The sequence below is a fragment of the Bos grunniens genome, chromosome 9, assembly GCF_055505025.1.
Source record: "Bos grunniens cultivar Pamir isolate PY7600 chromosome 9, Bosgru_T2T1.0, whole genome shotgun sequence".
In the NCBI taxonomy this organism is placed as follows: domain Eukaryota; kingdom Metazoa; phylum Chordata; class Mammalia; order Artiodactyla; family Bovidae; genus Bos; species Bos grunniens.
This window is the reverse complement of record NC_141173.1, coordinates 15741733-15792452: the sequence shown is the minus strand read 5'-3', so window position 1 is coordinate 15792452 and position 50720 is coordinate 15741733. Positions and strand designations below refer to the sequence as shown.

Below are 50720 nucleotides of genomic sequence, written 5' to 3'. Positions count from 1 at the left end.
TGTAAGAAAGCTTTCAGTTATACAAGTGTTGGCAAACCTCTCAAATTCAAGCTTGGGTGTCCAATGTGCAGCCCAAACCAAATACTGAAACACCAGTGTGCATGGAGAAAGGTTTATTTGATTTGGCCAAACTAAGAACAATAGAAGCAAGGTTGCTTAGCTTCCTCTTAACAAAGAAGCTAAGTGGGGGAATTTTACATGGTTAGCAAGCAAGAGAGAAGGGGTTTTAGGGAACTGAGGGGGGAAATCTATGTTTCTTCAGTCTCAGAAAACCACTGGTGCAACCAGACTTCTGGGTGCCAGCAGCTGATCATATCTTCCTTAAAGTCATCCATTTCTTCTGCAACACAAACTCATACATTCTCCTTGTAACCCTGGTGTTATCTCCTCCTGCCTGACCAAGAAATAGCATTTCAGCCGCTAAAAGTTATATCATGAAAACAAGGGGTGCTGGGCAGGGAGCAAGGAGGCAACATGTGTGAGCAAACAAGGCCTGCTGCTGCTAAGTCACATCAGTCATGTCCAACTCTGTGCAACCCCATAGATGGCAGCCCACCAGAATCCTCCATCCCTGGGATTCTCCAGGCAAGAATACTGGAGTGGATTGCCATTTCCTTCTCCAGTGCATGAAAGTGAAAAGTGAAAGTGAAGTCACTCAGTTGTGTCTCTTTGCAACCCCATGGACTCTTTGTGACCCCATGGACTATAGTCCACCAGGCTCCTCCATCCATGGGATTCTCCAGGTAAGAGTACTGGAGTGGGTTGCCATTGCCTTTTCTGCAAACAAGGGCTAACCAGAATTTATTTTTCTCTAGTTGCTAAGTGTTAGGGGGTACTAAAATCACAAGGGGCCTGGCTAATCACAAGGAACCCAGCTAAACACAAGGGACCCAGCCACATAGGTCTATATTTCAGTCAAAACGGACTTTTTAATTAGAAAAGAAAAAACAAGAAGTTAATTTCTACAACAAAAACTAAAAAAATAAAAAAACAGTATGTCAGAAAAAAATATATCATGATCACTCAGATCACTAGAATAACAACAACAACAAAAACTCTGAAAGCAAAATACTTGACCAGTCTCACAAAACGCTGGAATACCAACACAGTTAAAGTAGTGGTCCCCAATCTTTTTGGCATCAGAGATGGGTTTTGTGGAAGATAATTTTTCCAGGGACAGAGGCAGAGGTAATGTGGGCAATGGGGAGCAGCAGATGAAGCCTCACTTGCATGTCGCTCACCTCTTGCTGTGTGGCCTGGGTTCCTAATAGGCCACGGACTGGTATCAGTCTACAGACCAGGGTTTCGGGATCTCTGACTTAAGGAACTATCACATTTTTAGTGGGTATAATGATGTAAGCAGAAATGGGGAGAAAAAAACTTGCCTTATGTTTTATATTTTTGCATTATGTCCAATGTTGTTTATATATAATTACAAGCCAACAGACCCTGGAGAAAGAAATGGCAACACACTCCAGGATTCTTGTCTGGAAAATCCCACGGACAGAGAACCCTGGTGGGTTACACCCCATGGGGTCGCAAACAGTTGGACACGACTTAGCAACCAACACACACAAGCCAACAAAACTTAGCAAAACGTTTCTCCATTAGCTTTGATAGCTGAATCTTTTCCACTTGTGCCTGAAGTTGAAAGGAAATTTACATAGATCAATGCAACATACAGATCAACTTATGTTACCAGTGCTATGCTAATTATTTGAGAGATAAATGTTGCTATATGAGCAAATGAGTTATCTGCCAGATAAATATTAGATTGGCTCATCCCTTGAAACTTGTAGTCATTTTTTGAAAATACATATAATTGTAAATTATGAGGCCCAAGCAATCTTTTAGTTCCCCTTCCCTTAGTTCACCTTCCAGAAGGCCTAACTATAGACAAAGCCTTAAAGAAAGTAAAGTTTGGGGACCTTTTTTTTTTTAAGTGATGTGACTTACTCTCTGTTCTGGATTTCAAAGATGCCAATTTAACATGGGCTATGTATAATTTAAAAATTATTTTCTACAAATAAATACTTCCTGCAGAAAATTTGGTTGCAAAGAAGTAGAGGAAAAACATTCTCCATCCAGTCAGTGGAGGTTATTACTATTTACTTTTTATACTATATAGTTATACTACTTTGGTATTACGATTAAGTCACTTTTTGTATCGTATTTCCATGGGCCATTAAATCTTTGGTAGTTTTTCAGTGTCTGCACAAAATTTCATTTTATAATAATGTCATTCTTCATTGAAGTTTTTTAATTATCAGAAGTAAAATGAGAGCTATAGATTATTAGGATTATTAAGTCTTTAATAAAACTTATTAAAGATGTGAACAGATGTTTTTCCAAAGAAGACACACAGATGGCCAACCGGCACACAAAAAGATGTTCAACATCACAAATCATCAGAGAGATGCATATCAAAACCACAATGAGGTATCACCTCACACCGGACAGAATGTGCTGTGCTGTGCTTAGTCGCTCAGTTGTCTCTGACTCTTTGTGACCTGATGGACTGTAGCCCGCCATGCCCCTTTGTCCATGGGGATTTTCCAGGCAAGAATACTGGAGTGGGTTTCCAAGCCCTCCTCCAGGGGATCTTCCCACCTCAGGGATCGAAACCAGGTCTCCAACATTGCAGGTGGATTCTTTACCATCTGAGCCAACAAGGAAGCCCAAGAATACTGGAACGGGTAGCCTATCCCTTCTCCAATGGAACTTCCCAACCCAGGAATCGAACTGGGGTTCTCCTGCATTGCAGGTGGATTCCTTACCAGCTGAGCTACCTGGGAAGTCACCTGTCAGGATGGTTTTCATCAATACCACAAATAATACATGTTGGTAAGGATGTGGAGAAAGGGAACCCTTGTGCACTTAGTAGGAATGTAAATTGGTACATTCACTGTTGGGAAAAGTATGGAGGGTTCTCAAAAAATTAAAAATATAACTACCATATGACCCAGTAATTCCACTCCTGAGTATTTATCTTCCCCAAATGAAAACAGTAATTTGAAAAGCTATATGCACCCCAACTGCATATCAGCACTCCAGGTGGGCCTAGTGGTAAGAAGGAATCCTCTTGCCAGTGCAGCAGATGTAAGAGACTTCAGTTTGATCCCTGGGTCAGGAAGAGCCCCTGGCAAAGGGTAGGGCAATCCACTCCAGTATTCTTGCCTGGAGAATCCCATGGACAGAGGAGCCTGGTGGCTGCAGTCCATACGACTGCAAAGAATGGGACACAACAGATTAGCATGCATGGAAGCAAACTAAATGTCCATCAACAAACAAATGGAAAAGAGTTGATACACACACACCACACAATGGAATACTACACAGCTATAGAAATGAATGAAATCTTGTCATCTGCAACAACTTGGACAGACTTGGAAGTTATTATGCTAAGCAAAATAAGTCAGACTCAGAACGTTTAAATACTGTATAATATCACTTGTATAATCTAAAAAAGTAAAACTAGTGAATATAACAAGAAAGAGAGAACAAACCAGTGGTTACCCGTGGGGAGAGGGAAAGGAGGAGGGGCAAGATGGGGGCAGGGGATTAAAATGTACCAATTATTAGGTGTACTTTACAGCATAGGGAATATCGCAATGTTTTTTAATAACTATGAACGGGGCATAACTTTTAAAAGTTGTGATTCATGTTGTACAATAACTATATCTCAATTTTTTTAAGACTTAAATCAATATGCAAAAGATAAATGTGGACATAGGATAGATCATTAATGGTGGAACAAGTCAGAGCAACTACAGGCGTGATAACAGGGTAAACCCAGTCACATGATTTATTCCTGAGAACATAAAGGTCACCAACCATATACATCCCACTTAATATTTATCCTCGCACTTTGAGTGGAGGTTTATTTTTTTAAGTAGACAAAGTCGTGGTTTTGTAACTCAAGCAAATACTGCCAATGCCACGAGGTTCAGGCTCTGTGTGGCCTTTTCAATGCTGCGCTCCCCTTCACAGAGGACCTCGAAGTAAAGGAAACACCTAGCTGGCGTTGAAGCTATCCGCCCCTTGGCTGACGGAAGCAGTGCGGGCCGGGCGGATCCGTCAACCACCTGACACAGCCGTCGCCATGATACCAAAAAGAGCGGACAGGTGTGTGCGAACAGAAGCTTCCGTGAGCCGAGTGGAAGACACGCTTATGGCGCAAGCGCCGAGGCCTCTTCGCCCCAGCCTCCCCAGGGCCGCGCATGCGCCGACGTAGCTTCACGCTCTGGGGATAGAAGCCTTCACTTTGTCGTCACAGGACAGATGATCAAGGTGCGTCCGCCTTTTCCCTCCCCCTTCCATCCTCCTCCCTTTCCCCCTCCCCTTGTCCCTCAGTCTTCTCCCTCCTTCCTCTCTCCCTCCCTCTGGCGTCCCCCACCGACTCTCGCTTCCGGTCGGCGGCTGTCTGCGGAAGGGTGTCCCGCCCCTTCCGCCTTTACAGCGGCAACAGCGGCGGCGGCGGCGGCGCCTGCGCGTCTTCTGTCAGGGTCAGCAGGCGGGTGCCCTGGGCCGTCCACCTGCGCGTCTCGGAGCCGCGCCCGGGGGGTCGATGGCGATGAACTATAACGCGAAGGATGAAGTGGACGGCGGGCCCCCGTGTCCTCCCGGGGGCACCGCTAAGACCCGGAGACCAGATAACACGGCCTTCAAACAGCAACGGCTGCCGGCTTGGCAGCCCATCCTGACGGCTGGCACGGTGCTGCCCACCTTCTTCATCATCGGCCTCATCTTCATCCCCATTGGCATCGGCATCTTCGTCACCTCCAACAACATCCGCGAGATCGAGGTGAGCGGAGGGGAGGCGACGGCCGTGCGCGTTGGCGCCGCCGGGGAGCGGGGTCCCTCCTTCCTGGGGTCCCGGGGGTCAGGCGGGCCCTGCCCTTCCCCACCTTCTGTCTTCCTCAGTTTCCTCTTTCTTTTCCTACGGGTTTTTCTGAATTTGCAGTTTTGCCGGCGCTTTCTTTCGCTGTTTATCCAGTTAGGGAATGACTCTCTGTAATGCACAGTGTGGGTCAGGGTAAGAACGCCCCTTTGATGGGCGGAGGTTAAAAAAGGAAAAGAAAAGAAAAGGAGAAGTGGAAAGAAGTTATATGGAGATCAAACTCCAGGAGAGTTGTCACGGTCAGAGTGTCACTTATCTGTGTGGGGATTATCCCGGGTCACGGATATCAACACCTTGGCCGTTGTTGGGGAAAGGACCCAGGGTCATAGAGGCAGTGATGATTTTTATGTAAAGAAGTTGCCATGTGGCAGATCACGTATTAGGACGTGTGACCGAAGTGTGTACAGTACTTTTCACGTTGAACTCACAGATGCTTTTACTTACAGGGCGTATTACCCGTTGAAGGTAACTTGACGCTCCAATTCCGGTTTTACTTTTAGGTTACATTGATTAATAATCATGCCCTACATTCGCCCTCGTCCCCTCTCAACCCTCCCCACCCCGCCAGATTTTAAACTGAAAAAAAAAAAGTCTGTGACCACACACGGAGAGTAATTTGTGAATTATCTCCTGAACGTGTTACTGTTATAAGGCATGATAGAGAAACCTGGGGAAACATCTTGACTTCTGTCAGAGAAACCATCATCGTAATATAGTTATCTTCATACAATCTGCAGTGGTGAACATAGGTTGGTACAGAATGTAAATACTTTGTGTAGATGTCCAGTATTAAACATCTGCTCATCCTCTTTTCTTGATTATCTGAGGGTATTTTTTATCTCTTTGAAAGGGGAGGAACGGGTACAAAATTCTGTCACTTTTTTTCTATCAGTTATGTCATTTTTTCCCCTTTTTAATTTTACTAAATACTTTAAAATTTATGGATGCAATTTAATAGGGCTTTCAAAACAACTTTATTTCAATGGCAGGAATAGGCATACTTTCCAATTTAATTAACAGCGTTACCTGTAAAAGCACAATCATTATATTTTTAATTGTACAAGGTGTGCATTTCTGTGTTAGTAATAAGAGTGTATGGCATAGTTTTAAAATCTTTTACTGAAAGTTCATTTTCAGTTAATAATAAAGTATCACAGTATATTTTTTCAGTCTAATGCTCTGTTTTATCATTTTTATCTCCTAGTAGTCCTTCAGATGTAGTACTTAGTGTTCTCCCAACTGTATTGTGCTGTGCTGTGTTGTGCATAGTCTCTCAGTCATGTCTGACTCTTTGAGACCCCATGGATTGTAGCCGGCCAGACTCCTCTGTTCATGGAGATTCTCCAGGCAGAAACACTGGAGTGGGTTGCCATGCCCTCCTCCAGGGGATCTTCCCAACCCAGGGATCGAACCCAGGTGTCCCTCATCGCAGGCGGATTCTTTTACTGTCTGAGTCGCCAGAGACGCCCTAAACCTAATTATTAGGACCACACATACCAGGATGTGAGCACAGTGGTGTAATACAAGGGCCATGGGCTCTAGGCAGGAGTCAGGCAGAGCTGGGTTTAAATTCCAGCTCAGCTATTAACTGGCTCAGTTTGTTGGAAAACATAATCTCCCTAAGCCTCAGTTTCCTCACTTGTAAAATAGGTAAATAATGCCTATTTTTGTGAACTGTGAGATTTAGAAACAAGATAGATAATATTCCTGGCACTACATTTATACACTAGTTACTATATTGTGATGTCCACTAATCAGGAGATGAGAAATGGAGTCAGAGGGGTTGGTATTTGCTAGTAAGCTAGAAAAGCATTGTAAAATTGAGACAGAAACCAAACTTGGATGTCTTGATTTTCAGTCTTATGCTTTTACACTACACTGGGATCCTTATATCTATGTTTTTAGTGGATATTAAGATGAAAGCAGCAGTAGTTTGGAATTTATATGATGAGTATTTACTAAATTATCAGAACTCAATTTCTGTCAATATTTACTATACTATGAAGGTAAATGTTAACTTTCTTTAAAACTTTTGGATTCTGAAATAAAGTTCTTTACACTAGTTGATGAAATGGAAAGTTCTTAAATAATTCTCATGTATGTAATTCTGATTTCAAGTTGTCTGAAGAGTCTGATGTAGCTGGATCTAGTTAGAAGGGCACTGAAGTTGAGTCAAGGCATTAGAGTCCAGCTTCTACTCCCTAGTTTGTGCTCTTAGGCATATTTTTGAGTCTCAGTTTTCATTTCACTTGAAGAGCTGAAAGATTCAGACTAGATGATCCCTTAGAGGCCTTGTTCAACTTTAATATTGTGTGACTTCCAACTTAATGTGATTTTAAGAAAAATGCTGCATATTCAAGTTGTATCACCTTTGAAACTAGAGGAGATGAGAATTAGGAATGATTAGGAATTTTGTACCAGTGCTCAGATACAATTGTGCAAATAAATTTTTAAAAAATTTGTTGATTATGTAGAGAATTGGTTCTGAATTGAGCCTGGAGTTACTAGAAGAACCTGGGGAACTTCCCCAAAGCACACGTACTTGTTTCTGACTGCTCCTCACCCTTTGTGAGTCACTAGTTTAAAGTTGAGGGTTATTAAAAATAAATATGTAAGAAGTTCTTGGCAAGATTCACTTCCATACTACACGTTGCTTACATCTCTTTAGCTAATTTTCTCATTTTTGAAAATTTTAAAGGACTTTAATTATTGCACTCATCTCACATGCTGGTAAAGTAATGCTCAAAATTCTCCAAGCCAGGCTTCAGCAATACTTGAACCATGAACTTCCAGATGTTCAAGCTGGTTTTAGAAAAGGCAGAGGAACCAGAGATCAAATTGCCAACATCCGCTGGATCATCGAAAAAGCAAGAGAGTTCCAGAAAAACATCTATTTCTTCTTTATTGATTATGCCAAAGCCTTTGACTGTGTGGATCACAATAAACTGTGGAAAATTCTTAAAGAGATGGGAATACCAGACCACCTGACCTGCCTCTTGAGAAACCTGTATGCAGGTCGGGAAGCAACAGTTAGAATTGGACATGGAACAACGGACTGGTTCCAAATAGGAAAAGGAGTGTGTAAAGGCTGTATATTGTCACCCTGTTTATTTAACTTCTATGCAGAGTACATCATGAGAAACGCTGGGCTGGAAGAAGCACAAGCTGGAATCAAGATTTCCGGGAGAAATCTCAATAACCTCAGATATGCAGATGACACCACCCTTATGGCAGAAAGTGAAGAGGAACTAAAAAGCCTCTTGATGAAAGTGAAAGAGGAGAGTGAAAAAGTTGGCTTAAAGCTCAATATTCAGAAAACAAAGATCATGGCATCCGGTCCCATCACTTCATTGCAAATAAATGGGGAAACAGTGGAAACAGTGGCTGAGTTTATATTTCTGGTCTGTAAAATCACTGCAGATGGTGACTGCAGCCATGAAATTAAAAGATGCTTTCTCCTTGGAAGGAAAGTTATGACCAACCTAGACAGCATATTCAAAAGCAGAGACATTACTTTGTCAACAAAGGTCCGTCTAGTCAAGGCTATGGTTTTTCCAGTGGTCATGTATGCATGTGAGAGTTGGACAATAAAGAAAGTTGAGCGCCGAAGAGTTGATGCTTTTGAACTGTGGTGTTGGAGAAGACTCTTGAAGAGTCCCTTGGACTGCAAGGAGATCCAACTAGTCCATCCTAAAGGAGATCAGACCTGAATATTCAATGGAAGGACTGATGCTGAAGCTGAAACTCCAATACTTTGGCCATCTGATGCGGAGAGCTGACTCATTTGAAAAGACCCTGATGCTGGAAAAGATTGAGGGCAGGAGGAGAAGGGAATGACAGAGGATGAGGTGGCTGCATGGTATCACCAACTCAATGGACATGGGTTTGGGTGGACTCTGGGAGTTGGTGATGGACAGGGAGGCCTGGCGTGCTGCGGTTCATGGGCTTGCAAAGAGTCGGGTTGAACTGAACTGAAGGACTTTCATTGATGTATTATATCAAATTACTAGGCCAAAGGAGACTTGACCGGTCAGAATGCTTTTGTAATATCGCTTAAAGTGCTAAGATCAGAAATCCAGACATTTTAGGTATAAAAATCAATGGGTCTTCATCTTTTTCCTGGGAGGATTATACAAAAAGTTACTACTCTTGTAAAGCATATTGGAGTCCCCTAAAAAAGGTATTTAGAAATAGATTATCTCCTCTCATTAGGTTTATATATCTTGTTTAGCTGGGTTTTAGATTTTCTATTATCTAATAAGATAAAATTTTTAGAAAACTAAAGTTGTTAATTTTTTCAGTCATAAAATATTTTAAATATTTAATACCTCATTAAAACTAAGATCTAGTATCTTCATTTATTATTAGCAGCAAGGAATAAGTATTTAATGCGGCAGTTGTAAGAGTCAGGAACATCTCTCTATTAATACCATAAAGGTAATGTTTTTCTAGTTGATGGTCCTTGTTTTTGAGGCAGAGATGTTAATTTGATAGTGCTAACCTGAAAAAGAAAGTGAAAGTCGCTCAGTCCTGTCTGACTCTTTGTGACCCCCATGGAATTCTCTAGGCCAGAATACTAGAGTGGGTAGCCTTTCCCTTCTCCAGGGGATCTTCCCAACCCAGGGATCAAACCCAGGTCTCCCTCATTGCAGGCGAATTCTTTACCATCTGAGCCACAAGGGAAGCCCAAGAATACTGGAGTGGGTAGCCTACCCCTTCTCCAGGGGATCTTTCCGATCTAGGAATAGAACTGGGGTCTCCCGCATAGCAGACAGATTCTTTACCAACTGAGCTTTCAGAGAGGCCCCTTCTATCCCTGATAGAAAGTATTCTTAACTTTTGCAGTTTCATACGTTTATCAGTTTAAAGTTATATAGTTGTAGATTAATGGTTAGAATCAAATGAGGACATTATTTGGAGTGATAGCATAAATTTAGAACTAAATATTTACTTCAGAATTAATATTGCCAAAGTGTTGTGTTCAACCTACATTTGCATTTCAAATTTTAGTGGATTAGCACTCCCACCCCCATGCAAACATGCTTGATTGAGAAACCCTAATTCTCTTCCTCTTCACCTTATTATTGTTTCATTTATCACCCTCAACTCTGTAATTCTGGTTATTTTCTGTTTCCTTAGTTTCTGACAAAAATAGATTTTTATCTTTTGATTTTATGCTTGTGTAATTTGAATTCTTGGGGCTTTCCAGGTGACTTGGTGGTAAAGAATCCACCTGCCAATGCAGGGGACTGGGATTTGATCCCTGGGTCAGAAAGATCCCTTGGAGAAGGAAATGGGAACCCACTCCAGTATTCTTGCCTGGGAAATCCCATGTACAGGGGAGTCTGGCAGGCTGCCGTCCACAGGGTCACAAAAGAGCTGGACACGACTTAGCAACTAAACAACAACTTAGATTCTTAGATTTAAGGATTTCAAAAGGATCTTCTGTATTTAGTATTCTTTGTTTATACTTAGCCCATAGCTAAGAGTCAAAGAAGAATAAGTTGCTTTGTAGACATGATTGTTAAAATTTAGATAGTTCATGTTAAGAATTATAAAGATTTTAGTAGTCAAATGAATTGCAGTTGGTTAGAAGTTGACTCCTGGAAATGAAGAGATTTTTAGCGTTCCTGTTATTTGTTTCTCTTGTAACTTTAGCATTTAGGGCAATGGTACGGGGAGGGAGGAGGGTGGGGGGTTCAGGATGGGGAACACGTGCACACCCATGGTGGATTCATGTTGATGTATGGCAAAACCAATACAATATTGTAAAGAAATTAGCCTCCAATTAAAATAAATACATTTATATTTAAAAAAAAAAGTAAATACGGCTAGCCAAACCATTTTTGTGAAGCCCAGGAACTGAGAATGGTTTTACAGATGGACATTTGCAATTGAGTTTGATGATAGAGGACACTAACCTTGAACTCCAATAATATGAAATGTTATCTCTACAAAATAATTTTATTCTTACTTGTAGACCTGGGTCACCAAAAAATTGTACACATTTGTTATTATATTTTGAACTCCATCAATTAAAATCTGTTATATAAGAACCTATATAATATCCTCAAATTTACCTCTTAGTTTGCAAAGCCTAAAATATTTACTTTCTGACCCTTTACAGAAAAGAACTTCCTGTCCTTGACTTGGAGTTTTAAAGAAACATACTGGCAAATTTAACATTTGTTACAAAAATAGCAGTGTTTAATTTATACATTCTAATCCTCAATAATCTTTCAAGGTAGGTGTAGTGATTACTGATTATTGCTTGTATTCTACATTCTTTGTATAAATAAATGTAGAATACCTTAGTTGAATTTACCATTGATCTTGGTACAGGTAATATTATTATTCATGTCTTTTTACAGATAAAGTTTAAGCAACTAAATAAAATTGCTTTTGAAGTTTTTACTTCAGTTACCTTTTGTCTTCATTAGAGCCTCTAGAAAGGACAAGTAATTTCTTTTATTTCTTATTTTTTAATTTTTATCTTTTAAAGATGAATTCTTTAGTATGAAATCATTAGTTCGAAGGGTACTTAAAATGTTTTTAAATTTAATCTAATTAATACTTAGAATGGTTTACCTTATTACTCAGCATTTTGTTGAGTGACCTGTTTAAGTCTTACATTGATTTCCTTTTAAGTCAGACTTACATTCGAAAATGGAAGCTCTCCAGCTCTTATACAGGGTACAAATGGCATGTCCTTCAAAGTCCTCCTTTCCCACTGCATGAAATCCAGTCAGCTTTCTTAAGAATGGAATGCAATTTCAGAATTACTAAGAATTGTCAGTTTGATTTAGGAGAACAATTATAGTGGTAGCAAAAACGGAGCTGAGAAATATGATAACTCTTAAACTAGTCATCTCCATCTGTTGTTCTGTTTTGCCTCTGGCTCTTTGTGTTTTGAATTTAAGCTGCTAGGCAGGTCTCCAGCTTGTTGTATTCTGCACTGTGCCTTCTATGCTTTTGACATTTAATAGGCATTAATTTTTAAAATAGGGGAACTATAGTTCCTCTCTTACTCGTAGCATCTTTCTTTCTAGGATAAGTTATGGATTACTACCTTAAGTATAAGCTGTTTCTTCCCTAATTTTATTGAGGTTGCAATTGAAAAAAATTGTATAGATTATATAAATTATATATTTATATAGTTATATATATTGATACATATACATTGATATACATTGTGAAATGATCACCATAATAAAGCTAATTAACATGTCCATCACTTCCTATCAGATCAGATCAGTCGCTCAGTCATGTTCGACTCTTTGCGACCCCATGAATCGCAGCATGCCAGGCCTCCCTGTCCATCACCAACTCCCAGAGTTCACTCAGACTCATGTCCATCGAGTCAGTGATGCCATCCAGCCATCTCATCCTCTGCCATCCCCTTCTCCTCCTGCCCCCAATCCCTCCCAGCATCAGAGTCTTTTCCAATGAGTCAACTCTTTGCATGAGGTGGCCAAAGTACTGGAGTTTCAGCTTCAGCATCATTCCTTCCAGAGAAATCCCAGGGCTGATCTCCTTCAGAATGGACTGGTTGGATCTCCTTGCAGTCCAAAGGACTCTCAAGAGTCTTCTCCAACACCACAGTTCAAAAGCATCAATTCTTCAGTGCTCAGCCTTCTTCACAGTCCAACTCTCACATCCATACATGACCACAGGAAAAACCATAGCGTTGACTAGACGAACCTTTGTTGGCAAAGTAATGTCTCTGCTTTTGAATATGCTATCTAGGTTGGTCATAACTTTCCTTCCAAGGAGTAAGCGTCTTTTAATTTCATGGCTCCTCTAGGCCCTCCTGCGCCTGCGTAGCCACAGCTCCTTGGACGTGGGGTTGGTCCATCACTTCTTATAGTTACTCTCATATTAAAAAGACAAGTGATAACAAGTGTTGGTGAGGATATAGAGGACAAGGACAGGGACAATGGAATGTAAATTGGTGTAGCTATTAGGGATAAGAGTATGTTAGTTGCTCAAAAAATTAAAATACAGAACTAGCATAAGATCTAGCACTCCCACTGCTGCTGCTGCTGCTGCTAAGTCGCTTCAGTTGTGTCCAATTCTGTGCGACCCCATAGATGGCAGCCCACCAGGCTCCCCCATCCCTGGGATTCTCCAGGCAAGAACACTGGAGTGGGTTGCCATTTTCTTCTCCAATGCATGAAAGTGAAAAGTGAAAGTGAAGCACTCCCACTAGGTATGTTTTAAAGAAAATGAAATCATTATTTTGAAGAGATACATGAACTCGCATATTCACAAACTTTGTTTTTGTATCCAGTGGATTTTATTACAGTTTGGATGTTAGGCCAGGCTACCTTTGAATTTTAGTTTATGAAGGATATAGTGGGGTTTTGATGATTAAAAACTCATAGACTGAGTTAAATTTATCAAGAGTTTTAATCAGCATTGAGCATTTTCTATATGTAAAGTGCTGCTCTGGGTATAATATACAACAGAAAAAAGCTTGTGGACAGGGCCTCCTTTTTTTTTTTTCCTTCCAAGTAGTGAGCCCTTCTTAGAAACCTGACAGAGTCTTTTGGAGGAGATGAAGCATACACGTAAAAGGAACTGCAAGCATTGCTGGATGAGTGGCACAGATAGAATGTGCCCTAGAGGTCCAAAGAAAGACAAGATTACGTGTCTCCAATAACCATGGAAAACTTTCAGGTGGGCTTTGAGCTGGAACTTGAAGAATAAATAGCACTTCTAAAGAGGAGGTTGGATGCATTCCAAGAAAGCAGATTTATATGAGCAAAATTGTAGTAGCAGGAAGTCAAAAGGTGTATAAAGTTGGAGTGAGGGTAAATAAGCTGATGCTAGGTTGGAGAAGGCAATGGCACCCCACTCCAGTACTCTTGCCTGGAAAATCCCATGGACTGAGGAGCCTGGTAGGCTGAGGTCACAGGGTCACTAAGAGTCTGACACGACTGAGCGACTTCACTTTCATTTTTCACTTTCATTCATTGGAGAAGGAAATGGCAACCCACTCCAGTGTTCTTGCCTGGAGAATCCCAGGGACAGGGGAGCCTGGTGGGCTGCCGTCTGTGGGGTCACACAGAGTCGGACACGACTGAAGTGACTTAGCAGCAGCAGGTGGTGGATAGACTAGGTTTTTGATGATAAAAGATGATGGTGTCCACTGTAGAATGGTTGCAGTGAAGAGCAGTTAGATTTAGGATGTATAATTAAAGTAGAGCTAAAAGAATTTTCTCATGTGGGTGTGTAGCTGCTGCTGCTGCTAAGTCACTTCAGTCGTGTCCGACTCTGTGTGACCCCTGTGCGACCCCATAGATGGCAGCCCCCAGGCTACCCCGTCCCTGGGATTCTCCAGGCAAGAACACTGGAGTGGGTTACCATTCCTTCTCCATTGCATGAAACTGGAAAGTGAAAGGGAATTCACTCAGTCGTGTCCAACTGTTGGCAACCCCTTAAACTGCAGCCTACCAGGCTCCTCCATCCATGGGATTTTCCAGGCAAGAGTATTGGAGTGGGGTGCCATTGCCTTCTCCGGTGGATGTGTAGTGTGTGAGATAAATTGTAGAATCAAATCTAACTGGAAGATATTTTGGTCTGCATTGGAATGATGGAATTGTAATTTTGTAACCAAGCATGGGTTTGTATGCCAGGTTGCAGAAACTGACAGCAAGTATTTGCAGCAAAATGTAGGGTTTTATTTGTAGAGTGCCATGGAAGGGAGTGGGGGACAAGCCACTCCAACCTGGTCTGTGAGTTGGGGCATTTCTTAAAGAAAAGAACAAAGAGGCCGAGATTAATGGTCATCTTCTGACGTTTCTTTATTTGCAGTTTTGAGGGTCAGGATGTCTCTGGTTTACAGTGTTCTGGCCCCGTGATCTGTGGCTCAGGCATCTGTAAGCTCATCTTGTCCCGGAGAAACAGCCTGAGTTTGTGTGTTAATCACATGTCCATAACAGCAGTTTTAGTACAGCAATTATGTTATCAACAACCACTGTGATTTTAGTCATCTGACTCTGGTTGATTAGCATTCACCTAGCACAGGCTTGAGGTCAGAGGGGACAAGAAAGGGAAAAGTTTTGGATAGAGAGATTGATTAATCGTAAACTCAGGGAACACGGTTTTAGGGGGACTTGGCTTCAATTTATCAAGATGGGGAAGACCATAGAAACAGTTTTAGTGTGATAGCAGGGTTTGGGAGGTTAGAAGCTGAATAAAGAGTTCTCTGTTTTTCCTCGTTACAGTGAGATGCCTTTTAAACATCCAAATTGGAAATAATGAGAAAACAACTAAATAGGGAGAAGGTTGAGACTGGGGTTAAGTATTTTGAGGTTTCATCAGTGTAGATGATATATAGAGACATAAGATAGAATAAAGTTATAAGAGTTAGAAAAGGAAGAACATCCAAAGAGAGCCATGAGTCACTCCGGTGAATATAGAGGTCGGGGAGGTGAGGAGGAACTAGCAAAGGAGATAGAAAAGGAACAGCTAGTGAGATAAGAGAAAAACAAGGGAAATGTGGTCTGCAAACCAGTTTCAAGGTAGAGCACGTGATAACTACGCCCAGGGCTGCTGCTACTAGTTCATATGAGCGGAAAACTGGAAGCTGACCTCTGAGTTAACAACGTGAAAAGCAGCTCTCGTGCAGTGAATGGAGTCACCATCCATGTGGGTTTCAAGCCAGAAACCCTGAAAGTCTCACTTGTCATCATCTTATCTCTAGCCACTAACTTCTGTAGATTTTACTTTCTCTGTATTTTTTGAAACTTTTTCCCCCCTTATCTCTACTGCCTTTTTCTTTGTTTATGTTTTTCGTATATTTCTGGGTTATTGTAATAGCATTTTATTTTTCTAGTTGGCATTTTCTTCAGTCTTGCTGCATGTTATTGCCAGAAGCGTGCAGGCTATTTAAAAGACTGGTCTGAATATTTCATCTCTTGCTTAACATTTCTTCTATGTCTGCCTGTAGCATTCAAGATAATGTTCAAGACCCTTAACATGGAATGTAATTTTCTTCATGATAGGCTACTTTCTGTTTCTGTGGCCTCATCTCCTACCACTCCCCTGCCCTTTGCTCTAGTCATGACTATTGCAGTTTATGAAATGTGGCATGTTGCTAGATAAACCTGAAATGTCCTTCCTTTTCTTGTTCTACCACAGTTTTCAAATTTCATTCCTATCCCACCTGATATATTGAATAAATGGATGCTTCTCTCAGCTTTCATAAGGACTAGCTTACAATCTGTCATAACATTATTGAATTATATTTTTAAATTACTAATTAACATAACTTTCTATCCCATTATTATGGAAGTTCTCTTATGACACGAATGATGTATTTTTCCATTATATATTATCATCCTGGAATCTAATAGAGATCTAAAATAAATTCTAAAGATGATGCCAAAATCTTGAGTTTGGATGCTTGGGACAGTGGTGGTACCATTTATAGGCATCAGAAGACCACTGTTGGGTGTGAGGTTATGGGAGTCAATGAACCACGACTAATTTTTTTAACTGAAATTTTTAGTGAAGTGTAACCCCCCAGATTAACAAGTCACAAATATCTGGCTTAATTTTTAAGAGCTCACCATGGATTTGAAATACCATGGAGATGGTAAGAGTTTCCAATGATAAGGAAGAAATTCAACCAAAGGGATACATCTAGGAATATGAAAATGGGACTTGAGGGTGGAAATAAATGTATAGTGTGTACATTATAATGTATGAAATATGATATGAGGCCGCACGAGGTTATTGTCAGAAAGTAGCACTGGAGACAAAGATAAAAGCCACTAATATTTGAATATCAGTTATATGACTGTATAAAACGAAGTTTTATGTAGAAAAGACCTGTATTTCCTTTAAATAAAAGCCCTAGTTTACTCATACTGATTGCTTATCTGTTCCTTTTATCTACCCTCTTGTATAGATTGAAGCATAATTAGCAAAGCCATTTTCATCAGTTCTGTCCTAGGCAGTTTTTATAACTTGATACTTTAGTAATTGTTTTAAGGGGTAAACTAAAACTTCATGTTGGAATATACTTTTTTGTTTGTAAAAATGCATTAAATGCCAGATGTAAAAATGCATTAAATGCCAGATGTAAAAACTTTGTGTGTGAAACTTAGTATAACAAAATTCTATTTCAAACTCTGAAAGTTAAGATGTTCCTGAAATGACAAGCACCTTGCCATAACCATGTTGTTGTTTTGAATCTGTATTTTAGACGAAAACTATGAAGATGTGCTGGTACTGTTTAAAACATCAGCGTATTCACGAGTGGTGCCAATTTTATTTTAAAAACATAATGTCTTTTCAATTGACGTCCATGTTTCCAAATGATTGTACAGTAGGAGCAGGAGCAGTCTTATACAAAGAACAGCAATTTTGGAGTTAGATATGATTATATCACTGTTACAGATTGAATTGTGTCCTTGTGAAAGATATGTTGAAACCTTAAGTCCGAGTACCTGAATGTGACTTTATTTGAAAATAGAGTCTTTGCAAATGAAATCAAGATGAGGTTATTCTGGTGGGCTCCTGTTCAGTATATCCATCTGGTGTCCCTGTAAGAAAAGACAGGCACAGAGTGAAGATGACGTGAAGAGAAGACACAGGGAGAAGTATGTAGCAGCAGAGGTGGAGGTGGTGTGATGCAGCTGCAAACCAAGGAGTGCTGGCCATTGCCAGAAGCAGGCAGGAGGCAAGGACCATTTCTCCCCAGGGTCTCAGAGGGAGAACAGCCCTGCCGGCACCTCGAATTCAGACTTCTAGCCTCCAGAACTGTGAGAGAAGAAATTTCTCGTGTTCTCAGACACCTAGTTTGCAGTAATTTGCTTCACTAGCCCTCAAATCGGAGAAGGCGATGGCTCCCCACTCCAGTACTCTTGCCTGGAAAATCCCATGGATGGAGGAGCCTGGTAGGCTGCAGTCCATGGGGTTGCTAAGAATTGGACACGACTGAGCGACTTCACTTTGACTTTTCATTTTCATGCATTGGAGAAAGAAATGGCAACCCACTCCAGTGTTCTTGCCTGGAGAATCCCAGGGACGGGGGAGCCTGGTGGGCTGCCGTCTATGGGGTCGCACAGAGTCAGACACGACTGAAGTGACTTAGCAGCCCTCAAAAACTAATAGTCATATACTAGCTGATTGGTTCTGGGCAGTCATGTAACCTCTGAATATCAGTTTCCTCTGTGAAAGATTAAAATAGTTCTGGCACTGAATAGACATTTGGGAAATAATAACTAGTTTTTAAATTTTTTTGTTATGATGGTTTGCATGACATATTACTTAATTCATTTATCATTTCCACATGTGAGATTGACTTACTGATTGAATTAGAAGTAAACACCTTTTCTGTAGTTCCCACTCAGATTCTTTAACCTACAGAAACATGCAGCAGCATTTCATACGACTCAGAATTTTATTGGGATATGAAGGATTAAACTTGTTCTGTAACTATCAGTGTAGAACTAAGCTTTTGATTTTTAAAATAACTAATTTTCAAAAATAAAATGAATTAAAAAAATAATTCAACTGTTAACTTTTAATTGACTCTAAATAATTTGAGTATGTGTCGACTGAAAAAAACCATCAGCCCTGAAGTTGTGAGTTAAGTTTTGTTTGCAGGTCTTACTGAGTATTGAGCCCAGGAGACAGCCTCTCAGCTCTGAGGTACTGTCCCCGAGGTCAGGAAGGAGCCAGGATATACAGGAGTTTAGTCCCCAACTAAATCCCGAAGAAGAGACTGACACTGAAAGCTAATGCTTTTAGTGCTTTTCTGTGTATGGGAAGATGCAAGAGTCTGGGCTCATTGAAATTATCCCTTAGATGGGCATCCTGACTATCTCAGGCCAGTATCTCAAGCACAGAATGCTTCCTGTTTTTCCTCCATCCTGAATTTCCTCAGGGCACACCATTGGTGGGCAGATGCCATGGGTAATTGCTTGATGCTTATAGAACCGGGATTGGGGGGCAGCATTCCCTGTCCACATGTCGATGTGTATGTCTTTCCTCTACCCCCTTTATCTGATGAGCATTTTTTAAGGGAATTTTTCTTCTTGAGGTATTACCTATTGAATAAAAAGGAAGCTTTTTATTTTAAATGCTTTTAAAAATGTTCAGTGTCCCAGAATATCCTGCTTTCTTATTGTGCCCCCTTTTTCCTCCTCTCCTCACTCTTCACAGTCCTTACCCACCTTCTTTCTTACTGGGGCCTGGGTTGTACAGATGACCTCATCTATAGTCATAAAAACATCTGTGGAGAGCTCAGTGCTGTCCCTCATTCTTGAGCCCTGAGTTAGAAGCAGTGTAAGTTAAAGGCAAGAACATGGTCCACTGCTCAGCCGGTACAGCCTTCTCTTTTTGTGGGAGATCTCTTCATAACAAAGGGAGAAGTTGGCTTCTGTGGTGTCACACCAATGGCACTGGTATGACTCACAAATCTGAAGCACCTGCTGGAGGCACCTAGGGCAAGGTTAACATCGTGACCTCCTTGTCCCCCAGCTCTGTCTGCCCTGCCTGACGGGAACTGAGCCAGCTTCGTTTTTGTGGCTGGTGGTGCAGCATCTTGTGTGTGCGGCTGTGCCGGTGTGAGGGTGCTGTCTCCTGAAGCTTCTGACACCGCTCTTTCTAAGAGCTCTGGATTGGCTCTCTCCACAGCTCTCTCCACCTGGACTACAGAGCCACACTGCTCTAGCTTATAGTGACTAGTTACAGAAGCTACCCCTTTAGCTTCGACTCTGTAATCCAGTTTCATTTTTCTGTTTTCTGAGACCTAAATTTTCCGTACTACTGATTGTCAACTGTTTGGTAAATGGACACTATAGAAAAATTAGATGCTTTAACTGGTGCACTCCTAATTGATTCTCACATCTTTAACGCAGAATCTTGGCTTTGTTCATGTGTTAAGCCCTCAGTTAGAGATTGTCCCTCTTGGTACTATCTCCTTGTAGGTAACATCCACTCATCAGTCCTCATGGAGAAATTGCTGGATACTGGGTTAGGTATGAATTTCTATAGGACTTGTATTTCTTTTACCGAAACACCCATTACATTTCAGTGACGTGTGTTTTGTCACTGTGAGCTGCATGTGGTTAGACATTGGGCTGAGTCCTTCTTGCCTGGAAAACACAGACATTCAAGTAAATATTAAGTTAATAAGTGATGCTTTCCTGACAGCGCATTCAGGAAGAAATGAAAGTCATATTTCTTAGACTCCTTTTTTCTAATCTGTTTTCACGCAGGTGTTTGATTATGTTAGCCTCTTCTCTCTCCATTTACTTATTTCCTGCAGGACATTTTGAACACTCGGGATTACTTAGCTTTCCGAGGCTTTGTTGCCAGCAACAGTAACCAAGTGTGGGTACCTGATGGGGGAAAGGATTTACTGGAGGGAGATTGGGTAGGTCTCACACCGAATAGGTGGGAGGTCTAGAGGATCAGGTTCAGAGACCAGAGGAAAGCAAGAGAAGTTTGGAAGCAGAAACAGTGGCTCAGATGCCACAGCCGCTGTTTAGTTCTCTATTAGATTACTGCTTCAGCTGCTGGTCTCATGACACCCACTCGACTCTGATTTTGTGGAGATTCAGTCCTCTAGTCTGTATCAGGCTTGATCCAAATCTTATGCTTTTTGCTTGGCTCCTGGGGTTAGGATGTGGAAGGACTCAGTTGCTCTCTTGGCTTCTGAAGTGGAAAATAGAGCCCTGCCTGCCTCTGAAACTCTCAACATGAATTCCCCAGTGCTTGAGAGTGTGTTTGGGTGCTGGGCAACCTGATTAGCAACAAAAATAAATCACAGATACTTTTCTTCGTTCTTATAATCTGGAGGCTCTGAGTTTGTGCATCGAAACGATGGTATTATTCCTTGTGTAAGAGGACATAAGATGGTGCTAAGAACATAGATTTTAGAGAAAGTCAGAGCTGGGTTTAAATTCTTGGTGGGTGATACTGGGAAAATTACTAAACCTTCCTAGGTTAAAATAAGGAAAATAAAAATTAATTTTGCAGGAAACTATTGTACATTTCAATAAGTTGATGTGTGTTAAGTACTTAATGTCAGGTACTTAGTATATACATTTGATAAACAGTAGCCTATAAAACAGAGCATGTTCTTACGGATCCAGTTTACCTTTTAGCGTTGTCTCATTTCCTTCCAATGTGAAAACTCTCCACAAATCCAAACTGTTTATGCTCATTGTCCTTAAATGTACCTGTGGGTCCTAATTTCATGCTTCTCCTCATGGCCCTCTTTTCCATCTTTTTTTCCTTTTAATGGCTCATTTCAAATCCTCTTTTCTTTGAAAGTACTAGTCCATCTGGTACTTACTGTCCTCTGCCATTCAGTTTAGCACTTAATATTATACTTATTTTCTCTGTGTGTTAACCTTTGATGAAGTAGTCTTCTGGAGGGCCAAGGGAACTGTTTTTGTGAAGAAGCAGTTTAGTAGAAGGAACATTGGACTTCGAGTCAAACATTCTTGCTTCTAGCATAGTACCAGCTCTTGCTATTTGCATATCTTTGGGCAAGTTTCTTAATGTGTTCTCTTTATGTAAAATGAGGATAATACTTTTAGGATTTTGGTGGAGATCAGATGAAATATACGTTTAATAGAAAGGACTGTGTAAACTGTACATAAAATGTTACTTTTGCATCTGCCTTGTACTTCATGTCATGTGTTGCAGATAGAAAGATTTAAAGTGTTAATGATAATTTTTTTTACTTTCAGAATTTCCTGGAATCAAAGACATGCAATTTTTTTGTATATTTAAAAAAAGTATAATTAAAAGATTATGATGAAAATGTTATAGCTATCCTTTGATTTTGTAGAAGTATAATTTAATATTAAGCAATCAGTTCAGTTCAGTCGCTCAGTCGTGTCCAACTCTTTGCGACCCCTTGAATCGAAGCACGCCAGGCCTCCTTGTCCGTCACCAACTCCCGGAGTTCACTGAGACTCACGTCCACATAGTCAGTGATGCCATCCAGCCATCTCATCCTCTGTCGTCCCCTTCTCCTCCTGTCCCCAATCCCTCCCAGCATCAGAGTCTTTTCCAGGGAGTCAACTCTTCACATGAGGTGGCCAAAGTACTGGAGTTTCAGCTTTAGCATCATTCCTTCCAAAGAAATCCCAGGGCTGATCTCCTTCAGAATGGACTGGTTGGATCTCCTTGCAGTCCAAGGGACTCTCAAGAGTCTTCTCCAACACCACAGTTCAAAAGCATCAAAATACTTGGTTTAAAAATACTTAAGTTTTAATATACTGTAGTAGTGTAATTTATTAGATTTCATATTCCATCCTGTTGTTTTTGTTCAATTAAATAAAGAATATATCTTTGTTTAATCACAACTGATCATCTTTCTTTCCCCCTTTGCCTTAGACACCAATTTGAAAGAGAGTGGTTTAACAGGTTTCTGTTCAAAGCCAAACCATATATGGTAATAGGCCCAGCTGGCAACTTTTTTTTTATCCTAAATTAGACTTAGAAGAGAGAGAAGATGTGTAGAGACTTTTAAACAAAAAATTGAAAAAAAATTTAATATATTTTAATATAGATTTTAAATATAGTTTATTTTTCTAAATGGTCTCATCTTTTCTCTCATCTTGTCAACATCATAAAATTTGACTTTTAAGTGGAATATTTTACATGAATAAGCCCTAGGTAGAAAGCTGTGACCCCTCAAGTTTAGTGAAAAATTATATATGCTTTGCCTGTCTTCATTTAGGAGACTTGTGTTTATTAACTTGTTTTAATTACATGCCAAGCCTGTCTTAGATATTTGTAGTGAATGAAAATTTTCTCTAAACAAAGTTTCATTAGTAAGTAGGCTTTGATGGAGAACATTTCGATAGGTTGTATCAGAATTTGACAAAACGAAGTTTTATTAAGCAGTTTTATGATTTTTGAAAAGCAGTTAGGTGTAATTGTTTTAATTTTTAAAAAACTTTTGTTGGAGTATAATTGATTTACAGTGTGTTTCAGGTGTATAGCAAAGTTAATTGTTATACATATATTAATTTTTCACCTTCTTTACCCATATGGGTTATTATAGAATATTGAGTAGAGTTCCCTGTGCTATACAGTAGGTCCTTTTTGGTTATCTATTTTGTGGTGTATAGTAGTGTGTCTGTGTTAATCCCAAGCTCCTAATTTATCCCTGCACCTCCCTACTCCAGCGTTTCCCCTTTGGTAACCATAAGTTTGTTTTTGAAATCTGTGAGTCTGTTTCTGTTTTGTAAATAAGTTCATTTTTATCATTTAAAAAATTAGAGTCCACATATAAATGTTATTGTATAAAATTTGTCTTTGTCTGACTTAATTCACTTAGTATGATAATCTCTAGGTCCATCCATGTTGTTGCAAATGACATTATTTCCTTCTTTTTTATGTCTGAGTAATAGTCCATTGCATTTATGTACCACTTTTTCTTTATCCATTCCTTTGTCAATAGACACATAGGTTGCTTCTGTGTCTTGGCTATTGTAAATAGTGCTATGAACATTGGGGTGTGTGCATCTTTTTGAATTATGTTTTTTTCTTGATATATCCCCATGAGTGGAGTTGCTGGATCAAAAGGTAGTTCTATTTTTAGTTTTTTAAGGAACCTCCATACTGTTTTCCATAGTGATTGTACTAATTTACATTTCCATCAGTAATGTAGGAGGTTTCCCTAGATGTTATAATTTAATGCTTTATTTTCTATATACAAATTTTAACCTTTTTTTTCAATTATGAAAAGAAATTGAATATCCACATAGAAAGTTTATGTGCTCAGTTTCAAATATAAAGGTCAGCTGGCTTTTTTTTTTTTTACTCTATTAAGGTAAAGGTAATTAGAGTTGCTAATGATAAAATTCTTATCACAAGAGTGATAAAACAGATCCCAGTCTGGGAGAAAAATTTGTTAGAAGGCATATCTGATAAAGGGCTGTTACCAAAATATACAAGGGACTCTTAATACTCAGCAATAAGCAAGTGAAAAACTCTATTAAAAATAGGCAAAAGACCTAAACAGATACCTCACCAAAGAAGGTATGCAATACCCTAATCAGCCTAGACTGCTACAATGACATGTTGTAAACTGGGTGACTTAAATAGCAGGCACTCACTTCTCACAGTCCTTGAGCGAGGGATGTTTAAATCATGGTGCTGATAGGTTAGGTTCTTGGTGAGGACCCTCCTGGTTTGCAGGCGGCCACTTTCCTGCTGCCCTCGCCACAGCAGAGAGAGAAGGAGCTCTGATTTCTTTTCCTCTTCTTCTTAGAGATATTAATCGCATCATGGGGACCTCACCATCCTGACCTCATCTAAACCTGATTATTTCCCAGAGGCGTCAGCATATGAATTTTGAAGAGACACATTCAATTCATACATTCCACCCTTGTGCTCATGCACAATACTTTTATTCCATGTAATCAGCCCCCCGAATCTCTTCTGTTTCCAGCATCACCTTTAAAGTCTTCTAAATACCATTTTAATCAGATAGGTGAGACTCAAAGTATGATTCATCCTGAGGCAAAATTTCTCTCCACCTGTGAACCTGTGGAACCAGATGTGCTTCCAAATACCATGAAGTAACAGACATAGCTGCTGCTGCTGCTACATCGCTTCAGTCGTGTCCGACTCTGTGTGACCCCATAGATGGCAGCCCGCTAGGCTCCTCTGTCCCTGGGATTCTCCAGGCAAGAACATTGGAGTGGGTTGCCATTTCCTTCTCCAATGCATGAAAGTGAAAAGTGAAAGTGAAGTCACTCAGTCATGTCTGACTCTTAGTGACCCCATGAACTGCAGCCCACCAGGCTCCTCCGTCCATGGGATTTTCCAGGCAAGAGTACTGGAGTGGGGTGCCATTGCCTTCTCCAGAAACAGATAATAGCACAGACACTCAAATTTGAGAGGGGGGAATAAAATGAAAAGGGTGATGAGTTCCAAGCAGATCTCTAAAACTTAGCAAGACAAATATCATCAGATCTTAAGGCTTGAGAAGCCTCTTAAGGCTTGTTAAACCTCTTTGGTTTAACACTCTGCCTTCGGGACCCACTAGGGTAGAAGTCCTGCTTCAAAGCTCTGGGTTGCTGCCAGCCGGTCTGTTGAACTCCTTCTCCAGTATGAAATGAGGATGTAGCCCTGATGGTCTTAGAAGTCATCTCAGGGATCATTCTTCTCTTCTTTTGGAGAATCAGTAGCACATCACGTAGAGAATGGCTCTGTGGGCCAGTCCTGTAGGATCTGAGCAGTTCCTCAGCTTGCCTTCCTTCTGCTCCTCCTCTCTCCCCTTCAGTTCACACGGCAGTGTTTCTGCTAGAATGGCCGATTACGTCCATGGTTCTCATGCTCACTCACCTCTTTACTGAATGGTTGTTCAGCTTAGTATTACCCTTAGTTGTACCCTTAGTATTCTTTTCAGAGCATGCTTTCTGATTTTTTGTGGTATGGATAGGTTTGAGAATTTTTCCAGATCTTAAGTTTTGGTCCCTTTTTGCTTAACATTTTTTCTTAGTCCATTCTCTTTTCTCCCATCTTACTATTAATAAGCAGTCAGATGGAACCAAGCCATTCTTTGAACACTTTAATTCTTTAAATATCCAGCTTCATCCTTCCACAAGTGCTACATTCCACAAAACACTGGATCACAGTTTAGTCAAATTCTCTGCGCTTTATTGACAAGGATCATCTTTTTTTCATTGTCCAATAATGTCCATTTCTAAGACTTCACCAAAGCTGTCTTTTACCATCCATGTTTCTACCAGTATTCTAATCATGTTTATTTATTAGCTCTCTAAGGAGATGGAAGCTTTCTTTTTAACTCTCGTCATTTCTTTCTAAGATCTCACCAGAATCACCTTTAATATTTATATTTCTAGCATGCATCTCAAATCTCCAGCCTATACCCATTTCCCAGATCCAAAGCTACTTCTGTCTTTTTGAATATTTGCTGAAGCAACACCTCACTTCTCAGTATAAAGTCTGTCTTAGCGTAAGCTGCTATTTTAAAAAATGTATAGACCAGATAGCTTAAATAACAGACGTTTATTTCATACTGTCTTGGAGGATTGGAAGTCAGACCAAGGTGCTGGCAGATTCAGTGTCTTCAGATTCTTCACCCTGAAGAGAGTGAAGAAAGACCGTCCACCTCCTGACTTGTAGATGGCTGCCTTCTCACTTTATCCTCCCATAGCAGAGAGACAAAGAGATTGAGAGAGAGAGCGTGCATGCAGTGTACACAGAGGCAAGCACTCTGCTCTATTTTTTTCCATCTCAGAAGGATTCTCATTCCATCGTGGCGGCCTTACCTTCATGACCTCATCTAAACTGAATCCAGTGTTCCCACCTACAAGTTGTACTGGAAATTAGGGCTTCAACATATAAATTTTGGCTGATCCAAACATTTAGTCCATGATTTACAGATGGCAAGTAAACATGTGAAAGATGCTTGACAGTATCATTCAGTTCAGTTCAGTTCGGTCGCTCAGTCGTGTCCGACTCTTTGCAACCCCATGAATCGCAGCATGCCAGGCCTCCCTGTCCATCACCAGCTCCCGGAGTTCACTCACACTCAGTCTATCGAGTCAGTGATGCCATCCAGCCATCTCATCCTCTGTCGTCCCCTTCTCCTCCTGCTCCCAATCCCTCCCAGCATCAGAGTCTTTTCCAATGAGTCAACTCTTTGCATGAGGTGCCCAAAGTACTGGAGTTTCAGCTTTAGCATCATTCCTTCCAAAGAAATCCCAGGGCTGATCTCCTTCAGAATGGACTGGTTGGATCTCCTTGCAGTCCAAGGGACTCTCAAGAGTCTTCTCCAACACCACAGTTCAAAAGCATCAATTCTTCGGCACTCAGCTTTCTTCACAGTCCAACTCTCACATCCATACATGACCACAGGAAAAACCATAGCCTTGACTAGACGGACCTTTGTTGGCAAAGTAATGTCTCTGCTTTTGAATATGCTATCTAGGTTGGTCATAACTTTCCTTCCAAGGAGTAAACATCTTTTAATTTCATGGCTGCAGTCAACCATCTGCAGTGATTTAGGAAACTGCAAATTAAAACAACGAGATACCACTGCACACCTGTTAAAATGGTGAAAACCCAGAACATCAACAGCATCACATGCTGGTGAGGATGTGGTGCAAAAGGAAGTCATTTATTGCTGGTGGGAGTGCAAAATGGTACAGCCACTTTGGAAGACAGCTTGGCAGTCTCTTACAAAACTAAACATAGTCTTACAACGCAATCCAGCATTTTTACTCCTTGTTATTTATGTAAATAGGCTGAAAATTTACATTCACACGAAAACCTGCACATGGATGTTTATAGCAGTTTTACTTGTAATTGCCAAAACTTAGAAACAACCAAGATGTCTTCTGTGGTAACCAAGAAAACAGAATAATCTTTGATGCTAAAAAGAAATGTGCTATCAAGCCATGGAAAGACAGAGAAATCTTAAATGCATATTACTAAGTGAATGAGATAAATCCAAAAAGGCTACATGCTATATGATTTCAAATTATGTGCCATTCTGGAAGAGGCAAAACTATGGAGACAGTAAAAAGATCCATGGTTGTCAGGGGTACGGGTGAGGGAAGAATGAATAGGTAGAGTGCAGAGAGTTTTTAAGGTATGAAACTATTCAGTATGATACTGTGATGGTGTATGTATGTCATTACGCACTTGTAAAAGCCATGGAGTGTGCAACACCAGGAGTGACTCTTTTAAGGTGAACCATTGCCTTTGGGTGATAATGATGTAAGATTACAGGTCATCATTTGTAACAAGTACATTTCTCTGGTGAGGGATATTGATAATCAAGGAGATTGTGTCTGTGTAGGTCCAGGGAGTACATGGGAACTCTGTAGTTTGAACTCAGTTTTGCTGTGAACTTCAAACCACTCTAGAAAATAAATTCATATAATGGAAAAAATTTTCTCATTTTAGCTCTTAGGTCAGGTCTCTGACATCTGCTGGTGTATTGCAGTTCAGTTGTGACACTGACCACCTGAGTTTGTGTCAGAGTCCACGGGTGGAAGGGCTTGGTCTCCAGCAATACATCTGAGTACCACTCATACACCAGCTGCAAGTCAGGCTCCCGGGCAACCCATACTTAAGGCCAACTGGCTACAAATACGGGAGTTCCAAGTCCCCCTTGCCTAGACCTCCCTCACTTCACATGCCAGGTGCAAGTTCAGACATCTCCAGGCCGCCTGAACTTCTCACCAACTGCTTATAAATGTGGGAGGTTCCTGTAACTTCTCTCAGGTTTCCCAAGTTGTTGCAATAACTCAGAACTCAGGGAAGTGCTAGACTTATAATTATACTTTTATTTAAAATCATATAAATCAGGATCAGCTAAACAAAGAGACATTTGGTGAGGTCTTGAATGCAGAGCTTCATGCACTCCTCCTCCCTGAGAATCGGGGCTTGTCAATGGGCTGACCAACCCAAAGCTCACCTGTGCTTTGGTGGCCAGTGTTTTTATTGGGATTCCATGATGAAGGCATGATTGATTAAACACTGGTGGCTCAGTTGGTAAAGAATCTTCCTGCAGTGCAGGAAACCCGGGTTCAATTCCTGGGTCAGGAAGATCCGCTGGGGAAGGGAATGGCAACCCATTCCAATATTCTTGCCTGGAGAATTCCATGGACAAAGGAGTCTGGTGGGCTACAGTCCATAGGATTGCAAAGAGTTGAACACGACTGAGCGACTAACACATGATTGAACTAAACCTTCAGCCTTCTCCCTCTTTCCAGAGTGTGGACTGGGCCAAAGTCCCTAGTCACATCTGGTCTTTCTGGTGACCAGCCCCCTACCTGTCCCATTGCCTTAGCACAAACTCGTGTGAATTAAGGGGCTTATCAAAAACAGACTCTGACCCTTTTAAAAGCACTCAGTGGGCCTTTTGCTGATGACCCGCTGAGCCGTCAAGAAAGGGCAGAGTGAAAACACCGCTTTTGGGTGAAGCGGCAGCTTGTTGTGTTGTTTTGCTTCAATCGGTGGTGTGACAAGGTAAAAGAAAGAAAAAACAAAAACAAAAACAAAAACAGACTCTGATCAGCAGGGAAATTTTAAAGGACAAAATCACTGCAGATGGTGATTGCAGCCATGAAATTAAAAGCCGCTTACTCCTTGGAAGGAAAGTTATGACCAACCTAGATAGCATATTCAAAAGCAGAGACATTACTTTGCCAACAAAGGTCCATCTAGTCAAGGCTCTGGTTTTTCCTGTGGTCATGTATGGATGTGAGAGTTGGACTGTGAAGAAAGCTGAGTGCCGAAGAATTGATGCTTTTGAACTGTGGTGTTGGAGAAGACTCTTGGGAGTCCCTTGGACTGCAAGGAGATCCAACCAGTCCATTCTGAAGGAGATCAGCCCTGGGATTTCTTTGGAAGGAATGATGCTAAAGCTGAAACTCCCGTACTTTGGCCACTTCATGTGAAGAGTTGACTCATTGGAAAAGACTGTGATGCTGGGAGGGATTGGGGGCAGGAGGAGAAGGGGACGACAGAGGATGAGATGGCTGGATGGCATCACAGACTCAATGGACGTGAGTCTGGGTGAACTCCAGGAGTTGGTGATGGACAGGGAGGCCTGGTGTGCTTCGATTCATGGGGTTGCAAAGAGTTGGACATGACTGAGTGACTGAACTGAACTGAACTGAACCAGGAACCCAGGACAGAGATAAAGCAGATTCTTAATTATCCAACACCAGGTTTTAAAAATGGTAGCCCTTGAGAAACCTGATAGTTTTTTGTTTGCTTTATTTAATTTGAAAATATGCCATGGAAAGCTGAAATGACAGAAAAGTTGTTTAGACTTTATAGCTATTTAAAAGTTAATACATCATGCAGTTTGAATTTTGTATTTATGATTTTTGCATAAATGTGTTTCTTTGTGAAAAAGGAGAGATGAGCCAGTAGGATAACATAGGACCCTTTCCAGTTTTTACAGGCTCACACTGTCTAATAGATGACCTTATAAAAAGATCTTTTTCTGGACTGTGGTTGTTCTCTCAGACTCATTTTTCCATCTGATAGCAGATTATTTCAGAGTGTATTCACTTTCTCCAAGGAGTATACTTAGTTATATTTTTCTCTTGCAGATCGATTATACCGGAACAGATCCTTCCAGTCCCTGTAATAAATGTTTGTCTCCAAATGTTACACCTTGTGTTTGTACCATTAACTTCACACTGGAACAGTCATTTGAGGTCTGTATTCTAAGTAATGTCTTAGAAAACCCATGCTTTAAAATATATTGATATTAATTTTTTTTTACTAGTTATATTCTTGTTGAGATGTAGCTTTAATTTATTGAGAGTCAGTACACTTTTGAGGAAGATTATTTTGTTTAGTTAGCAAATTATGCTGTCTGATTATTAAATGCATTAATAGTTTATTCTAGTTAGTACTTTATAAGCAAAATTTGAAACCTGTTTCTGGAAAATTTTATAACTGTACAAATCACTTTTGTATCAATCTACATATGTTTGTATTTAAAAAATTATTGCTCAAACTGTTTTGACTACTTTTAATACCAACAGTTTTTACTTTAGAAAATACTAATTCACACATTTAATTGCATCATTTTTTAATCAGATCTGATGCTTTAACCCTTAACATAAGTGCAAACACTTAGTAAAACCTTATTGACAAGCAGTTAGAAAACTCTCCACAAGGTATGAGGTATGTGTGTGTGTGTGTGCACGCACACGTGTGGTCTGCGTGCCTTTTGCATTCACACTTAGCTGTCATTCTTGGAAACTGAGCCAGATGGTGAAGGACACACAGATTCAGAGTAGTCATGGCTAGACGAATTTATGTTCTCCTTTACCTGGAAATTCAAATTTAAAAAGTATTGTTTTATTCTTCAGGGAGCAAAACTACTTTAATACAGGCCAATTTTTTGGACTTTTGTAGCTATGCTTTAGATTTTCTTAAAGGTACTGAAGACTTTTGAAGTCCCTCGTAGATGGTTGCCATCTAGTGGTTATGGATGCTCTTGCACCGAGATAATGGACAATAAAGCTCTCTTTTTAAAAATTATAAAAATAAATTAGGGAGAAGACAGGAATTTAATTATTTTGTTTTAGCAGAAACAGCGTAAATGTGTGGATGTGACTGGTGATAGTAGCAAGGTCCAATGCTGTAAAGAGCAATATTGCATAGGAACCTGGAATGTCAGGTCCATGAATCAAGGCAAATTGAAAGTGGTCAAACAAGTTGACATTCTAGGAATCAGCGAACTGAAATGGACTGGAATGGGTGAATTTAAGTCAGATGACCATTATATCTACTACTGCGGGCAGGAATCCCTCAGAAGAAATGGAGTGGCCATCGTGGTCAACAGAAGAGTCCGAAATGCAGTACTTGGATGCAATCTCAAAAACGACAGAATAATCTCTGTTCGTTTCCAAGGCAAACCATTCAATATCACAGTAATCCAAGTCTATGCCCCAACTGGTAATGCTGAAGAAGCTGAAGTTGAACGGTTCTATGAAGACCTACAAGACCTTTAGAACTAACACCCAAAAAAGATGTCCTTTTCATTATAGGGGACTGGAATGCAAAAGTAGGAAGTCAAGAAACACCTGGAGTAACAGGCAAATTTGGCCTTGGAATACGGAATGAAGCCGGGCAAAGACTAATAGAGTTATGCCAAGAAAATGCACTGGTCATAACAAACACCCTCTTCCAACAACACAAGAGAGGACTCTATACATGGACATCACCAGATGGTCAACACCGAAATCAGACTGATTATATTCTTTGCAGCCAAAGATGGAAAAGCTCTATACAGTCAACAAAAACAGGATCGGGAGCTGACTGTGGCTCAGACCATGAACTCCTTATTACCAAATTCAGACTTAAATTGAAGAAAGTAGGGAAAACCAGTAGACCATTCAGGTATGACCTAAATCAAATCCCTTATGATTGTACAGTGGAAGTGAGAAGTAGATTTAAGGGCCTGCATCTGATAGATAGAGTGCCTGATGAACTATGGAATGAGGTTCGTGACATTATACAGGAAACAGGGACCAAGACCATTCCCATAGAAAAGAAATGCAAAAAAGCAAAATGGCTGTCTGGGGAGACCTTACAAATAGCTGTGAAAAGAAGAGAAGTGAAAAGCAAAGGAGAAAAGGAAAGATATAAACATCTGAATGCAGAGTTCCAAAGAATAGCAAGAAGAGATAAAAAAGCCTTCTTCAGTGATCAATGCAAAGAAATAGAGGAAAACAACAGAATGGGAAAGACTAGGGATCTCTTCAAGAAAATCAGAGATACCAAAGGAACATTTCATGCAAAGATGAGCTCGATAAAGGACAGAAATGGTATGGACCTAACAGAAGCAGAAGAGATTAAGAAGAGGTGGCAAGAATACACAGAAGAACTGTACAAAAAAGATCTTCACAACCCAGATAATCATAATGGTGTGATCACTGACCTAGAGCCAGACATCCTGGAATGTGAAGTCAAGTGGATCTTAGAAAGCATCACTATGAACAAAGCTAGTGGAGGTGATGGAATTCCAGTTGAGCTATTCCAAATCCTGAAAGATGATGCTGTGAAAGTGCTGCACTCAATATGCCAGCAAATTTGGAAAACTCAGCAGTGGCCACAGGACTTGAAAAGGTCAGTTTTCATTCCAATCCCAAAGAAAGGCAATGCCAAAGAATGCTCAAACTACCGCACAATTGCACTCATCTCACATGCTAGTAAAGTAATGCTCAAAATTCTCCAAGCCAGGCTTCAGCAATATGTGAACCGTGAACTTCCTGATGTTCAAGCTGGTTTTAGAAAAGGCAAAGGAACCAGAGATCAAATTGCCAACAGCCACTGGATCATAGAAAAAGCAAGAGAGTTCCAGAAAAACATCTATTTCTGCTTTATTGACTATGCCAAAGCCTTTGACTGTGTGGATCACAGTAAACTGTGGAAAATTCTGAAGGAGATGGGAATACCAGACCACCTGATCTGCCTCTTGAGAAATTTGTATGCAAGTCAGGAAGCAACAGTTAGAACTGGACATGGAACAACAGACTGGTTCCAAATAGGAAAAGGAGTTCATCAAGGCTGTATATTGTCACCCTGTTTATTTAACTTATATGCAGAGTACACCATGAGAAATGCTAGACTGGAAGAAACACAAACTGGAATCAAGATTGCCGGGAGAAATATCAATAACGTCAGATATGCAGATGACACCACCCTTATGGCAGAAAGTAAAGAGGGAATTCTAAAGCCTCTTGATGAAAGTGAAAGTGGAGAGTGAAAAAGTTGGCTTAAAGCTCAACATTCAGAAAACGAAGATCATGGCATCTGGTCCCATCACTTCATGGGAAATAGATGGGGAAACAGTGGAAGCAGTGTCAGACTTTATTTTTCTGGGCTGAAAAATCACTACAGATGGTGACTGCAGCCATGAAATTAAAAGACGCTTACTCCTTGGAAGGAAAGTTATGACCAACCTAGATAGCATATTCAAAAGCAGAGACATTACTTTGCCAACAAAGGTCCGTCTAGTCAAGGCTCTGGTTTTTCCTGTGGTCATGTATGGATGTGAGAGTTGGACTGTGAAGAAGGCTGAGTGCCGAAGAATTGATGCTTTTGAACTGTGGTGTTGGAGAAGACTCTTGAGAGTCCCTTGGACTGCAAGGAGATCCAACCAGTCCATTCTGAAGGAGATCAGCCCTGGGATTTCTTTGGAAGGACTGATGCTAAAGTTGAAACTCCAGTACTTTGGCCACCTCATGCAAAGAGTTGACTCATTGGAAAAGACTCTGATGCTGGGAGGGATTGGGGGCAGGAGGAGAAGGGGACGACAGAGGATGAGATGGCTGGATGGCATCACTGACTCAATGGACGAGTCTCAGTGAACTCCGGGAGTTGGTGATGGACAAGGCGGCCTGGCGTGCTGCGATTCATGAGGTTGCAAAGAGTCGGACACGACTGAGCAACTGATCTGATCTGAAAACATCAGAAAAGTTTGATTTTTTTTAATGTGATAGACAAGCTATAAAGATGCACTGCTGCTACTGCTGCTAAGTCGCTTCAGTCGTGTCCAACTCTGTGTGACCCTGTAGACGGCAGCCCGCCAGGCTCCGCTGTCCTGGGATTCTCCAGGCAAGGATACTGGAGTGGGTTGCCATTTCCTCCTCCAATGCATAAGTGGAAAGTGAAAGTGAAGTCGCTCAGTCATGTCCGACTCTCAGCGACCCCATGGACTGCAGCCCACCAGGCTCCTCCGTCCATGGGATTTTCCAGGCAAGAGTACTGGAGTTGGGGTGCCTTTGCCTTCTTCAAAGATGCATTAAGTTCTGCTTTTGTCAAAACAGGCAGAATTAAAGACATGGAAGAGACTTACAATGATTTGGAAGCTCTATTAGTGTCCTCTCCCATTCAGAAACACTTAGGGTTTCAGAACTTTTTTCCACAAAGGTGATTGTCCTCAGATTCACTTTTTTGTGGGTTCTGTGTTCTTTCACAAGCCCAAATTTGAATTGGACTAAAACCTTTTCAGAGAACAGAAATCAGCCAAGAAAATAAATGAATAAATAAAAAAAAGGTTTATATGTAAATATTTTATTTATATAGTCTGAAAAAATTGGCATACTTGACATTCAAAAATCAAGCCTTGAATAAATGATTGTGTATATGAAAACAGCAAATCAGATAAAGCAAAATGTTATTGAAATCCTTTTTCTTTTCTGAATTCCTTTTAATCAAGGATGGATTACAGATTGTAGAAGTAGCAGTGAGAAAGGAGAAAATAGCTAATGTTTTTGCCACCTCCAAAATTCTTAGTCATTTAAGATGACTACATGGCATCTTCTAAATAATTATAGTGTATATAGGTTACTCTTCTTTCCTAGGATTTTTCCAAGTTGACTCCATTGCATACATTAAAGTATTTTGCTTGATTATTATAAAATGACTTATCTTTATAATTATAAATTCATTCATTATTAATATTACATAGTATCCTGTTGAAGAATGTACTATGTCCCAATTCAGGTTCAACATTTATTTTGAGCAATAAATGAAAGCTTGACAATTATATCTTTGAAAAGTTGATGCTAGTTGGGTAAAGACCAATCTGAATTACAGAAAAAATTTTTAAAAGTTATTTATAGATTTTAATTGGAAGATAATTACTTTGCAATTTAAAATTGAAAGTAGATCAAACTAGGCTAATAGATTTCATGAGAGCTTTTCTATTTGTTTGTTTTAACGTAAATAGATATCTTTGAGGTCTTTCAGGGTATTTCAGAGTTTACTCTTGGATTTTTTGGAGCATGCTTTCTTTATTTCCAGTTCTGGCAGAATTCACCCCAGTACCTGTTTTAAGTTATCAATGTTCTGAACTAGTCCAAATTACATAGTTTTTATGTATGCATGAAACTTTATACTTAATAGTTTTATATGAACATTTTTTCCCTTTCTCTAGGGCAATGTATTTATGTATTATGGACTGTCTAATTTCTATCAAAACCATCGTCGCTATGTGAAATCGCGAGATGATGGTCAGCTAAATGGAGATCCTAGTGCTTTGCTTGTAAGTAAAGTGATAGAACATGAAACTGGTGTTTTAATGACTAAGAACATGTGATAATTGTGTTCTCTCATTTCAGTGAGATCTGGCAATTCTCATTTCAATAAGAAATGATAGATATTAAAATGTTAAATGAAATTAAAATATTGCTTGTCATTTTTCCTTTGTTCAGTGAGTGTTTTAGTTAAAATTTTTTTCTCTGGAATTTGGACAGATTCATGATTTCTTGCAGCCAGAGGATGCGTTACTACCTGCTTGTTTCTCATAGTATCGAGATTTTTGCTTTGTTAACTCCCTGGCCTCAGCTATAAAGAAGCTGCCTGCTAATGCAGGAGACACCCGTTCCACCTCCTGGGTTGGGAAGATCTCCTTGAGAAGGAAATGGCAACCCACTCAAGTATTCTTGCCTGGGAAATCCCATGGGTAGAAGAGTCTTAGTTTAGTTCAGTTGTTCAGTCGTGTCTGACTTTTTGCAACCCAATAGACTGTAACACACCAAGCTTCCCTATCCATCACCAACTCCCAGAGCTTGCTCAAACTCATGTCCATTGAGTCGGTGATGCCATCCAACCACCTCTCCTCTGTCGTCCACATCTCCTCCTGCCCTCAATCTTTCCCAGCATCGGGGTCTTTTCCAGTGAGTCAGTTCTTCCCATCAGGTGGCCAGAGTATTGGAGTTTTAGCTTCAGAATCAGCCCTTTCAATGAATACTCAGGACTGATTTCCTTTAGGATGGACTGGTTGGATCTCCTTGCAGTCCAAGGGACTCTCAAGAGTCTTCTCCAACACTGCAGTTCAAAAGCATCAATTTTTGTGCACTCAGCTTTCTTTATATTCCAACTCTCACATGCATACATGACTACTGGAAAAACCATAGCTTTGACTAGACAGACCTTTGTTGGCAAAGGTAATGTCTCTGCTTTTTAATATGCTGTCTAGGTTAGTCATAGGTTTCCTTCCAAGGAAAGCTCTGCCTTTTAATTTCATGGCTGCAGTCACCATCTGCAGTGATTTTGGAGCCCCCAAAATAAAGTCTGTCACTATTTCCATTGTTTCCCTATCTCTTTGCCATGAAGTAATGGGACCGGATGCCATGATCTTCGTTTTCTGAATGTTGAGCTTTAAGCCAACTTTTTCACTCTCCTCTTTCACTTTCATCAAGAGGCTCTTTAGTTCTTCACTTTCTGCCTTAAGAGTGGTGTCATCTGCGTGTCTGAGGTTATTGATATTTCTCCTGGAAGTCTTGATTCCAGCTTGTGCTTTGTCCAGCCCAGCATATCACATGATATACTCTTCATGTAAGTTAAATAAGCAGGGTGACAATATACAGACTTGATGTACTCCTTTCCCCTTTTGGAACCAGTCTGTTGATCCATGTCTGGTTCTAACTGTTACTTCTTGGCCTGCATACAGATTTCTCAGGAGGCAGGTAAGGTGGTCTGGTATTCCCATCTATTTAAGAATTTTTTGACAGTTTATTGTGATCCACACAGTCAAAGACTTTGGCTTAGTCAATAAACCAGAAGTAGATATTTTTCTGGAACTCTCATGCCTTTTCAGTGATCCAGCAGATGCTGGCAATTTGATCTCTGGTTCCTCTGCCTTTTCTGAATCCAGCTTAAACATCTGGAAGATCACAGTTTATGTACTGTTGAAGCCTGGCTTGGAGAATTTTGAGCATTACTTTACTAGGGTATGAGATGAGTGCAGTTGTGCAGTGTTTTGAACATTCTTCGCCATTGCCTTTCTTTGGGATTGAAATGAAAACTAACCTTTTCCAGTCCTGTGGCCACTGCTGAGTTTTCCAAATTTGCTGGCATATTGAGTGCAACACTTTCACAACATCATCTTTTACGATTTGAAATAGCTCAACTGGAATTCCATCATCTCCACTAGCTTTGTTCGTAGTGATGCTTCCTAAGGCCCACTTGACTTCGCATTCTAGGATGTCTGGCTCTAGGTGAGTGATCACACCATTGTGATTATAAGGGTCATGAAGATCTTTTTTGTACAGTTCTTCTGTGTATTCTTGCCACCTCTTCTTAATATCTTCTACTTCTGTTAGGTCCATACCATTTCTGTCCTTTATTGAGCCCATCTTTGCATGAAATGTTCCCTTGATATCTCTAATTTTTTCTAAGATATCTCTAGTCTTTCCTGTTCTATTGTTTTCCTCTATTTCTTTGCATTGATCACTGAAGAAGGCTTTCTTATCTCTCCTTGCTATTCTTTGGAACTCTGCATTCAGATGGGTATATCTTTCCTTTTCTCCTATGCCTTTAGCTTCTCTTATTTTCTCAGCTATCTGTAAGGCCTTCTCAGACAACTGTTTTGCCTTTTTGCATTTCTTTTTCTTGGGGACGGTCTTGATCACTGCCTCCTGTACAATGTCATGAACCTCCGTCCATAGTTCTTCAGGCACTCTGTCTATCAGATCTAATCCCTTGAATCTATTTGTCACTTCCACTGTATAATCGTAAGGGATTCTGGTCATACCTAAATGATCTAGTGGTTTTCCCTACTTTCTTCAATTTAAGTCTGAATTTGGCAATAAGGAGTTCATGATCTGAGCCACAGTCAGCTCGTGGTCTTGTTTTTGCTGACTGTATAGAGCTTCTCCATCTTTGGCTGCAAAGAATATAATCAGTCTGATATCGGTATTGACCATCTGATAATGTCCATGTGTAGAGTCTCCTCTTGTGTTGTTCGAAGAGGGTGTTTGCTATGACCAGTGCGTTCTCATCGCAGAACTCTGTTAGCCTTTGCCCTGCTTCATATTGTACTCCAAGGCCAAATTTGCCTGTTACTCCAGGTATCTCTGACTTCCTACTTTTGCATTCCAGTCCCCTGTAATGAAAAGAACATCTTTTTTGGGTGTTAGTTCTAGAAGGTCTTGTAGGTCTTCATAGAACCGTTCAACTTCAGCTTCTTCAGCATTACTGTTTGGGGCATAGACTTGGTTTACTGTGATATTAAATGGTTTGTCTTGGAAACAAACAGAGATCATTCTGTCATTTTTGAGATTGTACCCAAGAACTGCATTTTAGACTTAAAAGAGCCTGGTGGGCTACAGTCCATGGGGTTGTAAAGAGTTGGACATGACTTAGCGACTAGATAACAAAAGCGACAGTCAGTTTGTAATGGAATTTTGATGGATGTAGCATTCTGGGAATATAATTTGTTCTGTTTGGGTTTATTCATTATTATTATACTGGGTAGGAATATGTAAATAAACTACTTTTAATTTCTGAGATTGTTTTAAAATCAAACATGTATGCTCTTTGTTTTTTACCCTGCTGCTGCTAAGTCACTTCAGTCGTTTCCGACTCTGTGTGACCCCATAGACGGCAGCCCACCAGGCTCCCCCATCCCTGGGATTCTCCAAGCAAGAACACCGGAGTGGGTTGCCATTTCCTTTTACCCTGTGGGACACCTAAGTACTAAAATCCAAAGGGTGGGTTACTGAAAAACTGTCTGAGGAGCTTTTTGAAAATCGAGAGTCCAGAATTCTAAGTCTTTCATGTCTACGTCTACAGGGTTGGAGCTCTAAAATGTCTGTTTTTAACAAGCTCCCCTTGTGATGCTCAGCCGGGTTTGGCAACCTGTGGACTAGGTGATCTTGGGTTCCTGACTGTTGTTCAGCTTTCCATAGTAGTGGTTGGTGCCAGGTATTTTATATTATTGCTGCCAGTGCAGCAAGCCTTAGGAGTCCCACAGTAATTTAAGGATCTCTTAAAACAGTGACTCTCTTAGAATGCAGTTTAGAACCATATTGGGACCAGAATGGTCCTGGTAAATGTGTAATTGCCCTTGGTTATCCTTCCCGGTTTTATTGCTATTTCCTGATGTTTGGGATCTTAAGAAATAATAAGTCTATTAAAGATTCCAGTTAGGTCTGTAATAGTTTGCAGTCCACGTGGGGGTTTATGTTGTTAGATCCACAAGTCCAGAGAAGGTGATGTTCCGTGAGACACACCAGGTACTCAGAATTTGTCGATTGGGATCATAGATTGGGTGTGTGTTGAAAGACCCAGAAGTGGTGGTTGATTTACAGTTCTTTTATGTAGATACACTCTTCACAGAGGGCAAAAGAAACTGAGATTCTTTTCTTCCAAACTTCAAGCAAAGTTTTTCAACTAAACTTAGGATTTTTTTCTGTAAAGGGCCAATAGTAAACATTTTCAGCTTTGCAGGTCATTCAGTCCATTGCAGCTACTCAGCTCTGCCATTGTAGAATGAAGGCAGCCATAGATAGTACTTAAGTGAATGGGTGTAGCTGTGTTCCAGTGAAGCTTTATTTACAAAAACAGGTCCTGGGCTGAATTTGGTCTGCAGGCTATCATTTATTGATCCCTGGACTAGACCAAAATATATGACTTAAGACCAGATGGCTCTCAAAAATTTTAAAGATGTTCAGAATAAACAGATTGAAGTCTAAGTTACTTAATATTGTATGTAAGGCCCTTCACAATCTGATGTCAGCCTACCACTCCGGCCTCTTTGGTTTTATATTCTATCCTTAATGTACCTTTGGCTTGGCTGCCCTGGGCCATATACCAGTCCATTCTGAAGGAGATCAGCTCTGGGATTTCTTTGGAAGGAATGATGCTAAAGCTGAAACTCCAGTACTTTGGCCACCTCATGTGAAGAGTTGACACATTGGAAAAGACTCTGATGCTGGGAGGGATTGGGGGCAGGAGGAGAAGGGGACGACAGAGGATGAGATGGCTGGATGGCATCACTGACTATGTGGACGTGAGTCTCAGTGAACTCCGGGAGATGGTGATGGACACGGAGGCCTGGCGTGCTGCGATTCATGGGGTCGCAAAGAGTCGGACACGACTGAGCGACTGAACTGAACTGAACTACGCCTGGTGACACACGTAATCTGCCCATTTTGACATTTACATTTCATTTGTCTAGATTGTGGTTTTTACTCTTTTCCTGGAGGTCCCCTCATCTCAGGCCTGCTGTTTAGTGTCTCTGGATGCAAAATAACTTCTTTCTGTGTGTACTTCATTCATACTGTGTTCATACTTCATTTCATACTTTACTTAACACAGTCTCCCCATATCATCCACTCTCTGTCTTCCTTTCCAGGCCGTTCCAGCAGTTCTACGTAACTGCTAGAGTGATCTTTAAAAAAACATAAATACCATTTCTCTGCCTAAAATCTTTCAGTGGTTTGTTCACTCAGGATGATCTGAGCTATGCACGACTCTCCGGTCTTATCGTTTTCTTTATTGCCCATACTCTTAACTACATTCCCCCTTGACTTTCTCAGAGATACCAGGTTCTTTCTAAATGGCATGTACTGTTCTCTTTGCTTCAGGCTCTCTTCTACATGTTCTTCACGTGGCTGTCTCCTACTTTCTTCAGGTCTTAACTTTGATGAGAAAGACTTCCCCGTATCATTTATTTACTTATCTTCTGTCTTCCCAACCATACTGCAAGCCCATGAGAGCAGGGAGCATGACTTTCTTTAATCACTGTGTACCAAGTACCTCTACAGTGCCTAACACATGAGAGGCATTTAATAAATATATATGGAATAAATATAGACACTTTTGTCATGGCTCTCATTTCATATTATAGTTGGTTGTGTTTGGGTTTGTTTCCCTTGTTACATTGTGAGCTGCTGAAAAGCAGAGACTTTTTTTTCTTTCATTTATCCCTTTCTAGCACCTTTCATGGTATGTGGTACATGTTAGGTACTCAGTAAATGGTTTTTCTAAGGCAGTTACTACAAGTATGTAACATTGCTTAGTTCAGTACCTGATGACTAGGTTGTGAATATTTCCTTTCTTTTAAACCTTCTTCAGTAATTTAGTAGCTAGAAGACAGTTCTTCAGGACTCAAGTCCACCCTCTCCTCTCTTTGCTGGTTTTCTAAATAAAGTTGCTATTCCACTCCCTCCCTTGCCCCCCAAGAGTTTAGTGGTTACAATATATATATGTCACACTGAGAGTTTATTTACCTTTTTTCCTTGAAATCACAGTTTTCATCAAAACAGTCAAATAATAATAGGCTAATTATATATTGTTTATCTTCATGGCCTTAGAATAATAACTTTATGAATGTAGATGGCATAGGGACTGAAAAGCTGAGAAGTCAAGTATTAAGGAGACTTTATGAGATTCCCTGCCACATTTCTTTAATCTTCTCCTGTCTTTTTCACTCCTGTAGTTCTTCTTCCAATGAGAATGTAGATATAAGACAACATTGGCGATAGTGGAATAGCCCTAGGATGCTAGGTTCTAGTTAATTTCAAACTGAGACTATCTTGCTTTGTTTATGTGTTTTGAGACATGGCCTAATGTGGCCTTGGAATTACAGAATAACTCAGACATATACCTCATGTTAGACTTGGTAGAATCTCTAGATTAACTACAAATTACATGTTTCCTTGAGATCTTCACTAGGGACTAAATCAAAACTGAATCTGGAGGACAGGTGTATTGCTGTTTGCCTTACCAACATGTTTGTTTTCTTTAACCTGGATGCACAATTTAGAGAAGACTGCTATATTCTGGGACTTCTTTTCCTTCCTTCTCTCCAGTCAGCCAACTCTCTTCCCTGCTCTCCCTTCCTTCTTTCCACAGGATTTAATTTGGGGATTTAACTCCAAACTACAGAATTTGAAATTATCTAGTTGAACATGTTCTTTTTGTAAGTCAGGCCCAGATAAATCAAGGGACTTGCCTGAAGTTACACAGTACATTAGTTGGAACTAGAAGCTCCAGTCTTACTTCCAGTTTAAGATTCCCTTCATTACGTTATAGCTGGATTGACAATAGATGGCTTCTTAATTTTTCTTGGGTCGAAAACTGTTTGTAGTTACGATTTCTGTGTTGGTATGAAGATGTTTTAAAATTTCTTTTTGACATGTATCTGTGTAACAAAATATGTGCAAATGTTAGAAAGCAATAATATTAAGGAATATATTTTGCATAGTTAAATGTGGTATTGTTTATAATCTGTCTCTAGTATAGACACTCTGTATGCATTGCAAATAAGAAATATGTAGGCATTGAATTTTTAATCAGTAACTAGGGCTAGCTGATAGTTCTCTCAGAGGCCTGGGTAATAATATCTCTCTTCTTTCCTTTTGAATATCAGAATCCCAGTAAGGAGTGTGAGCCTTATCGAAGAAATGAAGACAAACCAATTGCTCCTTGTGGGGCTATAGCCAACAGCATGTTTAATGGTATGATATAGAGATAAACAAAGATTATATATATTATGCTATAGTTAGGAATATTTGTATAATCTTACAGAGACAAGAATGGACTTAGCAACTGAACAGGAACATAAAATTGTAAAATTCAACAGCTTTAAGATAAATACATAATATTAGTTTTGCAGTGGGATATTGGAATGCTTTATGACTTTCTTTTGTGAATTCTTATATTTTAAGAATTTATGTCTCTGAGAAGAAAGAAGCAGAGCCAGTCTGCTACTTCTGGTTTCACATATGATAAACTAACTTTGAATACTTATACCACTAAAAAGGGGCTACAGCACTGTCTGATATGAATATAATATGAACCATAAATGTGAGACATGTATATAATTTTAAGTTTTCTGATAGTCACATTAAAAACAATAAAACCAAGTTAAGTTAACTTTAATAATATTTTATTAAACTCAGTATGCCCCAGATATTATCATTTCAGCATGTAAGTGATGTTCAGTATATAGTTATTAGTGAGATATTTTATATACTAATTTTTTATATAAAATCTTTGATGTATATTATATCCTTACAAAACATATTCATTTGGACAGGCATTAATTTCAAGAGCTCTGTAGCAATATAGCCAGGGATTACCATGTTGAACAGTGCAGATATAGAATTTGGTTAAGCTAGAAGCTATTTAGCAATGTGTGTTTTTTTTTTTAAAGAATAGGAGAGGCAGATTTACCTTGCAACTTGTTTTATTTGTGTTAATATTAAAACATTTGACCTTACCACATACCAGCTAGCCATGTAGGAAAATGACTTGGAACTGTATTGAGGGAAGGCAAGTTCATCTAGGATCACAAAGTTACCATAGTTAATTCACATGTAAATAACCAAGAGCAGATGCACATCATGTGCCTGCTTTGTTAAAACTGCTTTGGGGAGCAAATACCAGATCCTCATTTCTCATGGAGTAAATCTGTTACTATGGATTTTCAGTAGATGTTTAGTAATATCTCTCTTTTCTTGTGTCCAGATACACTAGAATTGTTTCAGGTTGGCAATGCATCTGATCTTACGCCTATTCCTTTGAAAAAGAAAGGTATTGCTTGGTGGACAGATAAAAATGTAAAATTCAGAAATCCCCCTGGAACAGATCCCTTAGAAGAACGATTCAAAGGTAAAGTATTACTGTTATCGCTTAAAACATAATCTAGGTATTTTAATGAAATACCTAAAATTTTCTGTCTTCAGGAACTTAAAAAAGTTTATGGTTTTTTAAAAACAACTTTTCTTCATGTCAAGTTAGGGAAAATATGTAGCATTTTCTAACGTTTTAAAATTCTAAAGGAAACATATACTGTTCATCTTGAATTTCTCTGGTATTTTCTTATGTGTTTCAGCTATAATCTTTTAAAGTTGTAACAAAGTTTATTTTAAACAAGTATTTATTTAAAATTTATAAGTCCAAATTTTTTTTTTCTTTGCCTCCTTTATTCCATAATGTAATGTTTCTTACCATTACATCTTTGCATTAAGTCATCTGCCTTTTGGTACATACTCAGTAGCCTACTTTTAGTAATCTCTTGAGATATCAGTCAAATCTTTGTAATTATTTGTTAAGGTTTTATGTGAGGAATTGATTTCTCTTTAGATCTTAAGACTTAGAATATGACTATATTTCTATTTTTGCACATAGGGAAAATATTCATATTGTGTATCTTTGTTTTATCAGAGTATGACTTTTTATTGAAACTCTTAATAAAACAGAATATTTTGTCTCCCCATTCCACTCCCATCTCTCCTGTTTAAGGCACAACAAAGCCAGTAAACTGGGTTAAACCAGTTTACATGTTGGATTCTGACGAAGATAATAATGGCTTCATAAATGAGGATTTTATTGTTTGGATGCGTACTGCAGCATTACCTACTTTTCGTAAGTTATATCGTCTTATAGAGCGGAAAAATGATTTACATCCAACATTACCAGCTGGACGATACTATTTGAATATCACATACAGTATCCTTTTTTGGCCATGTACACAGATTCAAAGAATTTGAAAGGAGTATAGTCCAACTTTGTCTGTTATGTGGCATGCTACTTTGTACTTTAGTTTTGTTCACTGCATTTTTGTAAGAGTATGTGTATATGTATGAGAAAGTCTCTTTTAACTTGTTTCTTCCAGAAACATATTTAATTTTTATATACTTTGGACTAGAATTCAAGCATCTTATTTGGTGAAAAAGTGATCAGGGGTTCCCATATTACTTAGTAAATTATTTAAAATGTAGTGCTAGATTTATTAATAAGTTAGATATTTTTACAAGAGAGATTGTAATTGAGTTTAATACAAAGGCTAGTAAGTATACCTAGTGCTTAGCAAATAAGTATTGGTGGTAGTGGGCTGTTTCAATATTTTTTTTTTCAAAAATTTTTTTAGATATTAAAAATTAATGAATTTGTTACTTCATATCAACATAATTATTTATAATGATTCTTTTTACAGTACCAAAGCATTTTTATCATTAGCTGTATTGTTCTACCTTAATAATTTAGGCAGACTTTTAAGTGCTGATAAATACCATTTATTTCATCCTAACTCTATGTCAGTTATATTAAATACTCTGCATATATTATTTATTTCAAGCATTGTGAATCATCTCCATATTGTAGACAAGAATACAGGAACACAGAGCCTTTAAATAACTTATCTGAGATTACACAAGTAGTAGAAAAATTGGGGTTCGGAATCAAGCTGCTGACTCCAAAGGCTGTTGACTTTACCATCAACCACAACTGTAGGCTGCACCCCTGGCTGGTTCAATCAAGTAGTCAGACCTGTCCATATCAGCCTGGGTGCAGAGTCTTTCCTAAGCTAGAAATATTGGGCACTAACTTTTATTTAATCTCTAGCCCATTGCTTGTATATATCATGGATGAAAATAGCTCAGATATTAGCATTTAAATGTTTGCTGATGATCTTACATTTTTGATTTTTCATAACCCAAATTATGATTCATGGGGTCGCAAAGAGTCGGGCACGACTGAGCGACTGAACTGAACCCAAATTAGCTATAAATACATATTTTCAGTTTAGATTAATAAATTGTTGAATTAATAGACCTCATTTCAAAGTAAAGATCTATTTGGATCCTTAGTGGTTTGATTTTACACCTCAGCACACACCTGAGTGTGACCTGATAGTGACAGACTGAAAGTGTCCAAGTTTTTGAAACTCTGCCTACATAGCAGCAGTTTTAGACAAACAGACTAAATTTAGGTGCTGGTAGAGAGAATAATTGGAGAAGGAAATGGCAGCCCACTCCAGTGTTCTTGCCTGGAGGATCCCAGGGATGGCGGAGCCTGGTGGGCTGCCGTCTATGGGGTCACACAGAGTCGGACACGACTGAAGCGACTTAGCAGCAGCAGCAGAGAGAATAATCTTGAGGCTGTAGCCAAAGTAGAGGGCAGCCTGCAGCCTACAGCACAAGAAAGGGAAGGCTTTGGAGCACTCAGGGTTTCTTACGTTACGTTAAGTCACTTCAGTCATGTCCGACTCTCTGCGACCCCATAGACGGTAGCCTACCAGGCTCCCCCGTCCCTGGGATTCTCCAGGCAAGAACACTGGAGTGGGTTGCCATTTCCTTCTCCAATGCATGAAAGTGAAAAGTGAAAGTGAAGTCGCTCAGTCGTGTCCAACTCTTAGCCACCCCATGGACTGTAGCCTACTAGGCTCCTCCGTCCATGGGATTTTCCAGGCAAGAGTGCTGGAGTGGGGTGCCATTGCCTTCTCTGCAGGGTTTCTTAGTTGACAGATAATCTGCACCAAGAAAACTGTTAGGAGAAATGTAGTCTTTTGAAAATCAGTAAGACAGAAATGAGACCTGCAAAACATCAAGGGTTGATTATCAAAACTGAGTCTAAGGTGGGAACTAGATATTAGAATTAAGGTATAAGCCCCCTTTTTAGAGTTGGGATATTGAGAGACTAGCTTGGGTGATTTGATGCCACATCCCATAGAGTATTGGGTTAGTTAGAACTCATAATCATTCCTGGCTTGGGTTGTGATTGATTTAAGAACTAGTAGAGCTGAGCCTCCCATTGGAGTCACAGGGCCTGTCTTCCAGGCTGGGGAGCTACAGAAGCTGGAGAAACAGATGGGAACTCTCACACTTGACTCAAAAGATGCGTCTGAAGAAGTTGTGAACCTTTAGCTTAGGGACTTAGTTCTGTCTTCTTCTCTGCCCTAACTCTTGCATCCTGGAATTTGTCCATGGATGTAGCTCATCCAGTATGTTGATGTCCCATTTCTTCCTTCATTTCCACTCTGTTTTAGCCATTGACTCTGTCACACTGAGTTTTCTCATTGCTCCAAGTCCGCCATATAAAACTTCAGTGTCATGCTTTTTGTCTTGTGCTGCATCCTTCCACCTTCTCAGAACGACATTCTTGCTACACATGCGTTTTGAGCTCAGTGCTCAAAAAGTGCCCCAGTCCCTTCATTCTTCCTGTTTCTCCTGGTCTGTCAACCTCGTTTTCCTCTATGGGTTTCATTGCTATTTATCTGAAATATTTTTTTTCACATTACAGGCCTTTTACCCCTTCCTGTGTAATGAGAACAGAAATATCTGAGAAATGAGAAATTACATAACTCTTAAATTTAGTTGCTTTTGCTTGTAAACTATATTGGCTTCTACTACTAACAGTTTGTGAAATCAATCCTTTAGGGTAATAATTGTATAATTATTTTGTGATTTAGAACATTTGAGTAAGGTATCTATCATAGAATTATACCAATGAATTACAAGGAATTAAATGCCAACTTAAGTTATATTTTAAACACCAAGTAACAAGACATGGATGTCTTCCTATACAGTCTTCAGATTACCCTGTACATTCATTTGATGGACGGAAGCGGATGATCTTGAGCACCATTTCATGGATGGGAGGAAAAAATCCATTTTTGGGGATTGCTTACATCACTATTGGATCCATCTCCTTTCTTCTGGGAGTTGTACTGCTAGTAATTAATCATAAATATAGAAACAGTAGTAATACTGCTGACATTACCATTTAATTTTATATTCTGAAAACAAATTTACTGCATGTGCATCAAGGCCAGTCCTATTCAACCTAGCTTTCAAATGCTGATGTTCTGGTTAGTATGTCATTTTTGAAGTTGGCACATAACATTTTTTAAAAAGCAGTCTTTGTCTTCTGCTTCTTCCTTATGGATGACTTATGAAAATATATGACGGGTATAAAACAGATTAGCTATACTGATCATATCAACACTGTAACTGCTGAAATGGCATTATGATGTTTCTTTTTTGTTGGGACAGGCTGTGTGATGCATAGAGCCTCTTTCATGTGAAACGCGTCTGCTGCTTATATGTTTATGCTGTGTTGATGATAATATATTGACATATGATACTGTATATGTGTGCCTGTTGTGTGAAGAACAGGATTACAAGATGTATGAGTATAACGACTTGCTAACCTTTCAGGATCCAGAGTTACAAAAAGATGAAGACCAAATCTAAATAAAACACTTCATCATTTTCATGTGTCGTGTGTAAAGGCTTAAAGTACCATCTTTGTTGAGGTGATTCCTGTCTTCAGCTTATCCAGTACAATTGTCAAGCTTAGATTTGATTTCAAAGGACATGCTTAACCTGGCTAGCATAGGAATTAATGCTCGTGTCTGAAGAGGTCAGGTGGGTCTCAGGAGAATTTAAAATTCCACTTCCCATTTTGGCTAAGATGTTGCAGTCAGGAAACTCATCTTGCTGTTTTTACACGTGACCATTTCCCTTGAAGCTTACACTTCATCAGGGATCCAAGAATATAGGTGAGAGGGGAAAACTTCTTGGCAGACCTTGTCTTCTGTCTCAACTATAAACCAGGTATAAATGTTCAAAGGAGACTGTTTTCATTCTTGTGGTATTTAACATTCAGAAATTTGCTTCAGCATTGGAAATACCTCAAGCTGTTTTTAATTTGCAGGTAAGTGTTTTGACCTAAGTACTAATATTATATTTCTGAGATTTTAGAAAACAGTAACCTTTATTTCCTCTATATTTCAGTTTTTACATGTAGGTTAAATGTGGATGTGTACGGACATTCTCTTTAGTTATGGCACCAATTGTTTTGGTTGGTTTTTCTCAGACGTACTTTCAAAAGAAATTCTTTAAATTTCCTAATTAAATTCTGGAGATTTTGGAGTATGTACACGGTAAATTATAATATATATGCTTGAAGTTATTTTATTTTCTATTAACTGGAATTATTTTTAATATTCCTTCTTGAATAAATGCTGTAATTTGTTTGCTATGAAACTGATTCTTGAATGTAAACTTATTTTTTCACATGCATGAAATGTATGTCTTAATCAGAGGTGGCTTAATTGCATTGAAATGGCTGTTTTTTTTTAAACTAAAATAACTCATACGTTTGTATAGAAAAATGCCTGTTTGAATTAAGAGTTTGTAATGGTTTCCTTTGGTTATATGTTAAATCAAAAGGTCTGTGTATCAATTTTGACTACATTTTTTAAAAAATATAATGTAATGGTAATAGTAGAAATGTGCCACACTTAAGTTTTGTACAATATGAAATTCAGTTAAAAGAACTTGTGGTTCATACTTAACAGAATATTACTTGCATGAAGTACTTAATGTTTGGTTATCCTGAAGTTTCTGAGTGCATAGGGTATTCTTTGTGTAAAACTATGTTTTTGTCAGTCGTTCAGAATATGGTTATTTATTCTGATAATTGACCCTCTTGCACATGGCAGTGTATTTTCTGGGATATATCAGTAGGGGAGAGGGCTTCTGCCAGTATTTGCAGGTTGAGTTTGTGCTGTTTAAGAAGGACTGACTGCCATCCTGCATCTCTTTTTCTAACTGGGGGACCAGGATTGCCACTACAGAAAACTCGAAGAGCCTCTCCAACCTTTTGTCATCTGTGGTGAAGATGGAATCTTAAAATATATTTGGAGTTTTATCTGTTTTTACAAATACATTGATGGCCTAAGTTCTCCCTTGTCTGCTGCCATTTGAGTTGTAAGGGATTCCTGTTGCTAAATACGAAGAATGTGGAACACTCATATGGCCTCTGTGACTGGGGGAAGGAAGGAAAACATTTCTTTCTTATGGGCTTTATGCTCACTTTTGGAAACACCAATGTCATACTCAGCTTTCAAAGAATCAGAATGCATTTTAAGACAACTAGGTTGAGTAGAAGGCATTGAAGAATACATTAACTTGCTGGAAATAATTGTGATATATGAAGTTCCCAATTGATGGAATTATTTAATATGTAAAGACTAAGAAATTTCTTTGAAATCATAAAGCAGTTTAAAAATAAATTGGTAAAAATAACTGTACTACCTAATAGAGAATTATTCAACCAAGAGAAGAGTCAAGTGACTATTATTTGTTTATTGGTTAGTAACAGTTTATTTGTAAGCTTGATTATATTGAAAGATAACTTACTGTTAGTATATTCTGTATTAATAAAAATGAAAAATATTAATTTTGCTATGTTTAAGTGTCTTGCTAAAATAACAGTGCCCCAGTATTGTTGTTAATATTTAGCTCTAAATTTTAGCCCAAGCTCAATGAGTCCAGGTTTTAACATTTCCATGCCTAGATTTGATTGCCATCTGTATGTGTATTAGTCACTCTAACAGCATTAATTGCAAGATATATCTACACTACTGAGCAGCATCTGTTCTCCTTAGGAAGTGGTCAGAGTATAACCTCAGTTATAGGCAGACAGGCTAGATTTGGTATTAGAGCAAGAGAAAATTTTGGTAAATAGAAAATGAAAAACTGGTAGGGAGACAAGGGCGATGAAAATAATGAAGAAGGTAGGGAGGGGGCATAAGAAATGAAAAGCCAGACTAGGAAAGAGGAGCAGCTGAGAGGTAGGCCTAATGGTTGCTGCTAAGCCTCTCATCTCCTGTCTTCATGGGAACACTGCCTTCGCGTTACTCTGTCATCCTGTGCTGGTTAAGCTGCAGAATTCTGTTCTTTGTGAACATGGCTATTTTGAGGGGAGGATGGAGGGAGTAAGGAAGTGCTGTTTCAAG

General features: G+C 39.5%; 1 protein-coding gene and 1 non-coding gene across 3 annotated transcripts; both read left to right on the top strand.

The window, feature by feature from the left end:
• The first annotated feature begins 4279 nt into the window (after positions 1-4279).
• CDC50A (cell division cycle 50 P4-ATPase accessory subunit A) lies at positions 4280-50161 on the top strand. Of its 2 annotated transcripts, XM_086316825.1 has the most exons (7): positions 4280-4804; positions 29989-30096; positions 35337-35444; positions 42561-42648; positions 43661-43804; positions 44438-44644; positions 47509-50161. In XM_086316825.1, exons 1-7 carry the CDS (start codon positions 4568-4570, stop codon positions 47700-47702), a joined length of 1086 nt encoding a protein of 361 aa, XP_086172951.1. In that variant the 5' UTR covers positions 4280-4567; the 3' UTR covers positions 47703-50161. The 2 variants fall into 2 exon arrangements, with proteins under 2 accessions (XP_086172951.1, XP_086172952.1); XM_086316826.1 differs by lacking the exons at positions 29989-30096; positions 35337-35444 and having other exon boundaries at positions 4450-4804.
• LOC147365620 (small nucleolar RNA SNORA21) lies at positions 28760-28895 on the top strand. Its single transcript, XR_015133508.1, has one exon. It is a non-coding gene; the product is annotated as a small nucleolar RNA SNORA21 (small nucleolar RNA).
• Positions 50162-50720: the final 559 nt, after the last annotated feature.

What these genes read in the sequence shown, in the direction of transcription:
- CDC50A (XM_086316825.1), top strand. Translation starts at nt 4,568, where the DNA reads ATGGCGATGAACTATAACGCGAAGGATGAAGTGGACGGCGGGCCCCCG. An exon ending in CACTGGAACAGTCATTTGAG is followed by an intron (nt 30,097 to 35,336) that starts GTCTGTATTCTA and finishes CCCTTTCTCTAG; the next exon opens with GGCAATGTATTTATGTATTA. An exon ending in CTTAGAAGAACGATTCAAAG is followed by an intron (nt 43,805 to 44,437) that starts GTAAAGTATTAC and finishes CTCCTGTTTAAG; the next exon opens with GCACAACAAAGCCAGTAAAC.